Genomic DNA, 71,823 nt, shown 5'->3' with positions numbered 1-71,823 from the left:
AAACCCTGATGTTATTATTAGTGTTGCGTGAAGTTCTTGTGTAGGCGCTCACATAGTCACACTTTGTGGGGCTCTTCAGTGCCTAAGGAATTCCCATGCTTGCGTCTGGGGCAGTTTTCCTTCTGCCATGAAACACTTCTCATAGTGTGGATCTTGTAATAAAAAATGCATCTTTGTTTTCCCTTCGTTTTGTGAAGGCATTTCCCCTGGGTATAACATTTTTAGCTGGGATTGGATTTCAATCCCTCATGCCAGCTTGTGAGACTGTCAACAGCTCTGCTGGTGTTTCTTTCTCCCACTGGGATCGTTCTCCGTACACCCAGCCACATCCTCACACCGCACCCCAAGGCTGCAGAAGTCTCTGGCAATCACTAGCTCTAGCAGAGACTCTCCCCTGCCCAGGACATTTGCTCACCTACACTATTGCTACCACAGCTCTCTGATGTTGTAAACTGTTACTGCTTTATGTAACTTATCTATTTGTAGTCTAGTTGTTGCAGTGGAATCATTGGCTGGCTATAATCTATTACATCCTACTTGGAACAGAAGTTCTAAATCTTGCTTCTAATCTGTTTTTCCCCATTAATATATTATGAGCTAATTTCCCTTTAATAAATGTATGTCAGTAAGTATACCTCTATAACTTTATTTAAAAATCTATATAGGTTTCAACTTATCCCCTGTGATTGAATATTTAGATTGTTTCTTAAGCACATTTAGCTAATCTTTTTTTTTTTTTTTTAATTTTTTTGGGGAAAGGGAACAGGACTTTATTGGGGAACAGTGTGTATTTCCGGGACTTTTTATTGAGGAACAGTAGTGTGTTTTTCCCAAGACTCATCGGCTTCCATACAAGTCAAGTTGTTGTCCTTTCAATCTTAGTTATGGAGGGCACAGCTCAGCTCCAGGTCCAGTTACCATTGTTAGTTGCAGGGGGGTAGTCCACCATCCCTTGCGGGAGTCAAACCAGCAACCTTGTGGTTGAGAGCCTGTACTCCAACCAACTGAGCCATCTGGCCACTTGCGAGCTCAGCAGCAGTTCATTGACTTTCATTCTAGTTGCAGAGGGCGCAGCTCACTGACCCATGTGGGAATCAAACTGGCAGCCCTATTGCCCAGAGCTTGTGTTCTAACCAACTGAGCCACCCATCTGCCCCACATTTAGCCAATCTTACATCCTTTTGATAAATCCTTAGAGATGGAATAAGAAAATACTATGAAATGCGTTTCATAATCTCTCCTTAGACAGTATTTAGGTTAGCTTGTACCATCCTTCTAAAGCCCTTTGCCTTAAAATATCAGGCAAGGCTTAGACATTTCCCTTCTTTACAGCAAGTTTGTTCTCCTATCTTACAAAATGTTGATGCCACTTATAATTGATAACAGTGCCTGTGTAGATAAGTACTGTAAATATAGCCACTGATATTCAACAATTCTTCCATTTTCTACCAAGGCTGCTATGGGAATTGCGTTTGCGTAGCGAAAGATGCATTCTGTTTCCTGTTGGTTGGTGGCTGCTTTCATTGCCTGCCGAGCAATGCTTGAGCTGTCCTTAAATATTCTGTCCTTTCTTATTCTTACTCTTGTCTCCCCCAGTTTCACTGATAAATAAGACTTAGGTGGCTTATGATTGAGGAAGGGAGGGAAGAAAAGGCGGGAGCGGGGGGGGGGGGAGAGAGAGAGGGAGACTAGAGCAATTAATCTTTACATCTAGCTGATTGTTTGATTACCCTAGACAGCTTATTTCAACTAAAGATTTCCTCAGTCTCTTCATCTGTAAAATGATACGTGTAAATGATTTAGAATAGTACCTGGTACGTATGAAATTACCAAGCAATGCTGGCTGCTCTCATTGTTGTAGTTGTTTTCATTGTCACTATTATCATTACCATCACCCTCACCATCATTACCATCATCATCATCATCTTCATTATCATCACCATCACCATCATTGCCATCATATCACCATCACCACCAGCACCACCATCACCACGATCATCAACATCACCCTCACCATCACCATCACCATCATCACGATCACCATCATCACCATCACCATCACCATCACCACCATCACCACCATCACCATCATCACCATCACTATCATCACCATCATCATCACCATCAACATTATCACCATCGTCACCATCACCATCATCACCATCACCATCACCACCATCATCACCATCACCACCATAACCATTATCACCATCACCACGCATGCAAAGAATTGTTCTCACTGCTGGAGGCTAAGGGAGGTATTCTCAAGCAGATATGCACCCATGTAGATAACAAGGTTTCATTGTTATTTCAGTGCCTGGGAAACTCAGAGTTCAATGTCAGGCTCCAACCTGTTCTGTTAGTTGATACAACCCTCTCTATCCTCCTCACATGCCTCACCTTCATATTCTTGTTGTAAATTTGGACTATATGTGTCCCTCTTATCACAAATTGTTTCAAATTTTTTTATGGCAGTTGTTGGTGAGGTAAATAATAAATTCATTATAAATTCATGATTTCTAACTGCAACTGGGCCATCAGCACTGCCTAATAATGCCATTAGAATGCTTGAGCCAGTTTACTCCTATCGCCTGTAATGGCTTCCTGAAATCTTCACCTTGCATCTCTGACCCCTTCAGCTGTCATGCTCACTCTTAGCTGAATTATCCCCTCTACTTAGCCCAGAAAATCGAAGCTGCCATCTGGATGTCCTTATTTTTCCTATGACTTTTCTGCACCCACAGGCATCTATTCTCTTTCTTTCTTGTCAAATGCAGGAGGCACCCTCCTGCCGCTGGAGGCCAGGCCCCCCAGGAGGGGTCTGCGTTCCGTCCCACCTGCCTCAGTTCTCTCTTCTACACTCCAACCCCTCCCCGTCTTCTCAGTCCTGGCTGTCAGCATTTAACATGCTCAGTTACATTCCATTAAAGTGGAAAATTCTCCTTCACCCCACTTCCACCCAATCTCATGCTTTTTCCTCGCTGTCAAATTTCTTGGACAAGTTTCTGTCCTTCTTTCCCCCGAGGAAAGAAAGCTGCTCAGTGCATCTCCATCTGCCCTGTCCTCCCACTACAGTCACCAGAGCATGGGGGTCGTCAGCCCTTAGCTTTCATGGAGGCTGCAGCAGCAGCGACCAAGGGCACAGTGAGCTCTGGAGCTGGGCCACATGGTGCAAATTACCGTATTCCGGGATCACGCTGGCTGACATGCAGCCAGTTAACCTCCCTGAGCCTCGGGCTCCTTAAGTGTACAGCCTGACTGCTAATAATTCTCACAGGGGCTGCTGAGTGCCTTCACGGACGGCTGTGGCCACTCCTCCCTGTATCATCTGTGCTGCAGTGCTGCCATCGGTTGGCCTCTAACAGCCCTGAGGCTGCTCAGCACGGCACCCTCCCAGACACCCTCTCTGATCTCTGCCATTGGCGGTCTCAGTACTGTGCCAGGCTGGAGGCGAGCCTTGGCTCCTGGTGGCGCACCCAGTACTCCTTGTCTGCACTGTCAGGTTGCTCCACGAGCTGCTGTGTGCTTTGGTCCGTGCACCTTCCTGGTTGGACGGCGGGCTGTGAGGGTGGACGGTGGGCTGTGAGGGTGGACGGTGGGCTGTGAGGGTGGACGGTGGGCTGTGAGGGTGGACGGTGGGCTGTGAGGGTGGACGGTGGGCTGTGAGGGTGGACGGTGGGCTGTGAGGCTGTGAGGATGGTCTCCTGTGTTGGTGACCTGCCACATGCACTGCAGACAGCAGCTCACTGGGTGTTTGTGCCACAGTGCTCTGCTACTCAGAGTGCCACTGTGACCGGGGGTACCTGAGCCACTCTGCCCGTCACAGGCCGGACAGCGTGACGACAGCACAGTGACCCACTGCTTTGCCAGCCCTCTCCAGATTCCAGTCTCCGTCTGCTCTGATTTTATTCAGATATTCATATATTCCAGATGGGACACATTTCAATGAATTATGTTTGCAAGCTGACTCTACAATCTGCAGTGCCAGGCTGCCTCAGGGGCCAGGCATGGGGGATCCTGTCATTTTCTAGGGGACCCCTTCCCTTCCTCCCCATATTCTCCTGGCCACTCTCAGACCTGCCTGCCCTCTCCTGGGAGCTGTGCGTCTACTACGTCTGCCCTTCATCATCAGAGCCGGTGTACCAAAGGAAGGTGCCTGGAAGCTCAGTGCTGGCCCCAGGATGGGGGTGCCCCCTTGGAAAGCGTTCTGCATCAGCCCGAGGCTGTGGGAGACTTCCCTGAGCACAGGCCCCTGGGTACCCGAGTGTTGGCTCTAGCTCTGTAGTGAGGCAACAGCCAAACCTGCACAGAATTTTAAGTTCCATTTTATTTTTCTCTTGCTTAGAAGTTGCAGCGTTGGGCACTCTCCCAGAGGATGTTCTTAAGTGTATGGTTTGGGGCGCTTGTGTCTGATGGGTGAGGTGGGGTGAGGGCCAGTGGGGTTGGGGTCCTTCAGGCTGTCAGCCTTTGTTCTGTCCCCATCAGGAGCCAGGCTGTGCAGAGTGTAACAACCAGGGGCTGAGTCACCCAGCCCAGCGTGCTGGCCTTCGCAACACTTTCACTTCAGAAAGCAGTTTGGTGGGTGGGAATTGACATAAAATGTGCAGAAAGTGGGGGCCTTCTTCTCTGAGGGTGACGCGTCCCTTTCAGTCGGGAGAGGCAGGGTGTGCCTGCCCATGGGGTCAGCCCATGAAAGCTGCCCTCGCCCATAGGCCTGCAGGGTGCCCTGGGTGTTATCACCGTGCGTTTGCGCGTTTGCTCAGCCGCGTGGTGCCTGCATCCCGGCCTGGACCTGGCTGCTGAGGCCACTGCCCTCCAGAGGGCCCATGGGTACACAGTAGCGTCTTTGAAGTTGCTTCCTTAGCAGGTCTGCCAGGCCTGAAGGGCCCATGTGGGGGCGACAGGCTCTGTGCAGTGTGTCAGCTGCAGGGCAAGGGGCCCCGGACTCCTCAGGACCCCTTTCCCTCTTTACCAGGACACAGGTTGGGACTGGGCCTGCTTTTTGTGACTGGAGAGCCAGGCGGTGCTGTTTAGAGCTACTCAAAGGGACAGTGTGGTCCCCACATGCTGGGCCGTGGTCTCCTTTGCGCTGTGCACCTGGGCACACTTGGTTGGCGGCGAATAGGGAGCACAGGCCGACAGAGCCATAATCAACACCTCAGCGCACTGTTGCCATGGAGGGCAACTGATTTTAGTCCCAGCTGCCGCAGGCTGTCCCGGGCCAGTTGAGCCCCGCTGGTGCTGCTCCTGGGGCCCAGCTGCAGCCGGGAACTGGGGGGCAGGTGACATCCAGGGGGGCGGCGAGGCTGGCAGACACATGCTGCAGGTTTGCAGTCCCAGGAGGATGTGGGGACTCCCTGCTAGCTGGTCCCCGTCCCTGTCCTATTCCCACTGCCCTCTCCTGCCTAGGATCAATTTCCGAGGACCTGTCTGCTTTTGACTTTCAGGGAAGCCCAACCTGAGATTCTGGCTCCTGTGAATGTGGAAGTGAGGGACTCATGTGGTTGCCTTGGAAGGTGGTGCTCTCGGAGTTTTCTGATGGGCTGGGGGTGGTGGTGGCCAAGTTCAAGAGTGGGGGACATCTTCCAGCACTGAGGAATGCTCTCCAGCAGGGCGGGCGTCCCAGCTGAGGGGGCTGGCGTCAGGCTTGTTCATGTAGCAGCACCCACAGAGGGGCTCCGGCCCCACCCCCAGATGCTCCTCCCTCAGCCAAGGCACCTGTGGCTCCTACCACTTCCTGGAGAGGCCCTGGGGCAGGTGCCTGGGGCGGGGAACCCAGCGGTGGGAGCCAGTCTTCTGCATCTTGGGTGTCATGAGCCTCGTGCCCCCGCGGCCTCCACCACACAATGTCCTGCCCAGAAGACCCAGGACACCAGCCTCTCAAGGTTCCTGGGCGTCCCATGCACATGCTGTGGACGGGAGTTAGGTGTTTGTTCCCAGGGTGTAAGGTAACGAATAATATATTAGAAAGGCAGCTCTTAAGCAGTCATGTTTGCAGCGTATCTGGCTGTGGCCCCGTCGTGGGTGCCTCGTCACAGCCGGGTTTCTGAGCTGGGCTGTGAGATGTGACAACAGCCGTGGTTCCCGAAGTCCCTGGGCTCATGGTGCTTTTTGTTTCCTCTGCTGCGTGAAGCCCTGCTTCCCCCCAGAGAAGCTGAATAGTGGGACCTTGCCAGCGGTCGTGTGGGCCTTCATAGTCACATCGCCACGGGCTTCCGTGGCAGGAAAACAAAGCCGTGGTAAATGCTAAGATGTTTGCAGCAACGCCATAGCGTTTATTATACGGTTGTCACCTTAACATTTTTGTTGTTTGAGTGCATTTAAGGGGAATACCGTGGATTTGTGTGGTGAACAGACAAAAACAGTTCCTGCAGGGTGAAAGCCACGCCACGCCTCCCAACCTGGTTCCTGCTTTGTCTTAACCTCTTGGGTTGGACTGTCCTTTTGGTAGATTTCCCGAGAGCAAGTACAAGCATTTACACACTAGATTGAAGACTTTGTCACTGTTACCTCTGGAAATGTCCTTGTGCCTGATGCTGAAATGGCCGATCTGGGCAAGAATCGTCACTGTTGATAGCAGGTGTTCTTACCTGAGAAGCTGGTGATGTTCAAGACCCTCTTCCCAGGAAATACACGTATTTTATACACAACCTGCTGAGAAGATTGCAGGGGGCTGGGGACCAGCTGACACCCACCCTTCCACTCCAGCTGAAGAACAATTTGCTAACCTGTGAGAAAAGCCTGTGGGACAGAGATCCCAGAATCAGGGATAATTCTGGAAACATCAGGTTGTAGACTCCAGGCCGCATGTAAACTCAGAGATGAGTGACGTCAGTGCAGGTGGGAGGGCTCCATTTAAAGTGGTGGCAGAAAGCCTGGCTATGTCCACTGCAGCTTCAAGAAATAACTTCTCATAGTGTGGGATTAGTCTGTGCTTTCTGGTCAAATTGCTTTGTATGGTTTTCTATACAAATAAAATCACGGCAGTTCTGTATCACCAATAGCTGCAAGTAAACGGGGAAAAAAGGAAAAAGGAAAGAAAATGAGAGATAAAACCTCCCACACACCATTTTAAAGCACATGACAGACAGATTGGTGCGCGGAGAGCGCGTGGTCAGGTGGTAACTTCCTGCTAAGGGGGGGCCAGAGCACAAGCCGCGGGGGGAGGGGAGGGGGGAAGGTAAGGGGGAGAGGGAGGGGGTGGGGGGAAGGGAGGGGGTGGGGGGAAGGGAGGGGGGAAGGTAAGGGGGAGGGGGGAGGGGCGGGGGGGAGGGGACGGGGGGGGAAGGTAAGGGGGAGGGGGGAGGGGCGGGGGGAGGGGAGGGGGGAAGGTAAGGGGGAGGGGGAGGGGGCGGGGGGAGGGCCGGCGGAGGCTCTTGGGAGGAGCTCACACAGTTCAGGCGCTTAGGGCCCTGAGCCTCACAGCTGTGCAGCGCCCACGCCTGCGGGCATGACGCTGGGGGAGAACTTTCTGGACAGAAAGCACAGAACTGCCAGTGTGGGAAGTGGGAATCCGCAAAGGTAGCAGCTAAGAAAGAGCCGCTCACAGGCTGATGGCCCCTCGTTGGACTATAAAAAGAGGTGCATCTTGGGAGAAAAGTACAGTTCCACGTGCGTGGTTCATCTCATTTCATTTTATTTCATTTTTTGTAAAAGCGCCTCGCTTGTGCAACTGTGTGATGGGTCCAGGCTAATTGAGTTTGTTTTTCATTTAACGGTGATCAGAGTAAAGAGCCTCAGACATAATTTTCTCCCTGGAAAAGTTCCCTTCAAAAAGAAAAATTAAAAACATTCCACTGAGGCGTGCAACGTTGTTTGTTTTTTGGGAGGTGGGCGGGGGAAGTGTTACTTTCCTTTTTTCCATTTTGAAACTTTTGTTTAAAAGCTGACTATAGCATGTGGCTTGTCTAAGCGGGATGTTTCAGTCGTGTCTAATGCTGCGAGCCATTAAAAATGTGTATTTTATTATTTCTCAGATAATGCATAGTTTCCCAAGTACTGAACTGAAATGGTGTAGAAAAATTTAATGAGAGCATTAGGCAGCTTCCACACTTCCAGAACAACGTTATTTCGGTAACTCATCCTTGCTGGGCTGGAGACACGCGAGGTGAAGGGGAGGCTGGTCTGGGCGCGGGCAGGGCCCTGAAAGGTTCTGTTTGATGCCAGGGGCTGTGGCAGCAGTTCTCTCTGCTGCTGCTTTGCAAACCTTACAAACTTGCTTTGAAATGTCTCCTGGTTTCTGTGATTTCGGAGCTGAGAACGGGTGGCCCGCTCTCATACCGTTTCTACACTGAAAACATGACTTTAAAGATACTTACACTTACACACGGAAACCATTTTAAAATGTGGAGAACTATCTCCCAAAGAGGTATGCGTTTCAGTCCTAAAAAAAGGGAGTTAAGAAAAAGAGACGAGCTGAGAAGTTGCAAGGAACTGCTCCAGGGGGAGAGGAGGGCTTCGTGCAGCTTGGTGAGGTCCCCTGCTCAGGGGTGCACATGTTGCCGGTCCCACATCCCTGAGCGAGAGGGACTGTGCAGCTCCCACCTGGGTGACACTCAGAAGGAGCCAAAAGGGTGACATGGGTCCGAAAAAGGCCATAGAAACTAGTGGGAGTCATTGATCAGTTCCAAATTATGGAAATTGTGTACACGACCTCCAGTTCCTTGTCATATGAGCACCCATGAGACTAGGGAGAATGCAGGAAAGTGAACTTGTCCTTGGTGGCACGTCCATATTGAACCATCGGGATAATTGTGGGGACAGAGTCCCAGACAGCGGTTTCCAGGCTCTCGGCCTCACATGGAAAGGTGCTGGCTGGGTTATTAGATGGCTGTCAGCTGTAATCAGATTGCCATCCACTGTGGCTGGGTGGCCATCAGCTGTTACCGGTTAGCCATTAGCCACTAATATAACTGCCCTGGCTACGCTAGGGGGTTGGTTGGTTGGAAGAGAAGCAGATGGCAGGTTGCGGATTGTGTGGCTCCTGTTTCCTGTGTCTCCAACCCAGCCGCCAGTGAGACTATAGCGGTATGACTCCCCTATCCATGGCTCCGTGGGTGTTCCTTTTTGGCCTCACCCCATCCTGCGTTCTTATGCAGGGAGCGGGACCAGAGACCGTGCATGACAACGAATACCAAGTGAGGTGCTGGGACCAATGGGACGCTGGCACGCTGGGGTGCTATGCACAGATGCTGTTCCCGAGAGCGGACGTAGGCTCGATGAGCCGTGAGAACCGTGACAGTATTTGATGTTCATAAGAATGTCCCAGGAAGGGTGAAGGTGATTCGCATAAGTCCTTGGTAATTACTGACAGAAACCTCCCAGCACACGAGATCTTTGTGCAAGGATATGTGTCTTCTTTCGTCTTTGGGACCGTCTGTGACTGTTAGTGGAGACCCTGGTTTATAGAGCTGTTGGAAAGCAGCCGCGTGCCTCCCCCTCCGGCCTCAGTTAGGGGACTGCGGCACTCCGAGGAGCTTCTGTATCTGCCTGGCTCTGTGCAGCCTTCTTCTGTGTGAGGAGCTTGACGTGAGAGTGTGTGTGTGTGTGTGTGTGTGTGTGTGTGTGTGTGTGTGATTGGGACTGTCTGTGACTATGAGTGTGAGATGCGTGGCATGTGTGTGAGCCCTGTCTTGGCCACAGTGATGGATGCATGGTGAGATGATGTGCAGAACTGGGGGAGAAGGTGGCTTATCTTTAGACAGTCGGGTTGGAGGCACCTGTGGGACATCTAGTCTGTGGTGGGAAATATGGGTCTGGAACCACGGAAAGATCAGGTATAAAAGTGGCTCTTTGGGAGGCACTGGCATTGGGGTGGGTAGATGAGACCACGTGGGGACGGCTGATGGCAGCAGGTGAGGTCAGGGTTCCTGTAACCCCAGCAGCATGGCGGGGCACTTAGGTACTCCCGTCCGTGGGGAGGGGGCACTGGGTGTGGTGCCAGCGTTCCCCAGCGCCCCTGGTGATGGCTGCATATTTGGGACTAGACTTGGAAGCACCTTGTCAAAACCCTGGCTTTTATAGATACGGCGGAATGACGTCATCAAGGGGTTTGACTCACACAGGTGCCCTCCTCCCGGAGTGGCGAGGTGTCCGAGAGGTGACAGACGTAAATGCCATGCACTGACCATGCAGAGAGGCTTAGAAACGGTTGTTTTTCTCATTAGTCAGGTGGCCTTCCAGTGGCTTCCTGGAGCATTCATGACAGGTGGACATAGCTAAGTCATTCCTCTTCTGGCTCCTCTGACCCTCAGCAGAGTCTCTCCAGCAGTTCAGCCAAGTGAGTTGTTAAGACACACTTGTCACCTGTGTGCTTGCAGGAGGGAGGTGTCCACGTCTCCCAGAGCCCATGGAGACTTGCTGAGTGGGTTGCCTCTGGAAGGTGACGCCCATCTGCTCACCGTCCCTCTGCAGGGACGGAGGGGTGGAGAGAGAGGAAAGGGGTGAAGGATTTTCATTATTGTGAGTAAGATGTCCCATCTGCTCTCCATCTGTATGTTAACCCCACCGTGTGGGCCTGACTTCAGGCGCCACCTGCTAAACTGCCAAAGACCTTTCTGGATGTAAAGTTCTCAGAGAAAAACGCATAGAGCTTAGAGTTAGGCTCAGAGGAAAATCTGGTTTGAGGTAGGTGGACTTTTACGTCCAGCGTTATGAACTCACACTGAGATAATGTGAGGAGAACCACTGATTCTGGATGTATATTGACACCAGGACAAGACAATACGGAGAACGTCCAATACATGTGCGTTTGAAAAGTACAATCTAGAATGTTGGATATGTTAAAATGACCAATAATACCTTTGTTACCGCAGACCCGTCAGCGTTCTCTTGCTCAGAAATTGGGCAATATCCCCTTTAAAGTCCTCATGTTTTAGAATGGAAGCAGGTTGTCCCTTCTTTGCCCTCTTCGCCCTCCCACCCCCCAAGGCAGGTGGCATGTAGAGCATGTAGAGTGATTCAGGAGGGAACTCTTTCCACATCAAGCTGCATCCAGGAGGCCGTTTCTACAAGGAGAGCACGCCTGCTCCGTCTGCCATGGCTGCCACCCCACCTGACCCCACCCACAGAGCCTGCAATTCCAGAAGGGGACAAGGAGGGAGCCCCTGGGAACTGTCGCGATGTTTCCTGTGGGGCAGGAGAGTAGACGCTCTGGGCTTGAGGCCTAAATAGGTTTTGAGGCCTATATACCATATAGCTATAGTACCTCAGTGTCTCCACAAATGTCTGGCTTCCATTTTATTCCTCGAAAAGTACAAGTTACGTTGAGGGGCCTGTGTTCAGGCTAGTGGACATATTCTGATACGAAGCTGTGCCCTCAAATGTGTTATTTTCAGTTTCCACTGTGGTCTAGACAGACTCCAGGAGACTTAAAACTCCTCTGTTGACATTTCTCTCTGAACCCCAAAACGTTGCTTTAGCTCCCACATGTGTTGTCAGAATGCAGGTTAAGACACAGTCTCTTTTCTCCCCGGGAAGAGACGCTCATTAGATCTCAGAGAAGGCTGGAGACACACAAACCAGTGTGACCCGACCTCTGCCTGCCTCGTGCCTGGGGGCAGGTCGCTGGCTTCTGGAGTGAAGCCATTGCTAGCAGAGGTGGAGGCCAGTGTGTGCGGTGCTGACGCAGAGCCCACGTGGCCGGAGGTCCCGCCAGCCGCACGGTGTTCTGCTGGAGGAGGTGCCAGGTCTGGAACGTGGCCTCCCCCAGAGCTGGCTGTTCCTCAGTGGCCATGTCAGTTTGACATGAGTGGCGTGAAGGTCACTGTGGATTAGCTGACGGTGGCGCTACGTGTAGCCGGTTCATTTTTAAGAAACAGGTGCCATTCAGGGCAGACACCCGAGGGTATTTCCTTGAGGATGAGAACAGCTAACTCTTACCTGAGGAACGCTTTCTTTGGAATTAGTTCTTTCTTTGCCCCTTCAGACTTGGGTGACTGTCTTCTGCAGACTGCTTTTGGTTATTTAGGAATCAGACGTGGCTTTCCTGTCTGGGGTTATTTGAAGTCCTGCCACACACCAGCCTGTGACAGGTGCCCCTTCCCCGGTCAGCACACCCTGCTCTGTACAGAAGGGTCAAGGTCCGTGTGACACAAGGTGCCCAGACTGCTGTGTGACCCTGACCTGTCCCCATTGCCGTGTACGCGGAATAACCCATTTAGTCTAACTACTTGTCTGCCACCAGAATACACGTACACAAACCGAAAAGGCCTTGAGTCGGGTGACTAAATGGCCAGCTTGACCGAGTTAACAGACCAAAACCAAATGAAACCAAAACAAAAGTGAGCTGTTGCTTCAGGCAGAGACAGCCCGTGTTTCTGGGGACTCCTTTCCTTGCCTGTGTCGACCCCCCAACTTAAACCCGCGCACCCGCCTTTCTCCCTGGCCCGTGGGCGTCCTCTCGTCCGTCCCTCTGACGTCAGTTAGACAGCAGCGCCGTCCCTGCTCAGCCACGTCCCCTCCAGCCTGGTCCTCTCTGTCCTCCCTCAGTGGCAGTGGAAACTCGCATCTGCGTTCACACTGCTGGTCTCCTCCTCCCGTGGGAGGGAGCCTCTCAGTGGCAGGGTCCCCCTCCCGTGCGCCTTTGTAACCCCAATACCTGGTCCTAGAGCTGCTTAGTCAGTTCTGACGCTGAGCACATGTTTTCCTGGGAGCCCTTCTGCTCCCTTGGTAACAAGAGTCTTACCGGAAATGGCAGGTTGACCGGCTTGCCTTTCTGTTTCTGCCCCAGGTTACTCTGAAGAGTCAAGATGTTCACCTTTTTAATTTGGCTTTCTTTCCTCCCTGAAATTAGGGGCACAGTGACTCTCTGTGCTCTAAGGAAGCTGTGAAGTGTAAGTAAGGAGCCTGCAGCTGTGGAGCACCTTCAGGGGCGATGCCTGTGCCTGGTTAATGCCTTAACTTGGTTTGGAAAAGGGATGCAAACAAATGCGTGAAAGGAAGCAGGACGAGGGCTTGGTCACCACGGAGCCACTGTGTTGTTGGAAGCTATTTCACTCTAAGTGCTTTTCTTCCCTCTGAAATGAATCTGAGACACCAAAGACATGGCTTGTTTTGTCCTGTTTAACATTTATTTTCCAGTGGACTGACTCAGTCCGTGGAGTCAAGTCTCTCGCATTTGCTTAGTGTCTGATACGGGGGAGAGAAAATAGCCTTGTCATGTCCCATTAACAGCGAGGGGCATTTCATCTGGCCTCTCAGCTCTGCCGCTGTGCTGACCTGTGTGTGGAAAACCAGGGTTGACTTCCCAAAGTGTTCTTAAGTTCATGCTTTTGCCATTTGCTGGGTTTCCATCTTCCGTGCCCCTGAGCGACCGTCTCTGGGGATGAGCAGTCTTTGGAGGCACAGACCCATGGCCGTGAAACGTGAGTGGCCGCCCTGCACAGTGTGGGGCTGCAGTGGGAAATGCGTGAGGCTTCTTGTGGGAGAAGTCGCAGCCCCTTGTGCTCTCAGCTTCTTGGGTTTAGCGGAGGTGCCCGCTCCCCAGGGAGCAGAAGTGCCAGCAGGCCAGACCCTTATGTTAGGTCAGCTGCGGGCACGGGCACAGCGGCCAGGAGCCAAAAATACCCCTCTGCCAAGTCAGACCCCTCCTCGCATGACAGAAACTGGGGCCCCTGGCGTTTCCCAGAAAAGGCAGCAGACCCTGGTGCGATAAACAGCTCCGGATGCAGCGGCTCGCGCCCGATCTGCGCTGGGGGTGCCTGCTCATCTGTCACCTCACTCAGCCAACCCCCACCCCAAAAATCGCATATATGTCTCTCTCCCTCTGCCCTGGGCGGGGCCCCCATCTGCGGACCAGTGAACCTCGCCCCGGGGGTGCAGAATAAAGCACTCACTTTGCTCAACCCACTTCTAGGTTTCAATGTGTGTGAGTGCACGTGTGTGCATGTGTGTGTGGGTGGTGTGTGTGTGTATGTGATGTGTGTGAATGTGTGTGTAGTGTGTATGTCATGTGTGTGCATGCATGTGTGTGCATGCACTGTGTGGACTGGGAGTGGCTGGCACTGACTACCTCCGAGGCCTGCTGCTCTCTGGACTTCACGGGATTCTCAGGGGCACAGAGTGACTTGCTGACCTGCTGTGAACCCAGAGAATCCTCTGAGACTCGCTCACACTGTTTGTGGGGCCTCCTTCATGTGGTATGTGATGCCTGTAGGGAAAAGCTGGTAAGTAGAGAGATGCTCGGCTCAGCTGCTGTAGAATCTTGGGTGGCTTTTCATCAGGTTGACATATCATCTGTAAAATTTAGAGACGTGATGGCTGAGGGGTTTGGCATTCCTTCTGGAAGCAGTAATTGTGGGGGGCCATCCCCTCTCCCTGGCGTGGTCACTGCAGTGCCCAGGGTGCCTCCGGTCTCTGGGGGATGCAGACATCCGTCCAGGTTTGCAGCTGTCATCTGGGAGCCATCAAGGCTCTCGTGCTCTTGGCCTCAGTGGGAAAACTGAGGGTAACTGGCAGCCAGAGTGAGGGCTTTGAAGGGCCGGGTCCCCAGGGAGACCCCTGCGGGCAGTTGCCCTGATAACCTGGGGACCCAAGCACTGTGTCCACTGTGGAGGCAGCCCTGGACACACATTTGGTCTCCTCCAGAGGGGTCCGTCCTGCTTCCTCCTGCTTTTCGCTGAGCCTGCACGTCCGACCTCCTGTGATGTAGTGTCTGGTCTGTAAAAGCAGAAAGCATGGCGCGGGCTGATACCTGCCACCTCCTCCTTCATAAGGAAACAGAAAGCTTAGTTATGTGCAAGCACCGTGCAGATCCTGGGGCCAGGCATCGCCGCCTGTGAGAGAACTTGGCATGAGCACTGTCTTCTGGCCAGGAGTTATGGGGCTGCCAGGGCCAGAAACCCACTAGAGGTAGCTCATGAAAAGGAAGGATTATTGTAACGACACATGCTGCCAACATCCTAGGAAAAGCTAAACGGCCAGGGCTCAGGAGGGCAGGACCTGGCTTTGCTCCAAGGGAAAAGCTCGGCAGACAGATTCGTGGGTTTCCCCTGGAGCTGACAGCCCCGTGGACGCAGCCCCACCCACAGCTCGTCTGGCCTCACCACAAATCTCTCGGACTCTCTCCGCATCCCAGTTCCACTCGGGGGATCTGATTGGCGTAGCTTGAGGGTCGGGGGGCTCAGGTCCAACCAGCTTGTGCAGGAGAACTGAACGGACCACCTGGCACACGGTGGGGTTGGTGCATGGCTGTGCTGAGCTGGCAAATAAGCTCGTTTACTAAACGCCACAGGCCGGTGAACATGCAGCGTGAATGAATGTGTTTTAAGGAGCATTAGCCTCTTCAGCTGGTACCCCTATCTCTGTACAACTCAGTTTATTAGACTCTGGTCTCTGACTATTTGCTCATAGGTTTCAGGAGGCCAGGGCCACACCACATACGGTGCCTAGGATGCCGCTGAGCACCTGTGGGCGCAGGCACTGTGAGGGGGCGGGCAGGGGTTCCCCAGGACTTTGGATCCACTGTCTGATTGAAAAGGAACTGGGTATTGAGAACATGGGCTGGGAGGGGAGTGAGGAAGAGTTGGCAGGCAGGACCTTCTTCCAGTCTGCTGAGATTTTTGATAGAGAGTCTAGTTCTAAGCATCTGCCTTCCTCTGCTCTGCTCACTGCTCGATTCTGCAGTGGGCACCGCACTGTCGTATTGTCACCAATCATAGCTGATGCACTTTTTCCTTGGATTTGTTTTGCTCATGAGGAACCACGTCACAGCCTGCTCGTGTGGGTCCTCAGCCCTGCTGTGCGTGTCCAAGCCCAGAGCTGGACGGCCCTGGGTTCCGGCTTTCGCTGCCCCTGGGGTCTGACTGCTCCTAACCTCTGCTGGGATGCACATATCAGAGCCAGCCGTGCAAGCTTCTCCCGCAGGAGAATGTCTATCGTGGCTATTTTCCCTTTTAAAGTAAGGAGCTACGGGGATGGCATTTGGTTTTCTATGTAAACACCTGATTAGCACCTATTCACTTGATTCTACACATGAAGACATCAAAACGCACAGTCTACACCCTCTGTGAATAGCGTGGTTTAGTGTCGTCGAGCTGTGTGTGTGACATTGAAGCAGGGAAATGGGGTGCACAATGAATGTCCCCACTTATGTGGGGACTGGAAGCGTTTGTCCAAGTCTGGCAATCCCCTTGAGCTGCTGGGGCTGGGGCGACGTGACGTTTCTGCTGTGGCTGTTGAGGAGGTGACCTGTGTGGGGTGTGTTTGGGCAGAGCAGGCCTGACGCTTCTGTCCTGGCAGGTCCCTGGGGTCCTCCCTTGATGATCCCACTACTGCGACAGGGGTGGCTGCTGCGGTCTTGCAGCTGCGTCACTCCCATCTCTGCCTCTGTCGCCCCATGGCCGTCTCCCTCTGTGTGTTTGTGTCTTCAGCTGGCTTTAGAATAAGGACAGCAGTCACTGCATTAGAGCCCACCCTAGTCCCAAGGACCTCATCGTAACTAATTACATCTGCAAAGACCTTACTTCCAAATAAAGTCCCAGTCTGAGGTTCTGGGTGGAGGTGAACTAGCTTGGGGGTGGGGACACAGTCTAACCCACTACAGAGGAAATATTCCGGAACTTGTCAAGGGGACTCTCGCCCTGCCACACACACACTGTCCTAGGCCAAGCGTGCTTCCGTCCCCTGGCTCAGCTCTCAGAGGCTCCCAACCCTGCTCTCCCCCACGTCCCCCTGCCCCTCTGCTGCCCCAGCCAGCCCTCAGAGGTGGTGTCCTGACTCTCCTACCTGCCTCAGGTATGAAATTACAGGGCCGAGGGGTGGTTGGTGGCCAGTGCAGAGTGCCCCCTCTCTCAGGTGCAGAATGGCCTTTAAGAGCCCACCCTGACCATGAAGACATGTTGGTGGAGAAGCCACCGTACTGTCCCCACATCTTAGGTCTCCGATTTCCAGGCACTGTGGTTCCTCCCTTAGCCCCGGGTCCTCCCAGAACTGTGTGTGAGCTTGTACATGGATCCAGGCAAATGAGAGAGGCCCAGGAATGCTCCCCACGCTGCCATCTTACCAGAATCTGCGTACCAAATACTGCTTGGGGAGAAGATGGACTGTCAGAGATTCATGATTACGCCGAGAACTGCAGTAGGATTTGGCCGTGCTCCCTGTCACCAGTTGGCACCCGAGCGGCGGCCTGCCTCTTGCCCTCCTCTCCCATCTGTCTTTTCTGAGAGACAGCAGGCCTGTCATGCTCAAGGGCCCACTTTTTCTGTTGAAAACTCTGTCTCCATTAAAACACAGAACAAAACCAAAAAACAAACAAACAAACAAAAAACCAAATCCTTAGAAAGCATTTGCTCTATTATTATAGTTTTGTGCTCTGAATTTGGTTAGAAAGTAATTCCAGCTATATCGTCATTTTTGCGAGCATAAAGTTTTCATAATATCACCTTGTGCGTTTTTATCAACCTTCACCAAAGTCCCCACTCTGTGCCAATCGCTTTCCTCGGTACCGGGCCACACAGAGGACACCTCCCTTCTTAGGGAATGTGGTGGGAATGGTAGCAGATGCCATCTCCTCACCTTTGCGTCCTGAGTCTGGGCGCTGTTGGGGTTCAGCGTCCATTTCCTCCAGGACGCGCTGTCTGAGGGCAGAGGCTGTGGCTCAAGGGGTCTCGGGGAGGCAGGCGAAGGGGCTCAGCGTAGAGACAGAACCTGGGGCAGTTGAGACTTTATAGATTTTATCTTGTGGAAAAGCTTTAAGGTTTTCTTGTCTTTCTTTTTTAATTTTTTTGGACGTCTCTTGTTTTGGAACGACGTGTGCTCTTCTACAAAGTTATGTAATAAAGATGCCCCAAAGGAAGTTGCAAAAGGACACGCGCAGTTGCCGTTGCCCGGAGGGGACTTGAGGGACACTGGCGAAGGCCGCCCGGGGCCTCTCTCTGCACATGCGCACACGGAGGACAGCGGAGCCCACAGCTGAGGGATCTCCCTGTAAATGGAAATGGTAGAATGAGACTATAGGGCATATGCTATCTTTTAGAACATGCATTAAATTAACTTTGCGTGAAGATAAAAGAAATGAACGTACAATAGAAGGGACTGCTGAACTTCCAGCAGTCTCTTCGTGACGCAGCAATGCCTCCGAGCTTGTGAGAAACTCTGGTGCACAATGGTCCGGTGGGCGTCGGGCTGTTTCATCTGCCTTTTTGCTCGTCCACTGACTCATTGCTCCTCGGTTAGGACAGATGAAGACGTCTGCACTGCTCTGCTTTCCCCTTCCCTCGCCTCCAGGTTTTATCACTTAGGATTTTAATTAACATCGGCCGAGTGTATTGTCTCTGCAACTCCAGTTCCCACGTATGATTGGTCTTCTGTCTATATTTAGTGGACTCGCCACTCACCGCCAGTCCTTTTGAGGAAGGCTCCTCCACGTCTACGTTGTTTTGATTCATTTCCTAGTCGGCTGGATTTGTTGCCAATTATTTTTCTCCCCTCGGAGGACCCAGTTATCATAGTCCCTGAGGTCTTGGGAGCTTGGGGGCGTCTGTCCCTCCCTGGGATCCTCCGTGTCCAGGCTGGGCTTTCCTTTCTGCACCGGGGACTCCGTGGTCTCCACAGCCTTCTGGCGCCCAGGGCGGGAGTGGTGCGAGGGCCTCTCCCCACTCTGCCGTTGGCTGGACCGAGGACTGAGCAGGTTTTCCAAGGAGGGTTCACGGTTGTCACACATTCCGAGTTCTTCCGAGTCTGAGCTGCCTGCCTGTTGTCTTTACAACACCTCAGCCAGACTCACATCCCGGGTCTCGCTCTTTCTTTCTCAGAACGAACATGGAGGCTGGTGCTGCATTTGTCCTGTGTCCCTGATTCTGGCCGAGGAGATCTCGACCCAGTCTGGGTGTTTCCAGCCTTGCTGGTGAATTCTTTATCTACCTGATGGCCTGAGCAGAACTTCTTTAAACGCGAAAACAGGACCTTCTCCAGATGTGTCTTGTGATTGTTCCGTATGATTTTGTCCTGACACATGACGTGACTGAGCCGTGGAGTCCGACACATTTCTCCCCGGAACCTTCCTTTTCTCTTTGCTGCACCAGTTCCACACGCTGGGCTCTCTGTTCCAGGGAGACTGTTTTTCCTGCTGTTTGGGTCTTGCTGTCTTTGGCGGCAGTGATCTCTCCAATTACTTTGCTCCCTTCCACGTCTGCCTCGCCTCCGTGGGTGACCACAGCCTTTTCTCGATGTCATTAATACAATGTTCTCTGTAGCCTCTTTCTTGATGTTTCGACTTTGTGTGGTATTTCTATAATGATGGAGTTTTGGGTCAATTTGTTTCCTGGAGTCTGCAATTTCCATTCTCATCTTATTTTCTTGTTTTATAATCTTGCCTTTGAGTGACTATTTTACTGAATTTCAGTTCCCGTTGTGTCCTTCTAAAGCATGAAGCACACAGGACATTTTCTCCTGTTCCTCGGGGGTGTTTCCCATGGTTCAGGCTGTTCATCCATCAGGCACAACCCGTGTTCCCTCCCTCCTCTGCCCTCACCCGCTCTCACCCCCCCCCACGTCCAGGCTCCCCCCACCCCCACCCCCCTTGGTGGGCATTACTTTCACAAAGGCAGATCCTCTGCAGGGAACCTGGTGCCTCTATGTCTGAATCTCTCCAGCTGTTTGCTCTGTGCAGCAGGGTTGGGACCTGTGGCTCTAATGTCTCAAATTACCCAGAAAAATAAGAAAACTTCCAATCACACAAGTTTAACCCCTGCTGTAGAAAAGGGTGAGGGCATGTTCCCCTGGGGGCTTGTAAATGTCCCACAGTGCAGACGTGGGCGAGGCCTGGGCCCTCCCCTCAGTGTCCCTGGGCAGCGGGACTTGTCCTCCCTGTGTACCTGGGTCGTGCTGAGGGCGGCCTGCTGCCTGCCCGGGGCCTCGTACTCGCTTTGTGGAGCCCCTCGCTCTGCTTCCCAATCCAGTTCATCTGGAGAAAAAGGCTTTTGGCGAGTGAGCAGTGAGCCCAGCTTTCAGCGAAGCCAGCGCCTCAGCCACATTTACCACCAAGCTGTGAGTTGCTCATTCCTCACTAATTCCCGCAGGGAAATCACGACTTTTGTTTACTTTCCTGAAAAATTCACATTTAGCCTGAGGCCCTATCGAAGGAATTTTAAACATTCTCTGAAAGATGCAAAGATGAGTCGGGAATAAAATGGCCACTCAGCTTTAAGTAGTACTGTCATTTTTTTAAAGGATGTCATTAAGTCGAGGGGCACATTCCTGACTGAGAAATGCTCTCCAGCCCCCGGGCGAATACTAATTTCGTTGGACATGTCTTTTGAAATGCGTTTGAGATTGAGGAACAGTTTGGGGCCATTTGGAACCCATGTAGATGGACAGCACCTGAAGGGGGGGGGCCAGTGTTTATTGGGTGTTGGATTTGGCAGGGTTGTCCTGTGTGCGTGCAGGGCGCTGGTTCACCGGGAACACAAGCTCTGGCTGGGTGGGGACAGACAGCTGGAGAGCCAGGGCTGAGCTCGCCATGGGGCAAAGCATCTGCTAAGGTCCAGAACCCCGGACAGCAGACGCTCCCCTGCTCGCATGGACACTCGCGCAGTGGCCGGAAACACCAGACGACCGTGTGTTTTGTTTCGTCCAGGAGCACTGAACTTCCCTGCCCCTCCCCCGCCCGATGTCCCTGCCACGTGACAGTCATTTTCCCCGTGACCCACAAGAGTACCACATCATGGAAGGTTTGAGCTCGGAGGAGGAATAGCTGGTTAAGTGGGGCCTGAGTCAGGCCTGCGGACTTGACACATCAACCTGGAGCAATGTGCCATGTGTGCCTCTTGTTATCTGGCTGTGAATGGGGCGGGGGACATAGGGGGGGCACGGACCTCAGGGTTCTAGCCCCGTCTGCCTTTCGTGCTGGTCAGTGCGCTCTCCTGAGCTCAGGTTCTGACCTGTAAAATGGCAGGCCACTCTCTGCTCCCCGCCAGCCTCCTGGGGATGGGGCACGTATGTCTGGCCGTCACATGGAGAGTCCCAGGGTGTGGTGCTGTGTAGACCTCCCTCCCTCCCTGCTGGCCTGCACTTCTGCATCCCCCCTGCAGGGTCCAGCTGGTCTGTGTGAGCAGCTCTGGTGGCTCTGAGCCAAGGAGGCACATCATCAAATCTTTTAGGATGGGATGAAGTGGGCAGAACAGACTCCAGGTGGCACTTAGGAGTGTTGGAAAGGGTGGGCATTCATGACTCCTGTTTTTGAAGCCCAGGAGCCTTCGCTCTTCCCACCTGCCTCTTCGCTGCATTCGGAAGGCACTGAGTCAGGTGGTACTTTATGCATAAATTGCACATAAGGCAAGGATGGCCCCTCCGCAAGCGGGGAGATGGGACACACCCAGTACCGCAAAGAACCCTGTGAAACGAAGCACCTGCCTTTAGACTTAGAAACAAAAGTGAAAACTGGGACTTCCAGAGTTAACAGAGGGACTTTTCAGACATTTGCTTGCTAAATGCACAAATATGCTGCCTTAAGAATGTTTTTCTGCTTTGCAGGGTGACTTTTGGACAAATACACAGGACTCTATTAATTAGCTTTCCATTGAAGCCCAGTGGTGTGAGGGTACTCAGGGCAGGTGTGTCGTCCAGCTTAGCAGGGCCAGGAGCCAGAGGGACAAGAGGCAGAGGCTGGGGACAGCCTGTGTGCCCCTCACAGACTCTGCAGCCTTGGGCCAGCTCCTCTGCCTGGAAAGTACAGATAAAATATGGTTATTAATTAATAATTACTGCTAATTACGTGCTTCCGAGTTGCCAGACTCTGGACGTCTGCATTTCGCTCTCTCCACCCGCCTCGCCTGATAATGGGGAAGAGAATGGAAGGGGAGACATGGGGCGAGGTCAGTGCTGGGTCCATGGGGATCATTAGATTGTTTTCTCTACTTTCATGCATGTTTGAACATTTCTGTAAGAAGCAGAGTTGAGACGTATTACCATATAGATGGAGAAATAAAAACTAGCCTAGAGATAACAAATAAGAAACATTCTTCAGTTTGAATCAGACCTTGGCACCCGCTCCTTTCTGGGGGTGGAGAGATGAGCACCGAGTGGAAGCATGCACTCATGCTGCTCCTAGTCACAGAGATTTGCATCCTTAGATTTGGGGTACTGGACCCCGTTGGCCCAGTGCAGCTATGTGACAGCCACGGGCTTGGGTGAGGGGTGAGATGGCCGGCTTGCTCAGAGCCAGTGTCCCAGGTCAGAAGTCTGTCGCAGCTGTGGGGTCTGCTGTGGCCACAAATAATTTACTGGCGTTCTGAACGTGACAGTGTCATGATGAAATGTGTAACTGCCACTATTTGGCTCTGCTTCTCCTCACCGATTCTACAGTTTCTGAGAGACTCAGCTGGGGCCGTGCAGGTCGGATGTGTTGAGGGCTGCTTTCTGCACGCGGCCCGCCAGGTGTGGGCCCGAGGGCCCCTTCTCCAGCGCTTGGAGAGGACCTGGCTTTGGGTTGTGACAGGGACACAGGACCTTACTAATGGCCTGTTGGCGGAGACCTGGCAGCCCGGCCTGGCTGGCTGGGACACGCGGCCCGAGCCCCATCACAGCCGCTTCAGGCAAGCCTGTGGATGGGCATTGAACCTTCTCTCCCTCCACAGTCAATTAGCCATCCAAGGATGCTAAAGATGGAGAAAAGTGTCTTTGGCAGATTCATTTGGAAGTAACTTTTTGAATTATGGCTTGGTTAGTACACAGATGGGAGAGAGGGATTTTAAAAATCAACTGGCAGCATTTCAGCCCCTGTGCCCTTTGCATATGAGTCTTGCATCCCCGTGTATGGGGAACACTCCAGCAGGGCTTCCTCAGAGTTTCCTTGGATGTGGGTACAGGAATTAAGGCAGCCCCACGGTGTTACACAACACCTCTTAGGTATTACTGATGGTGTCTTGTAAAAGTAAATTGCCTCCCCGCACAGTCAAGCAATGCAACGCTGTCAGTCCATTACCATTTCATTGCTGGCAGGGACAGCTTGCTGGTTGTTTGAACCATGTGATACATCCCAGAGGGCAGGAGAGTGTGCTGAAAATGTAGAAAATTTAGCTTTCAATAAACATATTAAATCGTTACAATTTGTTTATGATGGAGATTCGCTGGAACTATAAAGTTACTTTGTTTCATTTTGCAGAGCACTTTGAAGTCTGCGTGCGGAGGATTTCCCAGCGAGCTGCACAGACACCGACAGTGAGTACAGGATCGTCTGAAGGGTCTGCTTTCCTGGCTCAGCGCCAGAGTGTTTCTTATTGACTGTGTCTCCTGTCCACTTCGAAAGGCTGGGAGGTAATTACTTCCCGTGCGTGCTGTGCGGTGGGAATGGGTGCGTCGCTGGCCGACCCCGAGCTGCCCGCACCTGCCTGGAGCTCCGAGAGGCCCAGGAGCAGGTGCCTGGGGCTCGTCTGGCTCTGCACTGGCCGTCCTGCGCTGGGTGAGTGCAGGCGGGGCCTGGGAGGGGGCAGGCTCCTGGGTGGACACCCTGCAGGTGAGAAGGCTCACGGGGCGTGCTGGGTGATTTCCTGGTATCTGGGTTTCCGGGAAGAAAATTCAGAGCCTCCAGGTGTACAGCAGAGGCGTGGCCTCCGATTGGTCACAGGATGACCTGTGGGCAGCCATTGTCTTTAGGACCTTGATCAGGGTCAGTCTAGCGCTGGGTCTGCGACGTGCCTGATCTCACTGCAGTGGGCAGTCTGGGCCACAGCCAGGCTGAGGCTTTGTCTTAATTTATCTTAAGGACAGAGAGAAGATTTCCATTGTTAGCCACCATTTTCCCAATCGGCCACATACCTGTTTGTTCTTGCAGCAGGACCTTAGGCAGATCCTGTTTTTATTTATTCCACTGGAAGCGCTTAGTACCTACCATCTCTGTGCCAAGACTGGTTCTGAGCTTGGGAGACTCATAAGTGAGTGAGATGGGTTCTCGCTCTGAGAGGGACCAGAGTGTTAAGAGAGCTGACGCTACGGGCAGTCAGATGACGGTGCGATGGCCCAGTGATTCAGCTGTGCCCAGGGACGCGGGGACTGGTCTCAGGGGATTACCGTTTCTTAGAGGAGTTTTAAATGTGTGTGTGAGTGATGGTGGGGTAGTTCCCAGTGTGGCATTCAATGGAAGGATTCAGAAAGAGGTGGCAGCCTTGGGGCTGGATCCTGGAAGGCGCGATGACTCCGGTCATGACTGAGACTCCAGTGGCGCCACCTTAGTGCTGTGGCTTCAGGGGCCCTGATGCCGTGCTGGCCGTCGGCATGACCACCCTCCAGTTGCTGGGGGCTCTTGGAGGCCAGGGACCCCAGGTGTGTCAGGAAGACGTGCTGTGGTGTTTCAGGGCACAGGTAACACAGACGATGGGTGGGACCCGTGAGGGATCCGGGCCGACAGCCACCGGAGCAGCTGGGCCACCTTGCGCTGCCTGTTTCCCCACCTGTGTGATGGGAATGTCCGCGATACCGCCTCACGGAGTTCATGAGGATTCATGGAGACAAATGATTTAAAGCGCTTCAAGCACGGGCCCGCTGCACGTACGTGCTCACTGAATTCTTGCTGTCGTTCCTATGCTTTTTCCAAACCATTTTCCTGGAGAAAATCATCATCTGTGATCAGACATAATCTCTGGGGACATAATTTCCATGTTCATAAATGGTTGCGTCTCTCTCTTGCTGTTCTTTTCCGTAAGTAGGTCAGAATCAGACTCTGCAGAGTTGAACCACCAAGATTTCGCTAAATGCTGTAGTGTCTGATTACCTCGCACTGGATGACTGGGCCCTGGGATCCTCTAACACAGCTGCTCAGATGCAGGTGTTAAACTTCGCTAAAACCCACACACACATCTAAGCACCGATGGTTCTGTAACCGCAACGCCCGGGACTCCAGACTTGGGCTTCGTGCACATTCCATTGGGGGCTGGCCCAGGGCCGGCGTGTCATTTACTCATAAAAAGAGGAGAAGCAGATGTGGCTCGCTCCTCCTTCTGGGGCGCTTTCTCTTTGATGGAATGACGTCACGGCCACCAGGCGCTCTTCCCATGGCATCGGACACACTGTGCCCTCTGGCAGCGAGGGGTAAGTCCAGACCGAGACCTGTGCCAACTCTGAGGCAGAAAATTGTCTCGATTCCAGGCCTGCCCAGTTCCCCAGGTCAGGTTTCCCGGTGAGAGTCCTGACAGTCTTGCTCTGTGGTCAGGTGGACGGCCAGCGGGCAGGGGTTAGACCTGGGTTTGGCGCCTGTTCTTTCCGAAGGTCAGTCTAGACAAGGAAGCTCTCAGCGGTGAATATGGGCCTTGGCTTTCTGCTCAAAATCAGTGACAAACGGTAAAAAGGATCCTTTATTGTAATTCCATCCCCTAAACACCCCGACCACACAACCCAATGTCCTCGTTTTCATCTTGTAAGCTGTGCCACCAGGGAAGCGACAAGGTGATCCCAGCTGGTCGACCCCTGCACAAGCATTGTGAGGCCATCTCTGGTCTCCTCGTGCCTGAACCCCAAATTTGTCATCCATCCTGCTGTCTAGTTTAAGTAGAAGACCAGCACGGTGGGTACTGGTGCTCTGAACTGTCATTCTGCCTCGGCTCTTAACTGGCCACCGCGCTGCGCTGTCCTCCTGGCTGGAGTTTGAGCTGGGGAGCAGATGCAGTCTGGAGGACCCGGGTGTGTGGGCAGCAGAGCAGACAGTGTCCCGAGATGCACAGACCGGTTCCGACCTGCACCGACTGGCTAGGCCTTGCTCTCCTGGTCAATGTGGTTGGGTCAGGAGGCCCTACCTGGGTCAGGAGCCTGGCCCACCCTGGGGTGCATGCCCAGACCCCGTTCTCAGAGCCCGCGGCTCCCAGGTCCTCCAGCCCAAGTCTGCCCTTGGTATCCTACTGCTCACACTGTCACGAGATTCACCGTCTTTCAGATGCTGGGAGGACTGTATTTCCATCCCCTTGAACTTAGGCTTGGCCAGGTGACCAGTTCTGGCCAATGGGTTGGCAGGAGTGACGTCACCTGCAGGCGGGGGCATACAGGTGGGGTGGGGGTGGCCCTACTGTTCCAGGACCACACGGGCCAGGCAGCCTCAGGGAAGAATAGCAAGGTGTTGAGCCTGTCTGTGGGTTACACGCTGGCCTCCTGACAGACACATCTGGTTTTACAGAAAAGTACCCAAAGTAGCAGTTCTGCATCATAAATGCCTTCTTCGTCACCTTAATAGAGAGTACACTGCGTTTTCTTTCTATAGTTTCCCCTCCTGCTTTGTTTTGAAAATGTCACCGTTGGTGGATGAAGGCAGACTCTTTCCGTTGCTTTGTCGGGGAAACGCAAACAATGCTGGAACCGCGTTATATAGTTTGTCCTGGGAAACGAGTGTTAGGTTAGGCAAAACCCCAAATGATTAGCGCAAAGCGGGGGGTCTTTGCTCATGGAGGAAAATGTCTCCGGAAAACTGACCGATCCTTGAGTGATGTGCCCTGTGCTCCATCCTCCGACTTCCATGCAGGGAAATCTCAAGTTTAAGACAAGCGAGAAACACAGCACTTACTTTTAAATGCCCTTTTTAAAGGGGAAAGTTCACAGCTGTGATGGTTATGCTGCTGTTGTAAGAACTTTTTCTTCACTGTGCAATACGTTAGACGCCATAAGCTTCCGGCCAAGGTGAGAGCTTCCCCTAAGCGAGCAGTGCCTCTTCCTTTACTCAGAGCCTGACCAGAGTGATGTTGGGACTTCGGGACGGAGGTGGGTGGGCAAGATAACAAAAAATAATTTAGTGAGTTCAGGTGTCCTGACATTGGCATTTCGTGAAATTTCTGTTCACGTTCAGAGAGAAATAATTTAAAAATACTAGTAAGAGTGAGCAGCCTCTACAAAAATCCAATACATATTTTAAATTGACTTTTTCATAGCTCTGAACTGCTATTTAGGGTTGAATTATTGTATGGCTCTTTTTCAGAAGCCAACATTCACTTGATAAGGGGTCATCAGAGTTCTCTGAAATATTTTGTATGAAGGCAGCTTGTAGTTCCCAGAACCTCTGAGAACAAGGAGAGAAAGTTGAGAACTCCTGTGCTTTCTTTAGCAGCGATGCGAGAAGCATTTGGGACAGGCTGTGGTCCATTCTCCAAGTGCCTTCTGCACCTGGAGCAGCGTAGGTCCCCAGTCAGAAGGGACTGAGAGGGCATGAGCTCCTGTCCCTGTTCCTACTTGGTACCTGCCCCAGCCCAGCAGGGCCTCATCTGGGGAAAGCGCAGCAAGCAGAGAGCCATGTTGGTAAGGCCCTGGGATGACCTTCCCAGGGCCGGGAGCTGTGCCCACAGAGGGGGTGGTTTTTTGAGTCAGCACTGTTGTCTGGACGTGCTCTCACGCCCACCAGGCGACTATCCTCCTTGGAAGCAGGTTTGGTGGTGGAGACCAGAGCGCCGTGGCCACCTGAGAAGTGTTCAGCGGCTTCTCTCACTTCCTCCTGGACCACGGTGTCCAGGAGACACCAGGTGATGGCTTGGGAGAGGGGAGGGGTTGTTCAGATCCTTTTCCCGGGTGGGGGCTGGAGCCGAGTGGGATGTGGATTCTCTCACTAGCTGGCTTTCTGTGTGGGGCAGCCTGGCCCCATCATGCTGCCTGGGGCCCCAGGTGGAACCCCACTTCCCTGCCTGGGGCATGACCATGCTTGGCTGCTTGCACCAGTTGGTACCTTTGTGGAAGCTGTGGGCATTGCTAATCAGGGGGGTTTGGATACCTGTGGGGTTCAAAATAAGCTGACGAAACTGGTACATTTTTTCAGGCTCATGCTGGGTGGGGGGGCATGAGTCCTCTCCATGGGGTGGGGGTCCAACAGGAAGACAGCGAACCCACTGGGCCTGAGGGACGAGCCAGCACTCCCTCTGTGAAGCGGCCCCAAGGTTCTCCTTCTGCTGCTCTGTGGGAATATGAAGGGGAGACCCCACTGGACAGAGTTAGGGAAGAGGGAGGTGGCCCTGTGGGGGGGCAGAGGAAGTGGGTCTCTCCAACCACAGCCTGTTTGATGTGTTTTGACCACGTCTGGGAGCTCAGGTGAGGGGTGCCCCACGTAAGGGAAAGCTCACGGTCCCTGTGCTCTGATCCGAGCGCCACATGTTGCTGGGCCTCTGGCGGAGGTGGGCAGCTGTGTCCTGTGTCACGAGGCGCTGCCTTCGCACTGGTGCCCACATCCTGTCACATGGCGGCACCCTCATGCTGTTTGAACAGGAGCCGACTGCCAGCGCGGAAAACACCGCAAGAGCCCTGCTCTCTGGCCACACTGGCCAAAATCCCTTTGAAAAGCGTCTGCTAAGCGCCTTCCAAAAATGAAACAGTATAAGAAGAATGACGTGTGGAAAGTGGCCCAGTGTTTCTTCTGGTTGCTTTTCTCTTCAAGAGCCGTTGCGTTGTAGCACTGGAGGCTGAAAACAAGCAGGCGTGTGGTTAAATCAGGGCTCCTATGTCGAGTGTTTCTATTTCCAGTTTCAGTGCCGTGTTTATCCTTTTATGTCAATAGCAGCACCGCTTTTTGCCCTCAGCTGAGGGTGGCATGTGGCAGGTGGTAACAGGACTCCGACCCAGTCGACACGGCTGCGTGAGAACCATTAGCAATTCAAATAATAGAGCCCCTCACACCCCAAGCTTCACGTGTGTATCTGGAATAACTATTCCACAGAAGCCGACGTCAGCACTGGGATGTGATTTCCCGAGTAGTCACTCAAGCTCCATGGGTCAGGGATAGAGAGCAGGAGGGAGCTGTGGACTTGACCAGACAATACAGGAAACTAAACACCATGGGTCCGATGTCTCCGGGCCCTGGCGGGACTCTGAATCTTTCCCGAAGGTGGGCTCCTTTGGACGTTGTTAACAGTTAGCTCTGCTGGGAAAGGGGAGGCCAGGACTTGGCTGGTGTCCTTTCCAGGTCCCCCATGACCCCCAGGCTCCACCCAGGAGGCTGTCATAGTGTCACACTGTTGTCACAGGAGCTGGGGTAACTGAAAGAGGCCAAGACAATTGGCCGCCCTTGTTTCATGTGTGTGAAAAATTTATAGAACTCATTTCCCAGTTGTTCATTTTGGTAAAAATATTGCACGTGACTCAATCTCAATTTATAACATTTTGGGAAAAATTTTTCATGGGTATTTTTGAGGGGCTGTGATGGATCCTTGCTATGTCGTTTTCCCTGCCCACTGGTCTCACCTTCTTCTTGCTCACCTCCTGGCTGGTGGGACAGGGGCAGGACCCAGTGCGCTGAAACGGGCTGATGCTGGCACAGTGCACAGCTCAGCAGCACTTCCGCTTGGATTAAAGGTGGGTGGGGGGACCATCCATCTGGGAACCTGCCCCCAGGAGGCCAGCTGCTGCTGGCGCATTGGGGGAAGGAGCCATCAAACATCTGTCAAGTGACAGTGGTGACCTCGCACTGGCAGAGGAAGGACAACCTCAACAGATATTGTGTAGACTCTGCCTTCAGTCCCTGCTGGTCCCCCTTCCTCCTTCTATGTCGCCTCTTCCTCCTCCTCCATTAATGGGTGAAAGGAATAGTCTGTTCACCCTGCCCCCTAAGGCACGTAGCTTTGTAACTGAAGGGCTTTGGATCTTCCCCCTGGGAGAATATTTTGGAATTAAACCCAGATAAATACGGTGTTATTGCTCCTAGCAGGATAGCTATTGAACTCTTCGGTGGCATTTCTATAATTTAGAGTTTTGGTATATTTAGAAACGGATCCTTTTTATTAATGTGCATTTTCACCATTCTGGTTAGAGGATGTTCAACAAACCCCTTCTCTGCCCAGTTCTGGCTCTTTCCCTCCAGCAAGTGCATAGTTTCAGCCTGTACCAGCTACCATCCACCTTATCACTCGCGGGTCTGTGGTTTTTCAGAAATGTTTAACTTTTTCCCAGTCAACCACTAGAGCATAGTGGCTAAGAGATGGCCCTGAGGTCAGACTATGCAGGCTCACTTCTACCACTTTCCAGCTATGACATGGCCTTGACCGGACCTCCTCTGGGCTTCATATTTGTGACCTGTCAAGTGAGGTTATAACAAACTCCCAGCTTAACGCCATATTGTGAGGATTAAGTGAAACAACACATGAAAAAGACTTAGGCCAGTGTTGAACATAGCAAGGACTCAGTAATAAATCTCGGAGATTATTATGTAGGTTCAGAGTCCCCATGAGACTTATTCTCTATGCTGGCATTTGAAAACTCAGAAAATTGGATAGGAACCAAACAACCATCGAAATGATAACCACCAACCTTCTACATCTGGTGACGGTAGACTAGCTTTGGACCGAGCCTCTTACTAAGGTCAGCTACAAGAGCTGGTGAAAGAATCTAAAATTCTGTTTGAAATCACCGGAGAACTATCCTGTTCTAGGGGAGGAGGGAGACGCGGAAAGATGAGTCTGTGATCTGGGGTGGAGCTTATCCTGGTGACGTCTGCAGGTCTGAAAGTGCTGGCTCACAGGCTGACAAGACAAACAAGTTTTCAGCAGGTTCTGGGGGCTGAGAAACCAAAGCTTAAAGTCAAACTTTGGTGACTAAAGGATGCAAGTAATGATCTCTAGGACAAGTATGAAAGCACTTGTAATAGACTATGTAGCCATCAAGCTAATAGAAGAACAAATAGACTGAAAGATGACAAGAGGGAAATACAGGAACACACGTAAAAGAGGTATGGCAGGGAGAAAGCAAGTCATACGACGCTGCATTCATTTCAAATAGACCAACAGCCCCTGCGCTTTGCTTTGGGGCCTCAGAAGTTCACAGCTCAAGGGAAAGGATGAATCAGAAACAGAGGGGCCCACACAGGCCAGTGTCAAGTCACCTCAGACCCTGATCGGATTCAGGTGACCTATGGTTACCAGTGATCCTGCTTAGACACCTAAACGAAAGAAAGAATATACTTTCTGAAGGAGAAGACATCATTAAAATCCCCAAATCACCTCTATTATTTTCATATGGAAAGTTGTACGTTTCATGAAAAGACACACACACGCACACACACACACACACACTCACTCACACTCACTGACACACTCACACCAGCTGGGATATGAGGAGCTAAAGCATAATGAAAAAGCAAGAGGATAATTACACATGGTGTCCAGGAAGCAGAATTATCATACATGAAATAAAAGTTACGAGGCACAGCATTTCAATATCCACAATTAATACATTTACGTGAATAAAGGAATAAAAGAAAAAACTTGAAAAAATGAACTGAGTTGGGAACTATAAAAAAGTTATAAACTAAAAAAAACCTATAAAGAAGAAAATTGTAATTCTAGAACTGAAAAGTACAATTGCAATGAACCAGTCAGTGGTTGAGTTTAATAGCATATGAGACAAGTGAAGAGAGAATCAGTGACCCTGAAGACAGGTTGGAAGAACATATTTAGATGAGTCACCGAGACAAAAAGATGGAAACAACTCAAAAGTACTCAAACGTTAGGAGGAGCTGTATGAAATACGTAGGGAAAAATGATCGAATGTTGGCAGTTCCTGATGGTTCACCAAAATACCTAAAATTGAGGCTCAGAATGAGAAAAGAGTGAGAATAATAAAAGACACTAAATGACAAATTCAAGGAACTATAAAACTTAGGGTACATACAAAGAAACCCACACATAAGCACTTAATAGCAAAACTGCTGAAATCAAAGAGAAAATCTTAAAGGGAGCCAAAATGTAAACAACCCCCACTCCCAAATATTATTGTCAGAGAAACAAGGTTGACAGCTGACTTTTCAAGAAAATGAGGAAACTCAACAAAAAGACAGGTTTAAAGTATTGCAGGGAAGTGCCTACCTAGGCTTCTATATGCTATAGCAGTATCTTTTGAAAGTGAAGGTGAAAAAAAATTTTGAGACAAGCAATAAAATCAGCAGAGACACAGTAGAAGAAATTCAAATTATTACTATACAAGCAGAAGAAAAATGGTTCCAGGTGGAAGTTTGGGGATCCAGACAGGAATTAAGAGCAAACAGAAGGGTAAATATACGGGCATATTTAAAAGCATACTTATAATAATAATGGCTTATGGGTTTTAACATACACAGAGTCTTAAAATACTATATTCAATATTATACAAGTTGGGGGATGGTTAATGGAGCTAAATTGTTCTAATTAGAAGAAAAAGTATAGCCTTAAATGCATATGTTAGGAAAAAAGATAATAATTAATCATCAAAGAATTCAACCTCAAGAAGCAAATTACACCCAAAGAATATAGAAAGATGAAAAAAAATGTGATAAGCATATAAATTAATGAAATGGAAAAATACATAATACAGAGATTTAACAAAGCCAAAGCTGTTTCTTTGAAAAAAACTCTTTGAAAATTGATAAATCTCCAGTGATATCAGCAAAATACCAGGACTGCGAAAGACAATATTGCCAAAGATACTGCAGTCATTACAAAGATAAGAGGACAATCATTGTGAACAATTCTATGGAAATAAATTTGAACATTTAGGTGAAATTACCAAATTCCTGGAAACACAAGTTAAAAAATGGGCCCAAGGAAAAGTAAAAAGTCTGAATATTTTTATGAGAATAAGATATGTCAAATGTATAATTGTTTTCACACACACGATATATTCCATGTTCAGGTGGTTTCAGCGGCAGGTTATAGCAAACTTTGGTCCCTTGAAGCCTCTTTGTGGGACGGTAACACAGATGAGGGGGCTTTTCATTTTCCCCTTTTGGTCCCATTATCCTTAACTGGTATCCCTGAGGGTGTTGATCCTTATAACAAGTAACTCTTGTCTCTAAGAAAAGTATTAGAAGTATATGAAATATGTATATTCTTGCAGGTAAGGAGACACTGTATCTTTTCCCATACTTAAAATGGAATGCAAGTTAAAAAGAAAGCTTTCACTTCAACCACTGAAAGGAAAAAAGGACCTAAGACACAGGTTTTCATTCTTTTCGACTGGAGTCCAACATCTTAAGCCTCTGCCTATTCTCCTGAGCCTGGTCATTTCATCACCTCGTCATGAGTTTCTCTAGGAGAAGGGCATGTGGCATTAAATGGGCCGGGTTTGCCACCCATGGGGACCCCCCTGCCCCAGGTGCTGTGATGCGGGGTGCGGGAAGAGATACCAATTTTCCCTTGGCCCCCTTACCTGGCACAGGTGGCTCCATTTGCACACCTCGTGTCAGCACCATGATGGAAAGATGGTTGAGATAAGCATGAATGGCAGAGTCAAGGGGCACAGCAGAGCAGGCAGGAGGCCACAACCATGGAAAGATGCTGAAGGATCTTGCTCCAGCAGGTGGGCTGGGATGGATGCCTGGTTCTAGTCTGGAACTTTCTTCTCTGGGCTTCAAAATTGATCACGTCCCAGGTGACAGGCCTAGGCACATGTTTGGTCAGGCCTCTCTAGCTCTGGCAGTCTGGGGCTCTATCTGCATAACATGAGCTGCCTCTCTAGTTGGGATGCCCGAGGGAGCCTGGTGTTTACAGGTGCTGTTTGGAAAAGCTTTAAATGTGTCCCCCAAATCTGTTTAGAAATCATATGCTGGTGGACTCAGGAGAATTTTTATTCAAAGGGAACTTTGTTTTTGCTCAGCACACCCCCAGTTGTCACGTACCTCCTGAACTAGTCGTGAGGTCATCCAGATCTGAACCAAAGATGGTACCACCTTGAAATCAGAAGTTCAAAAACTGAGAACATAAACGGACCGAAAAAAAGGAGAAAGAAAAAAGAAATGAGAGTTGAACTCAGGAAAGAAAAGAGACCAAATCATATTGCAATGAAGATCAAATTATAAGGCATCCAAGAACAGATTAAAATGAAAATATAGTGACACGTTGGAAACACAGGGAAAATATCAAGACAATGAAAACGAGAAAAGAGAAACAAGTAAAAAGCAGCAAAGAGAAAGTGGTTGAAAGGCAACATAGGGGAGCTGATTGAATTTGCATAGGATTTACATATAATTTACATATAATGTACATATAATTGGAGACCCTGAAGAAAATAAACAAAATAATGAGACAGAACCAATATTTAAAGCCATAATATAAGAAAACACTTTCAGTAATTAAAGCAAACTTAAATCTACATAGTGAAAAGGCCCACTGGGTGCCAGAGAAATCTGACTTGTAAGAATTAACTCCAGTACATGCCCTCGTAAAACTATTAGATAAACAGCTTACAAAGACAAGAGAATTAGACTGAACTTCTCAAAAATAACATACAAATCAAAGGAACAATGGAGCAGAATTTTCAAAGGACTCAAAGAAAATGTGAACCCAAGGTTTTGTATTTGGTTAAGCTGTTCTTTAGGTGTCACAGCTTATAAACAGCTTGGAATGTGCAGAAGCCCTTTTAGAGGAATCCACTGAAAAATAAATTTCCTCCCATCCAGAAATGATCGGGAGATTTCAGAACAAAGACTGTTGGTAAATATTTAATGTATTTAATATCTGTATTTAATGGTTGTGAATCTAAGGCTAAAACAATGTTAGGGATATACAGGTAACCCCCATCTAACATGGAACTTCTGTAACACGGTTTCCCTTCAACACGGTTTGAGAATTAGAGAAATCCCCGAGCAACATGGAACGTAATAAAAGCTTAGTAATGATGAAGAAGAAAACATTATTTAGTACATATTAATATGTTATACTTTTGGTGAAATTTGCTTTAATAAAGAGATTTCTCTTAATTATAAAAATAATAGTACGTTTTTAAAATTTTTGGAAACTAACCCCCTTTTTTGTACTAGTTCTTTGTTTCATATAACATGGATTCGCATAACACGGCATTTTAAGGAACCTAACAACCGTGTGATATGGGGGTTACCTGTATATATTCCTACATGTTTCTCTCTCTCTCTTCCCTCCTCCCCCCATGCACACACATGTATGCATGTGTGTGTGTAATGTAAATAGATTGGAAGGATAAAGGAATGAGTACAGGCATAACCTGCAGAACAAAAATAGAAACTGCTGTAAATACCAAAAAATAAAAAATAAAAGAGCAAAGAAAACACATCAGTTAAACAACAGAACAAATACAATATACACAATAATTATCATTTCAAGTAATGTATTATTTCAACAAACGGTGCTGGGATAATTGGGTGTTCACATGAATGAGTTTAGACCCTTTTGTTACACCATTTACAAAAATCAAGTCAGAAATAGATTGAAATGTAAAATCTAAGACTGTAAAATTTGAAAAGAAAATTTTAAGGAAGAGGTCTTCATGACCGTGGATTGAGCAAAGGTTTCTTAGATAAACTGCCATACATATGAGCCATGAAAGAAACAAAGAATAAGTTGGACTTTATTAAAATTAAACCCTTTGGTACTTCGAAACATTCCATTAAGAAAATAAAAGACAACCCACAAACTAGAAGAAAATAGTCGCAAGTCATATGTTTGATAGAAGTTTTATATCCCAGAATATCTAAAGAATTCTTACAACTCAGTAATAAGGAAAAAAAAACCCCATCAACTGAAAATGGGTAAACGTCGTGAATAGTTTCTCCAAGTAGATATGTGAATGGCCGGTGGGCACATAAGAAGATGATGAACACCATTATTCATTAGTGAAACGCAAATTGAAATCATGTGGTACCACTGCACATACACTGCAATGGCGCCACCCAGAGAGACCACTGGGACATGTGGAGACAGACTCGGGAAAGCCCACCCTGCTGCTGGGAACATCAGTTGCTTTGGAAAATGCAACTGGGTGCATGCAACTGGGGTGCAGTTGCTTTGGAAAATGGGTTGGCAGTTGCTTACAAAATTAAAGCAAGACCCCATGATTCTACTCTTAGGTGTCTATCCAAGACACGTCTCCACAGAATCTTGTATGTGAATGATTATAGCAGGACTCCTCAGGATGGCCTGCGAGTGGCCACGACCCACATTTCCATCAGCGGGCGAGCAGCTAAAGAGATGTGGCATATCCAGACAACGGGGTACTGGTCACAGATAAAGAGGAAAGAGGTGCTGGGGTTTGCTACCACATGGAGGAACCGCAGAGACATCATTAGGGGAAAGAAGCCAGGCTAGGACCAGCGCGTACCGTGTGATCCCATTTACATGATGTTCTCAGAAAAGGTGACTCTGCAGAGACAGAAAGCAGATTGGAAGTTGCCTGTTCTGAGGGTGGCTCTAGGGAGAGACTGCAAATTGTCCGGAGGTTATTGGGGGGGAGGGTGATGGAAAAGTTCTAGAATCGGACTATGGCGTTGATTCCACTTCTGTGTACATTTCCTCTCATGTCACTGAAGTTCACACTTAAAGTGGACGAAGATTATGACTTGCAAATTATACCTTAAAGCTGTTAAAAAATAATATGACAGGGTTTAAACCAAACATATCAGTCTTATTAATACTGGTGAATGGATGTAACTGACTGTGTAAGAGAAAATGGTTTTCAGGATGCTTCAGAAGAAATCGTCTCAGGTGTGTGCTGCCGGTAAGAGACAGGATTTCGGGTGACGAGCATGAAGACTTGTGCGCGTGGAGTGTGGACCTGGAAACACAGAAAGTCAGGGGCGCCATGCTTCCATCAGCCCTGGTAGAACTCCAAACACAAAGCATTAAATGCAACACAGGGCACCTTTTACTGCTAAAAGCCACAGCGCACAGTGGTGTTCTAATAGTCATGAATATTCATATGCCAAAGAGCAAAAGAATATTCATATGCTTCAACTTTCAAAGGCAAAACTGTAAGAGATTCAAGGAGACAAAGAGAGATAAAAGAAAGACTTTTAAGACATCACTCTCAGTACAAGATAAAGTAACGTAAGTTAGGATATAGAGACCTAAAAGACATAATCCATAAGGTGGCTTTCTGGATATGTTATAATTTACACCCTGATAATTGTCAACACATATTCACATAAAACACACGTGAAATGTTAACAAAACTGGACCACTTGTTAGGTTGCAAAGAAAGCAATATTAAGTTCCATGGAGTAGGGACTTTATAAAGAACACGCTGATCACAATGCAATAAAGAAGAAAGTATTAACAAAATTAAGAAAAAAAGACCCTTCCATCACAAATTCAACACCCTGTTAGCTCTTGAATGAGGGGAGAATACACATCAAAATTACAGAATTCATAAAAAATAATGGCAATGAAAACACTACATACCAGAATCTGTGGTATATATTTAAAACTGTGATCAGCGGAAAACTTGAAGCCTTAAATATCTTTATAAGAAAAAAATAAAATCATGAAAATAAATGAATTTTGTCTCTCTTAAAAAGCTAGAGAAGCAACCACAAAGCAACCCAAAAGCATTCACCAGGAAGGAAATAATAAGTGGAAATTAGCAGAGTCTAAAACCATATTAAGAAAATGATATTCCCACAGTAAGTGGGCTTTTTCCCTGCTAATATAATTTTGGTTTAATATCAGAGAATCCATGAATGTAATTCAATATTATTAATAGGTCTGGGCGGGAAAACACATGGTTTTCTCCTTAGATAATGAAGACATCTCTTATAAAATGTAATAATGAGTCCTGATAAAAAGACTCAATAAAATAGTCGTGGACAGACACTTTATTAACACAACAAAATACATATGCTTGTTGCCGGCACCTGGAACCTAAATGCATGGAGAGAGTCTGCATTCCAAGGTACATTATTCACCACTGTCGACTTTGGGTCCTTGCACCGATGGAAAGATTTCAACCCAGTCATGCAATAAATGTAAATTAAAACAACACTGAGACTGAACTAGATTAAATTACACTTAACAGATTGACAAATTGTTAAAAAAGAAACTGCCCGCTCTGTCGGCGAGCTTGTGGGGAAACAGGCACCCCTCCCATTGCTGGTGGGGATGCAAAGTGTACAGCCCTAAGGAAGGGACTTTAGCAACACCTGGACAAACTGTGTTTGTGTTCTCCTTTTGGCCTAGCGATTTCAATTCTAGAAATTACTCTGATGATGTACTTCCCAAAGTATGAAAGTACACATTTATACAGTTACTATTGTAACATTGTAATTATAAATATTGGAAACAACCGAAATGCTCCTATACAGGAGAGCAGCTGAATAATCCCTGACAATCCACACCCAGAAGTATTTTACAGCTTTAAAAAATAATGGAAAAAGTTTCTATAAACTGATATGGAGTGGTCTCCAGAGTATTATAGTATTAAGTAGGGAAAAAAACAAGGGCACAAGAATGCGGTATGCTATTGTTTGTCTGAGTAGAACGGGGAAATAAGAGAATGTACATGCATTTGTTCATTTGTGAAACAGGCTACATACACACACAGAAGGGCAAACTGGAGACCAAGGAAGCAGGTGCCAACTTGGGGAGGCTGGGACTGGGTGAAAGACTGGAAGAGACGGGGGCGCCTTGGCTCTGTGTCAATCTTACTATGCAGGTCTGACTTTTGGAACCATGTTAATATTGACTCCAAAAGTGGAGAGCATGATCGCACTACAGTGTGGGGGCGAGGGGGGCTGGGACGCCGTGACCAAACACAGTCCTGGTCTCCGCCTCCTCCGGCTGAAAGCAAAAACAACTGTGAACACACTGTGAACTCTCCGTGGTGGGCCCGTTCTCACAGAAGCACGGCCATTCTGGAGCTTGCAATTCTAGGGTCCTGCAAATCAGTAAATAATGCTGTAGATCGTGGAGATAAGAGAAGAGAATTATGATATGGAAAGAGGAGGGTGAACGAAGCCGGTGATGTCGGATGGACCTTGGAGCGATCTGCGTGGCCATGAGGGTCTGTGCTGAGCGGCGAGACTGTCATCTACCCTTAGAGATGATGTTTGGCTGCTGGACCACACAGCCCTTTGCTGGTGACAGTGGGAGCAGACCCCCATCCTGATGACATCCAAACAGGGTGAAGGCGCTGCCCCCACCGCCCCTGTCTGGGCCACGCTGGTGGCGGCTCAGAGTAGTTGTAAGGACACATGTGGGGCACAAGCTCCCAGGGTTCTGACCTTCCTGGCTGCCACTGGGAACGCTGACATTGTGTGCCTCAGTTTCCCTGTGTTCTGGGTACCCACCGAGCAAGTGTGAGGATCAGTGAGTTAACATCCACGAGGTCTGCCCCGTGGGAGCTGATCAGTGAGCTCACATAATTACAGCTTTTCCTTTAAAAAGAAATCAGTGTGTTGGACTTGTTTGAGCGCTTGACTCGTTGGGTAGAAAGCCAGCTTTAGGAGGGTGGAAGGGTTTCAGTTTTCCTTACAAAGTCTATCTCTGTGAACCTAACAGGCTCCTTTCCAGGATTCCAGGAAAACTCAGTTGGTGTTTGCGGAAGTCTGAAATCGTATCTCAATGGGATGGTGATTTTGAAGGGCAAGACTCTATTTTCCTTGAGTGCGTCCAAGTCTCGAGATGCTAAGTGAGAAGATAACTTTGAAGCCAGAGACCTGGGGACAGTCCCACCCCAGATCTGCCCTTCACGCAGCTGGTGGGATCCCAGCCTCCTGCAGTGTGGGCCGAGGGGGCTCTGTGCAGCTGTGTTCTGGGGTTCACTCCAACACCTGCCTCCCCGGGCGCCCTGGTCGGCTCGGCTCCTAACACAGGGGCTGCCTTCTCCTGCTGGAGAGCTGACATGTGCTTCCTGGAGATGAGCGGGACGCCCCACAAGCCACCCATTTCTCAGAGAGGTGCTTTTTCCTGATTTGTTACAGGGGGACAGGTGCAACTATGGTCTCTTCTCTTTCCGATGTTTGAGTGCAGAAGGTGGCATGTTAAGAGGATGCTAATGTTGCTTCTTAATGTGTCATTGATGTTTTCTTTTTGAAAAGTACTTGCCAGTTAGTAATATTAATGATGAAAACGACACCCAGGAGTTAACGGCCTCCGGTGAACTGGGCTCTGCAGCCGGCATCTCCCAGCCGGCACGTCCTGTACGGTCTCTCTGCTGTCCCTCTGGAAAGGGAGCCGGAACTCCTGCCGGACGCACATGCTAGCTCCAAAGCCGGGTTCTTTTCACTAAATGCCTCCTTGGCTCTATGGTAGAACTAGGTTTCTTTTCCCATTTGTGTGTTTCCATGGTTACGTAAAGGAAATTAAGGAATTTTATTTCAATATTGACTCAGATATTCTCCACATGGATTTTTTAAAAAGCAAAATGCATTTGTAGTGGTTCAAGTGTGTTTTTTAAGCATTTGGAGGATGTTGCACTGTTGGGTGTGTCCATCTCGGGCTGGTGGGTCAGCTGTTTGGAGGAGGTGGCTGATGCCACCCAGCCACACCCATCAGTACCCCCTCTCCGCTGCGTCTCTTCCTTCTGGGTGCTGTGCCTACTGATGCTCTGTGTCCCCCCTCCATGGTGGCAGAGGAGGTGCATGGGATGGCCACTGGGACTGAAGAGGAGGGAGCCATGGGGCCACGGGACGGTAGGGTTCCCAGGTCCTGTGCCGCCTGGCAGCCCCTCCTGGCGGCACCCCCCTATGGAAATGACAGCGGCACTCACAGGGTGCTGTGCACGCATCATCTCATTGCCCCTCCCAGCACCCCTGGAGGAAGGGGCCATACTGTCCTCATCTCTGGGATAAAGGGTCTGCGGTTCTGAGAGGTTACTGAGGTGCCCAGTGTCACAGGGCTAGTCAGGGGTGGGCTGCTCTGCAAATGAGGTTCATGTCTCTGTGGTTGTCCAAGGGACCAGGATGGGGATAAGCAGTCACTTCCCTTATTGAATATCAGGAAACCAAGAAAGTGTTCACCTGTCCTCAAGCAAAATGATGGGAAACCCTTCCCAGTTACGTGGACAGGGTGCCATCTTGTTATAATTTAAGCAGACGGCGTGGGCTAGGGGCTTTCCTTGTAGCCCAAATAATCTCATTTCTTAGTCAAAATGTGTTTCTCCCATTCACTTCTCGATGTAATAGTGTTATTACCACCCTTTAATTCCGCTCACATGTTGCTGTCTTTTTAAAAAGGTCTCACTTCTATTCCAAATAAAATGAGAACCACATACTTTATTTTGAGGAACAGATCAGCTGAGATAAAAGCCAGCACCGGGGAGAGGTCGCAGTGCCAGGTCATTCCACTTCAAAGCAGGGAGGCCCCGTTCTCCTGCCACAGGAGTAACTGGGCGGGTACGTTTCTGCGTGGGGCATGCGTGTCAGAGGCCGGGTGGGGCGCACTTTAGATGAGGTCCCGCGTCCCCGTGAGGACAGGACACTGCCTTATTTAGGCACGGTTGCCTTTCACGTCTTCTGCTTGTCACAATAAGCCCTTTGTGCTCGCCTGGAGCGTTACATCAGAGCCCACGTGGGAAGGCATGGCACGCCCGCTGCAGGACATTTAAAGTGTCAACTTGGAGACGTTATTGAGATGTTTCGCAGGAAATCTTGTACTGCGTGAAACGCTTTGCCGAGGCTTGCTTTAAATAATTGCTGGTCTCAATGTCAAATGGGCTTTCAGTTGAATTAATTTAAGCTAAGGGATCAAGGTGAGAGGTGATAAAATTATCTTCTCACCTTTACGGCCCTCCATAGGTGTGGAGAGACGCCAAGTAGAGCTTCCGGGAGCGGACGGATATGTGTCCATTAAAATTAAGATTGCACAGAACTGGACAGAGCATCTGTTAACTTGTGATTAGCCAAATCCCCCCAATTTCATTTGGACTGGCACTGAAAGGACACATTTGCCCAATAATGCACAAGACAGATGTTCCAATTACATGATCATGTTTGCAAAAGCAGTTTACTCAAAGTCAGAATGTCATTAGAGAAAATGAAAGCTAAGTGACACATGGCCTGTTTGTCACCTTGGCAGGCAGGGAAGAGTTGCTGAGTTGTGGATTACGGAAGAGCACGCTGTACTTCCTGGTCTGAATAGTGACTTCCTTTCTAATCAGATTTTGGACCCAAATCTCCCAATAACCACAGACCCGAACGTGAAATAAATGCACCAAAACAGCAGTAAGTCCCATGACATGTAAACTAGTGGGAGGGACATCCAAGTCCCGTGGGAAGGACGCAAAGAGACCCTGGCAGCTCATGGCCAGCACGACACCCTCCCTCAAAACTAAGCTGGTGGTGTGGCCATTGCTGACAAATATGGAGGGAGCTGTCCTCACAGTGACACGCTCATGGGACCCGAAAGGAGGGCGGCATGGAGGAGAAGCCATCTGGTTCTTGACCCCGCCGTCTGTGGGCCTGGGGTGAGGTCTCCAGTGGGCTCACAGCCTGGTTCCAGCACTTGGGCCCCTCTGGGGGATCCTGGAGCCTTCTGTGTCTGGAGTGGCACTGAGCGCAAAGTTGGGGCTTTATTTGGGAAGGTGTGAGAGCAGGGGCTGCTTAAGCGCAGGGATGTCATGTTGTTCTCTCACCTCGCCCACTTCCTGGAATTTCCTTGGACAGTAAAAAGAGGCATCCTGAGAGGAGGGATCCGTGGGAGGCATGGATGCTGGTGCGTCAGGTCAAAGGCTGATTCAGAAATAGATGATTGCGGGCTTTCATGATCACAGACTGCGCTGGCCCTGCTGCCCTCGGAGTCACTGCCCCACGCCAGTGCGTGCGGAGGGCAGGGCGTCCTCCCCGAGTGATGGGACCCTGCAGTTAGACTCCACGTGCTGCCCTGGGAGGGGGAGGGGTGTGGGGGAGGGGTGTGAGGGGGAGGGGGTGTGGGGGGAGGGACAGGGCAGGCGGGAAGGGCCCCTGAGTCTGAAACATTCCGTCCCAGTGGGGCTCCCGTAGCTGTGTCTATAAGAACTGGCGAATATTCATGTCATTTTATTGGTAAATTGTGGCTAATATAGTTACAAGTTAAATTTAAGAGAAGTCGCTAGTCTTTGCCTAATGAATGAATTTTAAAAATTATGTTGTTCTATGATTATAAAAGTAATATATGCTTACTGTGGGAAAGAGCATAAAATTTAATTTAAAAATAGCACAAAAAGTAGTAAATATGCATAAATACCCCGTTGCACCTGGCGCTGTGCTGCTGCGTGCAGCTCTGTTGGCATCTCTCTTTTCTTTACTTAAAAGCAAATACAACCCACCTTGTGGTAACAGACGCCTCCCGTGGGCACTGCTTAGATCCACTGCTGCCCAGAGCAGGAAGTACCCTGGGGGGTCCTCCCCACTCCACACAGGGGGACGGGGACACGATGCAGGCACTTGCTGGTGCAGGTGGGGCCAGTTTCCAGGCCTCTCACTCCCAGGCCAGCCTCTCTCCTCCCTCCTGCCCCCGTCCTCAGTCTTTAAAACTGAGAGCTGAGCCTGGTTCCAGAAGAGGAGGCTGGAAGAAGGAGCATGTCAGTTTCTGGCTTTGGACTGGACCCTAAAGACGAGAATGTTCTATTCGGTGCAGTGCACAGAAGGGCCCCTGGCTGTGTGGTGACAGCTCCCCCAGCGACTGACTCCTGCAGCCGTCAGTCTTGCCCCAATGATGGGACCCGTGGCTGCAGATGCAGGACCAACCCAGGACTGCTGGCCTCCAAACCCACTTTCTACTCTGCCAGCCTCCCATTACTAAGTGCTATGGTTCCTGTTGGGAGGTTTCTTCTTCTTGACCAATACCTCTTGTTACCTGACCTCATGGCCATGTGCTAACAGGCTGAGAAAACCAAGATTTATATGTCACAATAGCTGCCATGCAAGACAGGATTCTAATCAAAGGGATCAGGGAGAGGAATGTGATCGGGGAGGCACGGGAAGGCTTCCTGGAAGAGGTGCCCTCAGAGATTGGTCTTAATGGAGTGTTCACCCTATTCTAGGGAGCTCATGGCTTTTCCTTCCCTCTGAGACATCAGAATTAGATTCTGACTCATTTGTTTTTAAAAATATCAGTTATTTTAAAACAAGTCCAGGGGACACATTTTAATTAAAGACATTTGACAACTTTTCAGAAAATGAGAATTAAAGTAAGTTTTCCATTTTGAGTTTACTTGGCTAAGCTAGCCAATGCTAGTTTCATGCACTGTTTCCACAGAGAGCTTCCGTGATGCTTCAGCTGTATCTGGAGCGAATCCAAGCATCAGTGTTAACGGGAGTGGGGTCCTGGCCGTGTTTGGAGGTAATTGGACCTGGAGAAAGGAGCCATGCTAGTTTGGTGTTGGCCCAATATTTTGAATATGTGTTAAACAGTGATAATCAACTTTGTCAACTGCCTCTGCAGTAAGTTAACGGGATTAGTATTATGAATGTAAAATTTTGCTCTGTGAAGGATTGTGGCAGTGAGAACTTAGGAATTGTGAGTCTGGCGGGAGGGCGCCCAGAATAACCAGCCGTGTTGTTAGCGGCCCTTTGAGTTATGGCTGCCACTCTGTCCTCTGTCTGCAAAGCTTTATTGTTTATTTTGTCCCTGATCTCAGAAGGTTCCGGGTGTCAGTGTCTGGGGTTCTGGGCCATGTCTCCTGGGGCCCCTCCCCTTCCATTGCCCCCACGCCAGCCAAACCTGGTGCTTTGCCTCTCCCTCCCCCTCCCTGCAACCACTTTCCTGAAATTCCCCAAAGAGTTATTCCTTCAGGAGCCCCTAGAATAATTAAACAGTTGCTCTGCTTGGATCCCCTCATTGGTGCACGACAGGAGAGGCTCCCTGCATTTCACCGTCAGCACACCGACCTGGGGGAGAACCGACCAGTTAGGGAGGGCCTGGTGTGCACCTCACACGCATGGCACGGAGCTGTATGCTCACACGTGGCTCCAGACCTGCCGCCTGCTGATGGAGGAAGGATGGGCTGTTCGCCATGGGCCGTGGCTTAGGGCACATCTCTGTCCCGAGCGCCGCCCCTGGGTTCTGAATGCGCCGGGAGCTCCTTGGGAGCTGGACAGATGGCACAACAGTTACTGCGAATTGTCAGCTTCTGCGTCTGCAGTGATTTGGAGTTGTTTGGAGCTCTCTGCCTGTCGGCTGGACCCATGGCCACCTGGCTGGCAGTCCTCCCGTGGGAACCCTCACTCACCATTCCCGCTGAGCATGGCACCTCTGACGCAGAGTCACGGCCTGTCTCCTGTCCCCATGGCACTTCTGGCCATCAGGCACTTTCATGGTGTGTCTGCTTCCCTCACTAAACGTGACCTTTGTGACTTGGGGTTTGGTCCAGTCTGCTCACTGCCAGTTCTGGGGCCTCAGCCCCCTTCCTGATACACGGTGGTCACCCTATAAAAATTACAAAAATTATCCTGTAAGCTGGAGCCCATCGCTTCCTTCCTGCTGTCCCGTGGTCCACTCAGACTCTCTCCAGACTGTGTAGGGACACCGCAAGCTCAGGCTGCCGGGCACAGGCAGTCTCTAACTGGCCACGCTGGGGAGAGGCCTTCCCCCGTGTGGTCACCCTCCCTCCCCTGCCCCGCGTGTGAGTGCCCCGTTACCTGCTGGTGCCACCTGAGCACCTGCCTGCCGAGGTCCCTCCTTGTCCTGTCCCCACTGCCCCACACGTCCAGCGGCCACTACTCAGTCCAACTCCACCACCACGAGGACCCCACAGACATGACAGTAAATGTTGGGAGCAGACCTTGGGTCCCATCTTGTGCCATCGGAACAAGGAGCCATTGGAAGTCTCCTCCGCCAGTCAACTGGATGTTATAATTGTATGAATATAAAAATTGATCTGTAGGAAGGTACAAGTTTCCGCTAATAGGAGTGTGATTCGTGTCTGTGAAAGTGAGGACACGTTTCCTAATGTCTCCGTCCCTCTGTCCCCACTGCTTGCTTCACATGCCTACTGTCTCCGTCCCCCACCTCTCCAAGCACAGCCCTGCGGTGCCTCCCAGAGGGACCCTTCATGCTGAGTCCTTTGTGAACGGCACCCCCCAGGGTTGTGCGAGGAAGTGGTGTTGACTCCGGTCTGTCCTTGCGAGGAAATGGAGGGTCTGGGATGACATGTGTTTGTCATTGGTCACTTGGCCAGTGCTGGCCACCTGCTGGAGCCCGCCAGTGTCCTGGGGCTGCACAGCCAAGGACAGGTGTCTCCAGGTGCCCTGGAGCTAGGAGCAGCGGCCCCACGTGAGGGGACGGACAGATGCAGAGGAAGGCGCTCTACAGAAGGCAGGTCCCCTCGAGGTCCTCGAGACGTACAAACAAGCACCTCAGCTATTGTGAAGTCACTTTAGTTTCCTGGGCTGTGCTCTCATCGGTGTCACCACTGTGAAATGGCCCTCGCGAGCCGCGTCCCTTTATGACTGCTCAGAATCCATACGCAGGTGTATCCAGCTTGACTGCGATGTCTCCTGAGGTGCAGCAACAGGCGATGGCACTTTAGTTGTCATCCTCCTATACTTTCCAATGCACTTCACTTAGAAATGACACTGCAAGGCAGCCTCCCTCCCCGTGGCAGTCTGTCCGTGGAGCCTGCATTCCTGCTCTGGCTGTGGCTCTCTTGGGACTGTCTTTCATTTGGTGCCATCCCGTGTAGAAAGTCTTGATGGGTCAATACCTGTCCCTGCCCCCATCATGGGCTGACTTAGAGCAGAGTTTACTGCCCATTAATTCCTGATGTGAAGTACTTGGTATGCAAATCGAACTTCTTAACTGTCAGCTTTTATTTGCGAATATGGCAAGCCGTTATTTATTTCTATTATAAAACCAAATCTCTAAGCTCCAACTTCTTAATACTTTGAAATTTCAATTATCCGCAGTGATTGTATCTCTGTTTGCTGACACATTTGCATGCAGTGAGAGCCGGCAGTAAACAGCATGCCCTTTGAAGTGAGGAGAACCAGCCGAACCTGCAGCCAGAGCCGGTACCTGTGATTTGCTTGAGAAAACTGACTTCCGCAGCAGCCAGAGCAGGGCGGGTGGATGCAAAGGCACTTTGGGAGCCAGAGCGTAGCTGTTATGGCAGGAGCCACCTGTGACCGTGACCAGTGGGCGGCCTGCCTTGTTGAGCCTCAAAAAGTGTGCTTGGCACTTAGGACTCAGAGCCGGGCTGATCCACGCCTTACTGGGCCTTCAGGATTGTGCAGTTTGTTCTATGGTGGTCTAGAAAGCACATAAGTGCCTTGCAGTGCCGAGAAGTAAAGCAAGGAGATCGATACGGCTGTAAAAAGGTGCGCGCACCTCGGTGTAAAGCCAACCTGGAATGGATGCTTGTTCAGTGGGCAGTGGACGGCCGCACTTCACTGCTGTGTGTTTCCTTCACCCGGCGAATATTTGTGGAGCCCTGTTTGGGCCCCTGAGGGTGCAGTGACGAGCCCACGGAGCCCTGGCAGGGTGGACATGGCCTCCCGGCTGTCACGTGTCCTGTGCCCGGTGCTGGTGAGGGTCATAGTGTAAGGATGGGCAGGGGGCAGGTGCTGGGGGTGGGACCTGCCTTTTCATCAGGTGTGGACAGGGAGGCCTCCTGATAAGGGGGTCCCAGGACATAAGTTTGAATGGACATTTGCAAATTTTAATGGTTACACTTAAGGCCAAATAAGTGGACTTATTTTACCCCCATGGCAAAGCGGTAAGAACAATCAGATATTGTTTCCAGAAGGATTGGACACATCTTTGGAGCACATGGATTTCATTCCTCCAGCTCCGTCCTGGGGACATAGATGAGGGTGGGAGTCCTCTCACCTGATAAATGGAGGTGAGGGGCTCAAAGGGGCAGCAGCCCCAGCCCCAGCCGTGCAGGGGTCGGGGGAATGGGAATGCTGCCCCGAGGTAGTTCCATATGGAAGGGGGGAGTCCCATGGCCGGGTCAGTGCCTGCCGATGGACCCACAGCCAGGCAGCCACCTGCAGGGGTGTTTGGGCCAGTCTCCCTGCCCCCAGCCACTCTCCATGGCATTGGCACCAACGCTGCCTAAGCAGATGGAGCAGCTGTCACTGCCAGGTGGGCAGGGCCTGGGGTTGGGGGCGGGGTGGGGCAGGGCCTGAGGAGGAGGTGCCCTGTGAGTGGAGCCTTCAAGCAGAACAACCCCGGGACCACCTGTCTCTGATGTGAATGTGGGGCAGGAGCCACCCCAGGGCTCAGAACCTCATGGGTCAGGGACGCAACTGCGTGCTGTCAGGTGGCGGGAGGGGACAGGATAACACCAGATCTTCCCATTTTCTTCTAGGATCTAGATTGATGGTTGGCCAAGGGCAGGGCTGTCAGGTGCACAGCGCTTCCAGGAATGAAGGAGCCAAGTCCACAGCACCCTCTGCTAGGCTGTTATCCCGACAGCCTGAGCAGAGCGAGGGGCAGGGCGGCGTGGTCCCCCAAGACGACCTTTTCGTTCTATTGATGGAGTGATCCTGGAGCACAGTTCCTTTTTTGTGTTTATTTTGTCGTTTGAAATTTTCTTTAACTAGGTGCCAGACCTGGTACAATTCTTTGTTTCACTATTTTTCTTCTGCACGTAGATTACATGTTTGCAGTAGCGTCTGCTGTGAATTTTAATTACGATGCTCGACTCCAAGGGGCCCTTGAAAAGCAGCCAGCGTCGTCGTTAGCAGTCCAGACCCATGTTTAGGGCACAGACAGAGGGTTGCGAAGTGTATCAAGGGACTGGATGCAAGACAAAGGGAGTGTAATCCAACAAGCCTCCCCTTGTTCTCTCCCCTCCCGCCTTCTTTTTGTTAAAAGACCTCTGTAGCAAGGGACTGATATGCATAGAATTACTTTCTGGTTTTCTGTTTTTGGCCAATAATTGTTCTTTGGTTCTTTAAGGCAATATCACAAAGCCTCAGTAGCTTTTAAACTAGCAGTTATGGGATTTGTAGCTTGACTGAAATAGAAAATGCAGTTCTGTGTCGGTCACTTCAGACTGCAAAAAAAAAAGGCTTGTCGGGCCTCCTGAAAATGGGCTGCTGCTTCTCACCAGCCTGGAAGACCTTCCAGGATTCAGTGGAACGGACGTGTGGGACTCACCGAGGCCTGCCCTGTCGTGTTGAGTGGGGGGTCAGTGTCCTTCCATCCGTAACCCTAAGGGTCCTGCTCCATTGAACAGGCCCAGGTCGCATGTGCCCAGGGGGATGGTCCTCTGGCTAGACGTGGGCTGGGCTTATGCCCTCACGGGGACACTCCTGACAGATGAGATCGTGTGGGGTCTTCCTCCATGTGAAGACTGCCTATCATTTCAGAAGCAAAACTGCTGATTGAAAACTACAATTATGTGCTAATTATCTCACTGCCACTGTGGGCAGAGGGAGCTGAGAGCTGGGGGTTGCGACACACCCCCTTGCAGGCTGCTGCCCCAGGCCCAGCTGCATTTCCGGGCCTCCAGGCAGGAGGCCTCGCTCTGCCCGCATGTCCTGTACGTGTGTCCTGCAGGAACAGGCGCACACAGAGACCGCCCTCGGGAGGCTTGGACATCCCGTCTGTGCAGGGGTGGCACCTGGGGACAGGGCTGTGCCTGAGTCATGGCTGCGACCAGATGATGCTGGCCCAGGGATTCTGGGTCAACTACCTGTGACTTTCTGCTGCGCCCTTCTTAGCCAGGTCACCCAGACCGCCAAGTGCCAGCTCTCGGTGACAGTGGGGATGTGCTGAGGGGGCTGCACACACCAACTTGGAATTTCAGGAGGGTTGCTAGGAGGCCCCCTGTCATCCTCACCCGTGGACGGTAATACTGTGTCCTGAAAAGGTGAAGTCATTTGCCTTTCCCGAGTCTCAGAGCTGGGACAGGAGTCCAAGGTCGTCAGCCCCAGAGCCCAGGCTGGTGACGACTGTGCCACTCTGCCTGGGACCCCCTGAGCCAGCCTCACTCCCCCTCCATCCAGGACCCTGTCGTTGCCTCACCCTGTTGCATCTTAGGAGAGGCTGTTCCCCATCCACGCTTACTCTCCTCCCTCCGTGCATGGCAAGGCAGGCCCTGGCAGAGCCCTCCTGGGCCTTACCCGGACGCACACCCAGGTGTGAGGACCAGCCCCCAGTCAGAGGTGTTGCTGACGCGTTGGGAAAACAAACGTCTTAAGGGATGAGCTGGGGGATTTTGCAAGTGAAATGTCTCTAGTAACTGAGTTTCCGGACAAAAATGGACAAAGACCTAGTCTAGTTGTTAAGCAATGATTTCAGCTCATTTAAATAATAGTTCGCTATGTGGTTTTTAGCATGTACCTCGGAGGAAGTTCAGAGCTTTAAGTGATATCACTGTAACAAAGCTCCATTCTCATCTCCACATTCCAGGTGAAAAAGTTTTCTCAGTTCATAATCTATAAACATAAATGGAAACAGGAGCAGTCTTTGAGCCCAGTCCCAATCTAGCAATGAGTAATAGAATTCTCCAAGGACACTGGACCATTTGGACAAATCAGCCCCATCCATTCATTAAATGACACATTTGTAATAAAGTGTTATTTTTTTGTTTAATATGTATCAAAATATAGAGAACACTTATGTGATTTTGATTGTGCATAGTAATAATGTAGAAAAATTCAATCCAGAAGAAAATTATTTTTAACGCTTATAGTCTTATGGTCCCTGGAAATAAAAAAAGTATATGTTTTTTGTATCAACATTCTTGTGCAGAGAAGTGTGGTAGGATGACGAATAACACAGTTTCAAGCATAAACACTGACCCTGTGGGAATAAAATGCTGGGGGAGAAAGGGATGGAAATACAAGTTTAAGAGAAAGAAAACAGAAATATGTGAGTTTTCCGGCTGACCCGTTCTTGAGTTATAAAATGGGTGATGGTGGGTATGAAATGCCTTGTTACCTGGGTTCCTTCTGTTTCCTGCATTTTATAATGAAGTGACAGTTTCACTTTCAAATGATGATACTTATCGTGTGCCAGAGTGTACAACCCATTCCTCTGTCTGAAACTATAATGACAACTTTAGAGGTCACCTTGCAAATGCCAAGGGCATGTGAGCAAATGGAGGTGTGCTGCACACCTGCCAAAAGCACCCCTGCAAATCTGATGTAATTACATTTTAATTTGCATTTTGAATTAACTTAATTTTAGAATAGTTTTAGATTCGCCAAAAAGTTGCAAAGATCTACGGAGTGTTCCAGCTTATCCACACCCAGTTTCCCCATAACAACAGCTTTTTCTGCGGCACGTTTGTCACAGCTAATGCATAATACTGACCCATTTTCTAAAATTTATTTATGTATGTATTGCTGACAATATCTGAAACAGTCTCAGAGATATAGAGGAAAAAACAGGGTTTCTAGGTGGGAGGGGGTGGGGATGAGGGAGAAGGGGAGGGGATTACGAAGCACAAATGACCCGTTTTTATTAAAGTCCATGTGTTAGTCTCCTCTCAGTTGTTGCCTGGTGGCCTTTCTCGGTCCCCAGATGCCACCTCATATATCACATTTCATTTCGTCTCATGTCTCCTTCGGCCCCTCTTGGCTGTGACAGTTTCTCAGTCTTTCTTTATTTTGGTGACCTTGGCAGTTGGCGGAGAGCAGGACAGGTGTTTTGTGGAATGCCCCCACTGGGAATCCTCTGACGTTTCTCTCATAGTTGCACTGGGGTGATGTGGTTTTAGAAGGAAGACCACAGAGTAAAGGCCATTTTCATCACATCGTATCAACGTGACTTATCGCTGTGGATGCTGACCTGGGGGAGGTCGTGTTTGTCAGGTGTCCCCATGTCAAGTGACTCCTATTGCCGTCCATACTGTCCTCTCTGGGGGGATGTCACTGCACCGCCCCACTTAGGGGGTCGCAGTTATGCTCCACCTCCTGGGGGAGGGGCAGGGTCGATGTAACTTTAAACATTGTGTTTTCAGGTTTGAGTTTGCTCATGGTCCCCAAACGGGGCTGTGTGTATGTTGTCAGTCTGTGTATGTTGCATGTGTCATGTATGTTGTGTGCATGTTGTAGCATTGTGTGTTTTGTATGTGTTGTATTGTGTTCATGTTATGTTGTGCATATATGTGTATACAGGTGTGTATATTGTGTTGTGTGTATGTGTGTGTGTGTATGTTGTGTCATGTGTGTGTTGTGTGTGTTGTATTGTATGTGAATGTGTTGCTCTGTGTATGTTTTGTTGTGAGTGTACATGTTGTGTGTTGTGTTGCATGTATGTGTTGTGCTATGTTTGTTATCTGTACTCATATGTGTGTGTTGTGTTGCATGTATTATGTGTGTAGGTGTGTGTTGTGTTTATGTTGTTATGTATGCTGTGCTGTGTGTGTGGTGTGCGTGTATGCGTGCCCACACACCACACACACCCCTGGAGTGAGTGAGGAGGCTTCATCCTGGATTAGATGTCAGGCCCCGTCTGCCACATGGCGGCCTTGCCACATACGGTAAATGTACCCAGTACATTCATCAACCTTTTCATGGAAAGGAAATTCATTGGGGGAGAAATCAGACAAATGGTGGTTTGTTGTGCTTTAGACCCAGAGACTCAGGGGCTGTTGAGACGTGAGCCGACCAGCCCCTTGTCCTGTCACTGCCTCCTCCTCAGAGATGGGCTCACAGCTGCTGCCTCCCTGCCCAGACCCTCCTGCAGCTCATCCACCATGCTCAGCTCTCAGGGAGAGGCCGCGGGCTCCGTGGAGGGAGCCCGTGAGGCTGTTGTGGGCCCACGTGTCCTGGCCTCCTGTACCTGCCACCCTGGGGGAGCGGGCACCTGACTGACCTCTGAGCCCGGGGCCCAGGTGCGCCCCCCTCCCCTGCTCCACCGGCTTCAGACCTCTGCTTTCCCCGACCCTGGGACCCCGACTGCTCTGGGCTTGGCTTGCTCAGGCCCCTGTGCCCCCTGACCCCCACCTGAGTCGCAGACATCCCCACCTTGCATGAAGCTGTGGCCCCCGGACCTGGAGGAGGCCCAAGGATCCACCCCACCATTCCTTCGGCATTCAGCATTTCCATGGCGGGATGCTCTGAGTACCGGGCCTTGAATTCCTGAAGTCGTGTCCCTGCTCCCTGTTGCATTTTGGGAGATGCTGCTCTCCAGTTGCATGGAGGCGATGGCGCTGCTCAGGGGCGGTGTCCCAGGTGGAGAGGTCAGTGGTGCCTGGCAGCACCTCGCCGCTCGCGGCCACCTGGGCCCTGGGCCCGCATTCTGTGGCCTCAGAGGGTGGCTGGTGGCACTGTGCTCTGCCGTGCAGGGGACTGAGGAGCTTCCGGAAAACCCCTGCTTACTCTGGTGTTTATTTGGTGCAAAGAAGACTGTCCCCTAAGCCACCGTGAGGCTGCCCCACTGCTGGTGGCTGGGCAGAGGCCCCATCCCACCAGTGCCCATTGGCTCCTAGGAACAGACGCTCCCAGCAGAGTGTAGATGAGCCCAGGGCCCTGCAGCCACCCCCTCTTACCACAGCCACACAGTTTTGCCCAGAGTGTGGCAGAAATGCACCTGGAAAGCACCTTTGATTTGAGTGTGTGCGTGTGTGTGTGTGTGAGTGTGTGTGTGTGTGAGTGTGTGAGTGTGTGTGTGTGAGTGTGAGTGTGTGCATGTGTGTGTGTGTGAGTGTGTGTGTGTGAGTGTGTCTGTGTGTGTGTGTCTGTTTGTGTCTGTGTATGCGTTAGCAAGGAAAGCATCCAGCCAGCCATCTCCTCCTGGCCTATTTTCATCAGAAACACCTGAGCCCTTACAGCTGAGAGCATTTTGAATTGGGAATGAGGCATCTCATTCTGCAAATGTCTTTCTGGGATGCCCTTCAGAGGTGTTTACAGCCTCGCCAGCCCGGCCTCAGTAACTCACGTGCATGTACGGTCGACAAGGCATCACTCTGCTCCTTGGGCGGCCGTCTCTATTCGGAGCTCCGAGCCCCTCAAAGTGCCACATCCGTCCCAGGGAAGCTCAGAACACAGCTTCCCAGACAGTCTCATCCACAGCGTCCACGATTTGGAAAGGGACCCTCTGGCAGGTTTGTTGGAGACTGGTCGTTTCTGGTTGCTGTATTTCACTTTCATTAGGGTAATTTTGTTGCATGTGTAGGGCGGAGAGGGTAGACTCGATACCAGAAGGTTTGAAAGACTTGTCACCCCAGCACAGGAGGCTAGGAGCGCAGCGCTCAGGGCAGCTCGGCGCCCCCGACACAGGTACCAGAGACGAAGCGTCGGGGGCTGGCAAGGGGCCCAGGCCACTCTAGGGGTGCTTTCTTGGGCTGGTTGAAAATACTTAGACACCTGGAAATGTGTAATTTCACAAAACTCCATTTTGATGTTGACTCCAGGATAAATTATTACCATTCTTCTCCCTCTTCCTGTTTCATGTTTGAGTTTGATCTGTGCTATAGCCTAAGTAAAGTTTGAACCCCCAAGACACATGGCCCTGGAGGCTGGTGCCCCTGGAGGCTGGTGTGCAGACTCTGCCGTCTTTGCCTCAGCCAGGATGCTTCTGGAAACAACCCACCGCTTCCCCAGCCCCGCAGGAAAATGGGGGGTATTTTATGGTCATGAGCTAGTGTTAGTGAGTTCTCCACACTGTTGTGCTAGCAGCATGGGTTTCTTACTTGGGAACATAAAGTGCTTCCTTTCGAGGGTGTAGTTTTCTCTTTCTGAGCATTATGAAATCTCGTAGTTGTAAGCAGCTGGGGGTGGTGGTAAGAGTGGCACCTGGGGCTCTGCAGGAGGAGAGAAGGGTGTAGCATGTCCTACTGCAGGGTGGCCGGTCAGCCCAGAGGCTCTCTGTCATCCCCCTGGAGTCCCCATTGACAGGGCGGCCAGGGATTCCTGGGGGAGGGAGCGTGTCAGTGGAGTGGAGAGCAGCAGAAATGAGGAAGAAGGGGCGTGAGAAGCAGTGTGCAGTGAGGGGGGGGCTCTGCCTGCTCACGTGGCCCCCCTAGTGGGGGGGTCCTCCACGCCACATACAGGGCACCGGCCCCCCCGCTTTGAGCTCCTCCTGGCACCCCCATCATGTGAGAAGCATCCAGACGACAGCACGCGTCCCCAGCACCCGCCTCTGCCAGCAGCCGAAAGCTGTGCCTTTGATGGCTAAGGTGTCACAGACGGGCGGGCGAGTGAGTCACCCGCCAATACCCCTGTGACGAGAGCACCATTTCCAACTCCTCATCCGGTGGTGACACTCTCACTCATATTGAGGCCTCTGGGAAATAGCATTTCCTCTTTTGAGGAAAGAAATTAGCATTTCTCTTTCTATGTTGTTGACAGAAGGTCCTTTTGTGATTCCCAGTTGCTCAGGTGTAAATCTCACAATTCCCACACACACCTGTGATCTCTGCACTGCTTTTTAAACAGGAGGAAGCACAAAGCTTCAGACTGTGTGTGTGTGCGTGTGTGTGTGTGTATGTGTGTGTGTGTGTGGTGTGTACCGTCTGGGGAAGGGCAGCATGGGGTCCAGTCAATTCCGAATCAGCCCGTGCGTGCTGGCCCCGGTTGGCCATCATATTTCCCGTCCCCCAAGGATGACCAAGGGGCAGGGTCTGTCCGGGCTGTGGAGTCTGCCACTGGGTTGGGTCTGAGGCCAACTGTCCTGGGGCCTTGTAGGGGTCAGTTGACTTTGGGATCCAAACACATTGGGGTTGTAAGAGGAATACGTGTGACCCTGTTCTGAGTTGGATGCCTGCGTCACAGAGAAAAGCTTCCCATCTCCAGTTCTCTCCCATGACTCACCAGCGTTCTTCAAAATTGAATGCTCCAAAGAGAAAATAGACATCTCTGTAGAACATTCCTTCATTCATTCATTCATTCCCCGGCTGCTCACTGAATGTGTCCTCCAGGTCAGACTGCGTTCCCACTGGATAATAAGATTAAGGAGAAGGCGAGGTCCCTGCCACTACAGACCTTCATCAGGTGGGAGCAGATGGACACCCATCAACTAACTCAGGTCCTAGTGTAATTATAGCTGGGAGAAGAGTGACAGAGGGAAATGCCGTGCAGATGCAGTGGGGAACCTGGGCACCGTTCTCACTTATCTGCAGATGGAGAGCCCGATGCCAGGCTCCCGTCCCCAGTGGCACCAGGCTGGCAGCAGGACCGTCCAGCGTGCCAGGGGCTGCCCTACCTCGTCATCGTGCACATGGCTAAGAGGCAGGTGCTGTGAGGGTCTGTCCTGGGGCAGGGCGGCGGCTGCGGTTTCCCCTGGACGCTGTCCCTGGAGCTGTGTGAATTGCACGCTTGCAAACATCATGCTTAGGGGTCTCCCCAGTGAGTGGCACATCAAGGTTTGTCGAATTTCCCATCAGACTAAGTAGGAGAGGTGGCTCTTCTAGGTAAATCATGTCATCACCACATTGAAGTTGAGTGTGTCTCCTCAGAGGGCACACGGTACCCAGGAAATAACATCAAGTCCAAGCTGTTCTCCCAAAATAAATACAAACTGATTGCCACCTGCTTCAAAATCAAAGTTGATAACATTACAGCAGAAAGAGCATTTATTTCCATACTAATTTCCTTTGGAAAATAATCCAGGAAGGCCCCAATCCTGTAAATCTTGATGAAAAATCAGACTCTGAATTTGTTAGACAAATAAATGGGACCATGCTGCTGGTCTCGGAGCCCAGATCTGTGGACGTGTTGGTTCCCCCCAGGGGGGTGTGAACACAACAGGGCAGTCGGGGCTGGGGATGCTGACCCGTCCTCACCTGGTGGAGAAGCAAAGCTTTGTGCAAAGAGCAGGTGAGCTCTTAACCCTCCCCTCAAGTGAGCAACAACTGCTTTTATTTGGAAAGAAGCACGGTGCCTTTTAAATCACATATCCAGTCAACAAATGAATCATGTTTTCATTTTAGAGAGTAGCATGGTTCACGGGGAATTTTTAAAAGCTGGAGAGGTCGTGGAGAGCGTCGCTTGCAAATAGACCCTTTTCACACATCTGAGCTGAGACTGGAAGCAGAAAGCTGGCGAGTGGCCAAGAGGGGGCGCTTCAGACCCGCTGGCTTTCCTCTCCTCCCACCCACTGTGCTGAAATAAGCGTCTGTTGTCATTCCTTGTAAAAAACCCTTTCTCTTTTCTTTTTAAAGTGAAGTTTAATCTCAATTCTCTGTAGGGACAAGCAGAGCTGGATGAAGTACGGACCTGGTGGGTGTCTAAGCAAGTCCTCCGCACCCCCTGGTGGCACCTGTCACTGCCGGCTCTGAGGGCACCAAGAGCCCAGGGGCATGGAGGCCTTTGGAGGCCATTTTGTTGGCTGACCCAGAGAGAAGTTTCCAGAACTTTGTTACCTGGGAGAGGGCACTGAGAGATGTGAGCAGATAGCAAGATTTCTGTGTTTATCACTGTCACCTGGACGAGGGCTGCTCCCTCCCACCCTGGGCCAGTGAGGGGCTCTGTCCCAGGCAGGCATCTTTGTTCCCACATCTCCACTTCTCTGGGCCTGCACCCCCTGCCTTATTTGGATGAATTTGTAGAGGGCGAGATACCATGTTTATGCAATAGGACCTTCCCCTGAATTTCTTATGTGATGTGAAGAAGCTCTGGAAAAGACAACAACTCTCCATGAATGTCCTTTTTCTGACTCAGCCAGTGACACTGAAGTCAGAATCTCAGTCGCAGTCGCCTGGCACTTTAAGATACTCCGCAGTGAGCAGAGGGGTGCCCTGTGGAGGTTCATTTATAAACGGGCTCTAAAACGGTGGCTCTTTCTGCTCCACCACTGTCTGCCCCTCAGGGCTCAGCTGCTCCGCTGGAAGCTGAAGTCGGTCTTGATTGTCGCTCACTTGTGGGACCCGCTGCCACTAAGCTTTCTTGACAAATCAGATGGTTACATCTGCGTGTTGTGTGCTCTGTTTAGTTACATAGGTGGCAGGAAACGAGCTGGACTTTAAACTCTACTGTGTGTTCCTGGGCCATGCAGTTCAGTCATAGCTTGTGACTGGTCGTCTGTGAGCCCAAGTGGTAACTGTGAGTAGAATATGTCCCACCACAGACTGGAAGGTCCAATCGGCACTCAGCTGTGGGGTGCACATGTGCTTCTCAGCCAGGCGCGGGTCTGAGGTCGCTGACCGGTGGGCTCCATCAGCCACACTCATCGGGAGTCAGGCGGACAACTGAGGGCCGGGTCTTCTCCTAAAAACCCATGTGCTATGGGGGATGGACACTGCGACTGGTCATCCCTCTGTCCATCCAACTTCTACAAATTATTTGTTTATTTATCCAGCCAGATTTTACCAAGTGCTTCTGTGCCCACACTTTCTGCCTCATGAGTGACAAATGCTGTGGAATTAGGACTCAGGGATCATGGTTGTAGCATCAGCTGGTTAATGTTCATACCCTAAGGATTATACTTGTCTTTGAAGTTACAGATCATGATTTTGCTCTCTTTTCAAGACTAAAAATCGCACATTTTTAAGACTTCCTTTCCACCCTTTGCTTCATGGTGAGCTCTCTGGAGACGTGCTAGTTCGTCCTGTTCCCCTGGGCCGCTCCAGCAGGGGTTGGCCAGAGACCTGCTTCTGGACCATCATGGGACCACCCATGTCCCCTGCCCAGGGGCTGTGTCCCACTGGATCTCATTATTGAGCTGGTAAGACCCATCCTGCCTAAACGTCAGCTCCTGTTCTCATTTGCACTGTCTGCCCATTCGCATCCTAAACACGTGCTGTTCCTCTCTTCCTGAAGAATCTGGGAGGAGGCTAGATTAAGATTTTTCAACAGGATTTTAAATCTTAGCTTGTCCCTTTACCATCCATCAAGACATTGAATGTTAAATCTGAGGGTTGTAAGTTTTGAGGCTAATTTAACAAAGACTGATGTCCTTTGGGGACTCAGTTGGTTGATGAAGCAGGTCCCTCCCCCCAGCCCCCATCTGCACACGCTTGGCTCAGCCTCCTCCCTCCTCTCCAGGAAACACTGGGTCTTCTTTGCACTTCCCCGTCTTGCACTTCCTGTCCCCATTGGAGCAATCTGTGCTTGACCCCTGTGGGGTGTTCTGCTCTCAGATGTTCTGAAGAACGAGAGTGTCAGCGAGGCAGCTCGGCTCTCCACGGGCTGCATCAGCCTCATCTCCGTGCTGTGGCTGTGGGCTTGCTGTTTCCTCCACGCAAGACGCCTGCTTCTCCCCTGCTCCTACATACAGCACCCCTGGATTCATGACCATCTCCCCGCCTCCTCCTTCGAGGCACACATTCTGCTCAGTTTCATGCCCTTCTGGCCTGCACACCTGGTTTTGATCTCTTCCTACTTTGAGCCTTCACAGACTGTCACTCACTCATCTGTCCATCCATCCACCCATCTATGCTTCCTTCCATCCATCCATCTATCCATCCACCTGTCCATTCAACCACCCATCCTTCCTTCCATCAAACATTTACAAACCTCCCATTCTGTGCTTGGAACTTTGATAGAAATGAAAAGTTATGGATCCTGCCCTCAGGAAGATTCATTGCTGCTAAACATTTTGAAGGAATCACCCATATGTTCCATCCTGACTTTCTTCCCCTCAGTCTCCTCCTCTGTGCTCTCCACGGGCTTCCACCCCCATCCCACTCCCACCATTTCACCAAACTTCCATTTAAGGACACCAACATCCTCCATGTTGCTAAAACCAATAGAAAATGTTAGTCTTTACCTTACTTGGCCTTTTGTCAGCTTTGGGCACAGCTGAGCTCTGTCTCCCTGTGACCCCACACCCTCCGTGTGCATGGTAATCACTGTATTACAGACAGGAAGTGCGGCGTGTGTTGTTAGGAGACTGACAGGTGAGGCTCCATGCTGTTGGTCTGGGAGGAAACTGCAGCGAGAGCACATCAGCAGGGCGGACATGCTTCCTGTTGGTCAGCTGCCTGGTTTCTATTCCGAGCCTTTTTTGTCTTGGGTCTTCTCTCTCTTCTCTTTCTGTGTCAGGGTCACAGGGCTTGGCCATGGCTTTGTTCTCATCTCACTGACTCTGTCCCCCATGGGTAAGAAGATGCTCTAGGGTCCCCTGTGCCTTCCAGACACTGTTGACTGGACCACTTGCCTCACAGCTCAGACCTTGCTCCCGAGCCCCAGACTTAGATGTCCACCTACCTAGTGACACCTCCACTCAGGTGTCGCTCCAGAATCATGAATTGTACATGTTTAAAATGAAATTCATCATCTTCCCTCTCGCTTTCCTCCCTTGACGATTATCTCCTCAAAACAAGTAGCAAACGAACCAGAAGGAGAAGCCCATTCCCCTCTAAAATACCCATGTCAGTAAGTACACATAGACACCATCGCTGAGGCCGGAAATCAGCCCCCACACCCGGTCCTCCTCCCAGTCCTGGGAGTCTCTGCCCTCCTCCACCCCGCACTCCAGCCCGGACCTTCCCACTCATGTCCTGTCTGCTTTCCTGCTGCCCACTCTGGCCCCCGGGCACCACTGCACGGTGGTCTGTAATGATGCAATCCCGATGTGGCCGCTCCCTGCTGAAAACCCGTCGTGTCTGGCCTTGCCCGGCAGCCTCTCGCCGCTCCAGTGTCCTGTCCCAGGGCTCTGCTCCCTGCCCATTATTTTGCAGCTACACTGCCATCTTTCAGTGCCCTGACCTCCCCAGTTTCTCTTCATTTGGGAGACTTCACATGTGTTTAACCCTCTGCTTGGAAGACTCTGTGTTCCCCGCCGCCCTTTCAGCTAAAAAACTGTCACTTCCCAAAGTGGTGTTAGATGCCTCTAGGATACGTTTATACAGAATTAGCTTGAGTGTTACAGCGGCAGGCATCCTATGAAAGGGAAACCTTTCCTGTGCCAGCATTTATCCCCCGTGTTGTAAACCTGTGTGAGGAGTGTGTGCACTTCTTTACCCACGTCTCCGTCCCAAGCCCAGGGCTGTGTGGCACACAGGAGCCAGACCACTGACACGTCGAGGAGGCAGCCCTCACAGCACCACTGTTTTCTGCTGCACGTCCTGCTTTCCGCTAAGCTGCCCACTCCCTCAGGGCCCCTCTGCTGGGCCAAGCTTGCCATGCCCACTGAAGGAGAGTCCAGCAGAACAGCTGGCTGGCTTGGCAGCTCCGCACGACCTTTAGCTCAGCGTCCTGGATTTCTGGGCCCTCTCAGTGTGGTCACATTTCATCAGCTTGGCCATTGAGTCCCCTTTCCTCCTGGTGACCATCAGAAAGAGAGTTTTCTTTTCCAAGTTTATGGCCTCAGTGGTTCGATCGCAGTTATAGTGCCCCTAGCAGCTGTTACTCCTTGCAACAGTGGCTCAGAAATGAAGCTGAGCTTGGGCTTAATGAAAATTGTCCCTTGAAAGGTTTGAATTTGGAACATTTATTCTGCATTAATTTCAAGTAGACTCTAAATTGAACAAAACATTCTCTGTCTTCCCTCTCGGTGGCAGGTTTTAGCTGACAAATGGACACCAGGGTTGCCTGACTCAATTGCAGGCATTGCGACATGCACATTTCAGTAAATGGCCTCATCTACCCGACACCCGCCATGCCAGTGGGTCTGGACCCCGCTGAGCTTAATGAGGGCTGGAGTGTTGAAAGTACTGCGATGCTTTGTCCAGATGAGACAGGCAGCACACTTCAGTTGCTTGTGCAGACGCTGGCAGAGCCATGCAGAGAGGGACATGGGGAAGAGGCCAAAAGATTCTGTCCCCTGAATGGGGACAGATATGGCTAAAGAGTCCCCCTCCCTACCTCACCGCTTTCCACAATCGGGGCTGTTCTGCAGGGTCAGCTCCAGGATTCCCCCACAGTGTGATCTGGGTGGTAATCGGTTAGGAGTGGGTGCTGGAAGCTGCGTTGGCACCACACAGCAGATAAGACTGAGAAAATGCCAACCAATGCTTCACGATCAAAGAATGCAGGTCGTGGGGTCGATGTACAGCCTGCCTGGGACACACTGACTCAGTGCTGGGCATGATTTGCAATGCTGCAGTCCGGCTCCAGAAACACACCTTACCCGCTGTGCCATCTGGCCTCCAAGCCCGTAGGCAAACCAGCATCGTGGGCAGGCACATGCACAGAGACCCTTACCCCTCTGGAACCGTGAGTCTAGGCTGGGATGGTGTTAAAACTGTCCTTTGTCACATCTACGGAAAGTCTAAACTAGACCTTGGTGTGTAACTGACTTTGAGTTACTATACTTAGGAGAAAAAAGACATAATTATAAATTGTTTATATGATGGTTATTATTTCCAAGGGAATTTTATACATCATTTGCTTTCTTAGTGTCCAACCTGAGCCCTGAGCTTTGCTGCAGAAGACCCTCCAGCTCTGACTGGTGCCGTACGGTTCCATGGTCTCCCAGCTCCGTGGCCCCGTGGTACAGGTGACACCCCTCTGCTTGTTCATTTCTTTTCCACTCCCATTCGCCAGGGATCCAAACACCACTATTTGACTCATCAGCTCAGTGGGGTACGGTCAGGAAGAGATTTTAATATTTTGTAAGAACTGTCTTCAGCTGTGTGTTGCAGCCTCTTTCCTCCTCCTGCTGTCGTCTGGGCAGAATTCTGGTCCCTTTTGTGTACGAAAAAGCCCAGCTGTGCTCGACCTGAACTCCAGCCTCATCTGCTCCCTGCCCCAGAGGCCCCAGAGACGTGCAGTGGGAAGCAAGTGTGGTCCCGTCTTTCACTCCTTCCCTCTTGCCAGGTGGCTGTCTCCACTCGTATGTCAGGATGGAAAGGGGACGAGTGTCCCTCAGTCATCTGGCTGCTGTCGGAGTACGTTGCTGGTTGTGGCTGGGTCTCTGGCATGTGCCCTCCGAATGGCAGCTTTGCAGTGCTGTCTTCTGGCGGGGGCCTTCCTGAACGGCCTGCATGTGCCACACCAGGGTCTCTTTAGGCTCCCTTCTCTGCCGTGGGGTCCCTTAGCTCACTGAGCCCCTTGCCCACCTGGCTACAGTAAGATTTCTCAAGCCCAGCAGTGTCCATTCCAGCATTCACCTGCCCGATGGGGTGGGGCAGGGGTCTCCACAGACCACCATTCTGTCCTGTCTGCCATCTGTAAGGAAGAGCCGGAGGTGCCGAGCCAGCCTTAACAGGGCTCCGTTCACCCGTTTCCAGGCCCAGCCCTGAGCAGGCTCCCTAACGCTATCCTGGGCAGGAAGGGAACCCCCGCCCTTCCCTCTAGGCAGCGGGCATGTGCTCTGAAGTCTCGGCTCTGCTCTACCCCCGCCCTGGGGGGCTGCTCCTCTGGACCTGGGCAGGGGAGGCAGCAAAGCCAGTGCCATCCTGTCTTAGGAAGCGTCCAGGGGGCATCTGCCTCCCCCCTGTTGGCAGCGCTTGTGGAATGTGAAGTTTCCAAGTTTCTGTTGCTTCTCTGTCCTCAGCTTTGGGTTCTGAGAGCCCAAGTAACACAGCTGGTGCAGTTGCTTTCTCCTAGTCTCCAGTAGGGTCGTGCCCCTGTTCCAGGCTGCACACGACTGGCTGCCCCTCCTCCCCGTCCCTCCAGCTGCAGGGAGATGCACGGGTCCCTCCCAGGGCACCGCCTCCCCCCTCCCATCTCCCCTGGGTACTGGCTTCCTCTCTCTCTTCCTCCTCCATCATCTCTGTGGTCCAGCAGACGTTTGCGTCAGGTATGCTCCTTTCATGATGGAGAGTCGTCTGTCGTTCACCTCTGAGAAGCTAAGGTGTCTGGGCAGCTGAAAATGAAACGACTTCAGTACAACTTTCTGAGACCAAAGTTGGTTTTTAAGCAAGTCATTGAAACATTGTCCTGTTTGTTTGCTAGTTATCGGACTATTTGATTTTTCATTTTCTTTTGAATCAGTGTTGTCGTCTGGTACGTTCTGACTAGGATTTTTCTGGGCTCTTTGATAACGTTTTGTTGGGTTCCATGGACGTGGACCTCAACCAGGCAGCCGTTTAGGCTCCCGTTCTGCTTGCATGTGCTTCAGGGTCTGGTGTCACTTTTGTCCTCTGACAAGTGGCAAAGGGCTGGCTTTGTGTTCAGACATTTATTGTATTTTCCAGCATTACTTAAAAAAAGGACAGGTATAGGAAGAACACCCTCACACACCATCTAAATTCTTAGAAAGATTGCCTTTTTAGTGATTTGTTTCTTCTAAAAGTTAAAAAAAGCACCACATTTGTATATTTAAAGGAGGAATATATTTAATTGATTACAAACCAGATGCATTTGCAAACCTTTCAACGGCAATAGCTCCATCAAGAAAGTGCTTAAATAAAAAGTAAGTTACTGCAATTTTCAGGTTGAGTAATAAAGTGTGTGTAATTACAGTGGCTAATATATGCGTTTAACGAAGTATATCTATCTTTTCTCAGGAGTGCCATCAAGCAATTTGTGATGAGGTCCGTGTGGTGAGGAAGCAAACACTGTTCTGTGTGGTTTAGGTCCCAAGTGGCTGATAGCACCTTACACCTTACGTGAATCAGCCCAGTTGTGTGCTAAGGACCATGGGATTTGTCACCAGCAGGGTCCTGTTGTGGCCCCAGGGAGCCTCTGGTCAAAGAGGAAGACAGACAGACATCCACGGAGCTGGCATCGCAAGCACCAGGTCCTGTGGTCGGGACTGAGGCCTTAGGGTCAGACAGCCCTGAATTCTAGCTTCTTTTAACTGCTGTGGATTTGGGGAAATTTCATAAACTTCTAGAATTTTGATTTTCTCGTATGTTAAATGGGAATAATAATTGTAATAATCATGTCGATAGGCTTTTCAAGACTTGTAAAACATTCGTGGTGATGATGATACAAGCCAATTACTTAACCATTATTATGAGCCTCCCGGCAATGGTTTGCAATCTCCCAGGCTGCAGACATAGCTGGGAAGGCAGAGTGACACTCGAGGAGGGCTATAAAAGTGGATCAGATTCAAAGCGGGAGGAAAAAGGGCATTTTATGCCCTATTTGTCCAGACCTTGTCATCTAGTCCCTAGACTCGATTTCCAGGTAGGCTAGTTTAGCCTTACAACGGTTAGAACTATTTTTATAATATTAGATGCACAACTTTCTAAAATTGCTTGTCTGTACCCCAATGATGGTATCTACGCGGCACACAAAAAGTAGCATTCTGAATTGCTTTTAAAAAAATACATTTCCAAATATTTCAATCCCTTAACTTACATTTTCCAGAAAGCATCGAGGAGACACAGACCCTCTTCTCTCTCATCTGTTTCTCTTACGTGCCTGCTGCGTCCCAGACCTCTCTGGAGCTTTCTGGAAAGTCTTCTCCCTGAAGCCTGCCCAGCACATCCCACCCTTTGAGTCCCCTCCTTAACCTGGCTTGGCTTCAAAGCCTCCAGTCAGGAGACCAGAGAGAGGCGGTGGGAGAAGCGGTGAGACCCAGTGGGGTCTCACTGGCCCACAAGGGGAGAGTGAAATGGGGCAATGTTTGCATCTGCCAATCTGTGCACACAACAGTGCATGGAACCCTGCCTGGTTAACGAGGCACTGGCCCTGCTGAACGGTGGGTGCCTCCCAGGACCTCTGGGGCAGTCTCAGGTGGGGAGCAGGACACTGTCATCCCACAGAGGCAGTGCGGTTGGCGTCTGAGAGCTTCTGGTGACACACGCTAGGCCTCAAGGGCCAAGATGCTGTGCGGCCCAGCCCACCCCCACCCCCACCCCCAGACCTGCCCCTGTGTGTCTGTCTCCTTCCTCAGGTCAGCAATTAGAATAATGAAGGTCTTCCCTGCCCCTGTGACCTGTCCTGTGCCCCTCCTGGTATCTACTGCTGGCTCCGTCACCTTCTCCCCGGTGTTTTCCTTCTCTACTACCTTTCTTCCCGGACTTTTTTTCTAGAGCCCTCCAGAGTCCCAGAGCTGTTACCAGTAAGAAAAAGGAAGAGCTTGGTTTGCCAACTGCCTGGGATGTACGCACGATCTTTGACTCTTTGGCCATTTTATTCTTAAGAGATCATTGCACCCACCGCCGTCTCAGGGATTCAGAGAAATTCCAGGCAGTTGAGGTTCTCTCTGCCTCTGGAGCAGTGAGTTAATTCCTGACTTCTGTCGTCTGGCGTAAGCATTTGTGACTGTCAGTAATGGACGGGTTTCACTCTGTGCCGAGTCTGAGACCAGTGTGGAAGGGAGCGTCTCTCAGAATTAAGAATGTATTGTCAAGGGTCAACTAGGAGATCATTTTCGGTGTCTGCTATCACTATTAGTGAAATGAAAGGGTAAAACAGGAGGGAATGATGCCGGAGAGACCCATAATCAAAGGTTTTCTTAATGCAATTCAACACATCATTTAACATTCATGACATTTCTGTTATCGGTTTCACAGCAGGTGACAAGCAGTGCAGCCTGGGAAGGTTTGGTCGGGCTCAGCTGATTGCGGGTAACAGAGATATCCAGGTGGGAGCTGGGGGGACAGGACCAGCTGGAGGGTGGGGTGCTGGACACACAGCGTGAGAGCTCCTCCCAGTCAAGCAGGGTGGCGATGGAAACGCTGAAGGGTGACTTAGAGAAAGAGAAGCCCACTGGGCACGCTTTATAAATACTGCATTTTTGACAAACATATACGGTGTATACACGTGACATGTATAAAGTGATACGAGTGAACCCAACATGTGCGTAGCCACCACCCAACGTATGAAAGGTCATTAGCGGTTCTTGGAAGCCTGCCAGGGGCCTCTCCCCTTAGCTTCAACCCCCTTTCCCACCTGAGGTCATCACCAAGTCAAGTTTGTGGTTCCCACCCTTGCTTCTGTTGATTTTGTGTGGGTACCAAGCACGAAATAATATCTTACTTACTTTTGCAAAATTGTGGGCTTTCATTGTACTCACAGTGCATGCATTTCTCTGTACTTGGTTTACGTACGTGTGTGAGATTCTTCTGTGGAGATGAATGGGGGGAAACCATAGTTCATGCGTCTCACTGCTTTATAGCCTTCTATTAAATGCAGGTGGAATTATCTATCCATTCTGCTGTCAATGGATTGCGTTCAGGTATCTGCTGTTACAAAATGCTGCTATAAATATTCCTGAATTTGTCTCCTGGTACATGAAAACAAACATTTCATATATCTGTACGTATGCACATATATCTTTCAGAGCATTGAGCTGTGCACATCTTTCTGTTTAATGAGATAATGCCAATGTTTTTCTATCCCCCGGCTTTATTGAGATATAATTGACATGTAACGTTGTACGTTCAAGGTGTACAGTGTGTTGATTTGATAGATTTGTATATTACAACACGATCACCACCACGGTGTTAGCTGACGCCTCCATCACGTCACATAATTACCATTTCTTTTCTGTGCTGAGAACATTTCAGATCTAGTCTCAGCCCCTTTCGAGTGTGTAGCCCAGTCTCGTTCCCTGTCGCCGCCGTGCTGTCCACTAGGTCCCCAGGACTCATCCTGCTCTCAAGGTGATGGCTCCCTTTCCATCCCCACCCCAAACTCAGCTCTGTCTTCCTGGCAGAACTTGCTACTGAAAGATTTCTGTAGTTCTTCCTCAACTGGTGTCTCATTGTGGTTCTAGCTGCCACTGGCATGGTCATCAGGGAGCCCGAAAATCTTTTCATATGTTAATGAAACTTCTGTTTGAAAGTTTTCCTATTTTCCCATTGAGCTGATAGTGTGTGTGTGTGCGTGTGCCTGTGTGTGTGTGTTTTAATTTCCTTGAGGAGTTCTGTACATATCCTGGATATTAACTTTTAGTTTTTAAAAAATTGTTGCAAATACAGATCACCACATCCTTCCTGCTGTGTTTTAGGAACAGGTACTTTTTATTTTAATATAATCACATTTACCCAACTTTCCTTTCTGCTTCTGCACCTTTGTGATATTTAAAAATCATTTCCTTCTCTAACTTTGTAGCGATGTTTCCTGATTTTCTTCTCAGGGTTTTGCTTCCCCGTTTAAGTCTGCAATCCTTCGGCTTCCGCAAAGGTGAGTGTGACGTGGTTCGTGAAGTCCGTCCCCGATGTACTCGCTTCACAGTGGGTCATATTCATTCTGTCACCCCGCTTCCTGCCTGAGGTTCGGGTGGGGTCCCTCTGTCCGTGGCACCCCTGTTGCTGACAGGGGTGCCAGGGCCAGCTGTCCTCCTCGTGTGCTGTCTTTCTTTCCTGCCTGGCTTCCTTCACAGTCTCTGACTTCGGGGCTCTCCAAGGACCTGCTGCAATGTGCACGTCCTGTGTTTATTCTTTGGGATTCACTGCTTTTGTGATTCTGAGGATATATCCTTTCTGTGTAGGGAGCATCTTGTACATTATATCTTCCAATATTGCCTTGCCCCATCTCTTTCTTTCTTTCCATTAGAAGCTTCCATTAGACATATGCTAGATTTATCTCACCATCGCTCATCATTGCTTTCCTGTTTTCTGTTCCTTTACCTCCCTACGCTGTGCTCTGGATTCTTCTGAGCTGATTTCCATTCCCCAGTTCTTTCTGCATCTGGTGTAATCACTTGCATTTTTAACTTGACTATGTCTTTAATTTTGGTAAGGGCTTTTCTGTTTATTTTCAATCTGAGCAGTCATTCATCTCTTGTACTTTGATGATATTTTCTCTTTTATTTGTTCAAATAATCAAATATAATTATTTTGTATTTTGAATCTAATATTCTAATATCTGGAGTGTTTTGAGTCTGATTCTGCTGCTTGTTATTTCTCCTAATTGTTACTCAGATGCTTTATTCCCTGTTCTGTTATTTTATTCTTGATCTCGTTTTCTGGGGTGGAGGCTGTTTGTTTCCTTATGTTGGGGCAATATTTGGATTTGCCTCTGCCAGGAAACCGGGGGACCCCAGACTTACCACCTGCGACCACTTTGGATCATGCAGACAGTGAGATGGCGAGTCTCAAACCCCAGTGAGGCTGGGCCGCTCTGTCAGCATCACAGGGGGATGTCTCCACTGCACCCAGAGTCAGGCCGTGACAGCCATGTTTCCTTGCTATCTTCGGTGGCAAGTTAGAATTTATTTTTATTTTCTGTGAGGGTACCCTTCAGGGCTTCTGGCTTTGTATAGTACTGTCACTCTGCAAGGATGGACAATGGAAACATGTGGTCACTGGAGATCAGTCTGTGAGCCCGGGGAGCCTCCAGATTTGGCGCTCACCTAATTTCATATTTTAGCGCTATTTGCAGCCTCTGAGGATTTTTGTAATTTCTTGGTAAGTTCGTCCATGTACTTGAAATAGCATCTTTTATATTTTCCCAGCATTTTTAGATCTTTGGGCAGTGGAACTATTGCATGGTAGTTTTGTTCTGTGTTAAGTTGGCTAAGTTGACGTGTAAGTATTCCCAGAATGCTCTTCCTTGGATGGTTTTGGAATAGAGTTGACCAAAGGAGAAGGTGGCATAAATTTCAGAATGTGGAGGCAGAGTGTCAGCCCTGTGCTTTGAAGGCCATCGCGGTCACGTTCAGAGATGGGTGCTGCCCTTCCGGCAGCCGCACACTTGTCCCTACCCTCCCACGCTCTGTGTCCAGCACCATCCCTCTCTGGCAGAGGCGTCAATCTCCCATATCCTTTACCACCAGCTCCCTGGTGGCTCCTCTTGGGCAGTGGGATGTGCCTGGGTTCTGATTCCCCTGCAGACCTCAGTGCTGCAGGAGGGCTGGCGACCCGTGTAGGGACCAGCCCCTGTCAGAGCCCCCTCACCCTAAACACTCGCAGGGTTTCTGCAGCCCGGATCACACTGATGGAGGAAGACGTGTACGCTATCTGGTGAGCTGTATTCCCCCGAAGAGCAATCCCAGTGCAGAGATTTGGGGGATCCATGGGCTTCTCTGCAAATGTGATAAAACTTACGGGTCTTTACCGTAGAAGAATAAGCAAAAGTACAGATCAACCACATTTTCCTTACATTTTAGGGAGTACCAGGTCATAGGTAAAGACTCTGATGAGTTATTGGAGGCAAATACCCTTTGACTATTGTCTAATAATAAAATCATGGAAAACAAGTCAGTCATTTGGCATGAAATATATAATATGTGAATTTTTAAGAGCTGTAGTTTGCCTCTTTAAAATATAAACTCTGCAATTAACGGTTTTTATAAATCTTTCTAATGTGGATTACATGTTTTTATTCCCCTTTTAAACCATACTCGACATAATCGTTACTTAATGTTTCAGGTTTATAATAAGCATAAAACGATAGAACTTAAGTATTAGCAGGAAAGAGTCATGCTTGGTCACAGTCTGAGTGTTGGAAGAGGGTCATATAAACCCAGCATTTTCCTTCGCGGGCTGTTGTAAGTTTCATTTGACGACCTGGCTCCTGACGGGGTGTCCATGAGTTGAAACTTTCCCAAGGAAGCTCGCGGTGGCCGGAGATTGGAAAGAGCCTCTGCCTGTGTCCCAGCCGCCTCTCTGCCGTGACTCCTAACGCCTGGGCGGCATGTGATGGGTCGCGGTCCCTTTCGGGTGACAGAGCCAGTCTCAGCATACACCCTCGTCCTCCCTTCTCAGTGTCCCCCAGCCTGCCTCCCCCCGGAGCAGGGTTTAGTGCCTCCACCACGCGGCGTCCTCTTCTACCTCTGCTTCTCATTTTGTGAACAGCCCTCTACGGTGTGTGGTCTACATCCAAGCTCCACGGTTTCTTGCTCATTCTAACCTTAAACGTGACCTAAAATGGTGACATCAATAGTGGTCGGGTTTCAGACAAACGGAAAGGAATGATCCCGTGTGGTGTGGATGAGAGCCAAGGACAGGATAAACTAAAACTGGACAAGCCATGTTTCCACCTGCTACCGCATATTGCTTGGAACACCTGAAGGTCAGAGGCAGGGAAGAACAAAATCCAGAGATTAATGCTTTCTAGGAAGTTTCTGAGGAAGGATTGCATCTGGGCGTGATTACGGAAACATTTTACAGGAAGTTGAAGTGGCAGTTCTGCTCTGGAGATTTAAGCGAGGAATTGCTAGGAAGGCAGATTCCCTTCCTTCAAGCTCGTACAAGTTTTGATGTTGCCAGAAATGACATCTTTGGCTCACACCATGTGTGTGCATTGGAACAAGACATTCGTCAAAACCAGCCCCAGGACTGGCACCTGCATCGTCTTCTCGTGAAGTCCACATCACACTTTGCAGGTGTCACCTGCCTACACTTGGCAGGTGGCTAGTTTTCAAACAACAAAGTGAGTTCAGTCACCTGCTCAATGGTGTTTGGCAGAGAACATGAGCTCGGTCATATTTCCAGCTTGTCACCTTGGTAGGATGTGCTGTGAGAGGAAACGTTTGCTGCCAAAGGAGTGTCATTCGGAAGGCTGTGTCAACATTTGTCAAGTGTCACAGCAGAGAAGGTGGCTAGGAGTAGGGCCTTCCCCGACAACCTTCACTTTGCTCTAATCTGCTTGATTTGGTGGCACTGTTGGGGGTGGGGTGGGGAGATGTTTAGGAAGTGAGGAGGGCCTTTTGTCTAATGTATTACTTGAGCTTTGGAAATGGCCCTTGATTAACCTCAGGTTTTTATACCATTCGTGTTTGACTGAAAGGTATCATATTTAGTAATTCTAGTACTTCAGAACTGTCGTTCTGGCACATCTGATCTGTCCTTCTTACAACTCTAGGAGTTTCCTTCCTAAGATACAGTTTTGATCACAAATCCTTAACACTTAAAAACATATTTTAAAACAAACCACTTTTTCGGTTTGTTTTAAAATATCTTGGTAGAGGCATATTTTGCATATCATATTTGTCACCCTTTTAAAGTGTGGTTTTTAAATGTAAATTTATTTTAAAAACTTTTAAAAAAGGAAATTGACCAAGTTGTGTAACCATCACCATAAATTAGTTTTGGAACATTTCTGTTGCCCCAATATGCTTACTTGAGCACATTTATCTGCATTAGGCAACTACTGATATAATTCCTATCTTTCGTAGCTTTGCCTTTTCTGGATATTTCTGAGAAATCAGATCACACAATATGTGGCTTCTTGTGTCTGGCTTCTTTCACTCATTGTAATGTGGTGAGGACCACCCCTGTTGCAGAGCAAATCTCCAGTTTTCCCTTTCACTGCACGGCAGTATTGCATCGTCTGCTTACCAAGTGAGGGACACGCAGGTTCTTGCCAACTTGGGGATAGTATGAATACATGTTCCTAGTATACAGCAAAGAAATATGCAGAAGTCTTTGTGTGGATGTATATTTCCACTTCTCTTGGGTGGATACCTGAGAGTGGAATTGCTGGGTCATGTGGCAAATTCATGTTTAACTTTCTAAGAAGCTGACAAACTTTTCTTAAGTGGCCGTGCTGTTTTCCATTCCTACCAGCAATGCACGAGAGTTCCAGTATTTCTACCGTCCATTCAACATTCGTTGTGGTGTTTAAAAAAAAAAAATATTATAGCCATTCTAGTGAATGTGAAATGGCATCCA

This window comes from Rhinolophus sinicus, chromosome 15, assembly GCF_057876585.1.
Source record: "Rhinolophus sinicus isolate RSI-liver-muscle chromosome 15, RSI-T2T, whole genome shotgun sequence".
Taxonomy (NCBI): Eukaryota; Metazoa; Chordata; class Mammalia; order Chiroptera; family Rhinolophidae; genus Rhinolophus; species Rhinolophus sinicus.
This window is presented reverse-complemented; position numbering follows the sequence as displayed.